The 71,008-nt window shown below is 43.4% G+C and overlaps 2 protein-coding genes across 2 annotated transcripts in view; one reads left to right on the top strand and one right to left on the bottom strand.

Annotated features, from left to right (window-relative positions):
- Positions 1–30,886: 30,886 nt before the first annotated feature.
- On the top strand, positions 30,887–54,901 carry LOC311139156 (sodium channel regulatory subunit beta-1-like; the record flags this gene model as incomplete). Its single annotated transcript, XM_084174047.1, has 5 exons — positions 30,887–30,938; positions 41,232–41,398; positions 51,954–52,191; positions 54,431–54,572; positions 54,835–54,901. 5 exons carry the CDS (start codon positions 30,887–30,889, stop codon positions 54,899–54,901), a joined length of 666 nt encoding a protein of 221 aa, XP_084030173.1.
- A 12,938-nt stretch (positions 54,902–67,839) lies between these two features.
- Positions 67,840–71,008, bottom strand: part of LOC311139992 (uncharacterized protein) — a 17,984-nt gene continuing 14,815 nt past the window's right edge. Inside the window, exons 8-10 of the mRNA XM_084174973.1 lie at positions 68,578–68,685; positions 68,142–68,262; positions 67,840–67,963 (exon numbers count right to left, since the gene is read on the bottom strand). Coding sequence (XP_084031099.1) covers positions 67,862–67,963; positions 68,142–68,262; positions 68,578–68,685 — 331 coding nt within the window. The 3' untranslated portion in view covers positions 67,840–67,861. The remainder of the gene's footprint in view (positions 67,964–68,141; positions 68,263–68,577; positions 68,686–71,008) is intronic.

Below are 71,008 nucleotides of genomic sequence, written 5' to 3'. Positions count from 1 at the left end.
ACCTGCCAGTAACCTTTTAGAAGATCTAGTTTGGTTACATAAGTAGCAGCACCAACAGTATCAATACAGTCATCCAGTCTGGGTAACGGGAACGAGTCGGGCACTGTGACAGCATTGACCTTCCGATAGTCCGTACATAATCTGGATGTCCCATCAAGTTTAGGAACCAGAATGCACGGAGAACTCCAAGGACTTGAACTTGGCATAGCCAGGTTATTCTCCAGCAAATAACCGACCTCATCCCTCATTATCTTTCTTTTAGAGACGTTGACACGATAAGCATGTTGCTTGATAGGTGCAGCGTTTCCAACATTAATGTCATGTTCTAACACATTTGTGCATGTAGGAACATCATTAAAAAGACATGGAAAGCTGTGTAATAGTCTCACAATATCATCTGACTGTCCGTTAAATGAATCAGGCTTGACGGGAGAGACAGCAGCATCTCTGAATTGGGCAATGTACGTTCAAAAACACTGAAATAGGAATCAACCTCTGACTCCCTAAACACAGGTACCAAGGTGATCTGTCTACTAATATCTAAAGTAGCAGATGCCACAGCTGGTGAGGACGGCTCACTAGAAGACATAGTATGAGCAGAGACTAACCTCGCTGTTTCTGCCTCCAGTTCCATTTTACGCATCTCCAGTTCTTGATCAAGCCTACGCGTCTCCAGTTCCATCTTACGCGTCTCCTGTTCTGCCTCTAGTTCCATTTTACGCGTCTCCTGTTCTGCCTCTAGTTCCATCTTATGCATCTCCAGCTTGTCTTGCCTGATTTGTGCCCGCTCTTCCGCCTCCATTTGGAGCCGTGTCGAGCGGACATCCATCCTAGCATCACTGTCAGTCAGTGGGGAGAGTGGGTCAAAACGGGGCAATGTGGCTGGAGCCTTAGCCTCGTCCTCAGACATCGATGGGTTTACAGGAGCAGCAGCCACATCCCCTACAGGAGCAGCAGACTCAGGCGGCGGTAACTCAAGCACTCGCTCGTTCAACAATATCTCTAACACTGCTTTCCTCACTTCGGCTTTCACTAAAACCCTTGATATGGGTACAGAAAATTGGTCAGCCAAAGCCTGTAGATCCACTCTACGGCAATTCTCAAAAACCTCCCACGTAGGGTTTTCCAAAAATGCATCCAACTCAAAAGTAGCCATCCTAAACTAGCAACACGAGCCGACGAATTCTGAACACAAAAAAAACAGGTAGTTACAGCTGCCAAGCTCAACACTGAACCAGACACTAACTAATTTGCATGAGTAGCATGGGTATCAATGAGATTGATCCCAGACGAGCCCCCACATTATGTTACGAACCCCGTGGCTTTAAACGTCTAGGGTGGATGGACATGAGACCCGTAACATAATTCATGCAAATTATAAGCGTGACATGGAACAGTGAGAACAAAAACTACACGACAACCATAAACTACCGTCAAACATAAAAGGTTTATTTTTGAACACACGGTAAAGGTTTGGGAAAAAGGGCTGAGCAGGACCCAAGAAATGAAACAATAGTGTAAAACACCCCTAAACTGATCTTGCCTGCCTCAAGAACCGCTAAGCTACTGCTAATCATGCAAAAATTACAGTGGGTGGTCCGCTCAGGTCTAGCTAGTGTTTTTAGACAATTTTCTTCCTACGGGTAATGTACGCCCAAAGGCAACTTGCTTAAATTCCCCTTTTCCCAGAAACACACAAAGTTACCAAACAGAGTAACCAGCAAATGAGTGAGTACACAAAACACAGGACACCACAGTATCCATACTCACATACGGAAATAGTCTCTAACAAAATTACCAAACAGAGTAACCAGCAACTAAGTGAGTTAACAAAACACAGGACACCACAGTATCCATACTCACATACGGAAATAGTCTCTCACAACAAACACAACTGACCGGCTTTTAAACAATGGGATGTGTGATTGAAAAACCAGAAACAGGTGGTGCAATGCAGAGGAATGTTCACTGATTGGTCCACCTTAGCAATCAGCAGAAACCCCAACGACCACCAATCAGGAACATACAGGACACCTGTGATTAGGGCAGAAGGAGAGAAAAAACACAAAAAGACACAGGATACCTGTATCCGTAACAGTTACCAAGAACACAGTGGCCCCCTGGTGTGGGAGACCCCGAACCTGGAGAGAGGCTGACGTCTGGGTCTGGACTGGAACCGCTGACTGGAGCTGAACCCGACGACGGTGGAGCGAACTGCTCTGGCTCCGGAGTAGAGCCGCTGAACGGAGCTGGATCAGGCACCGGTGGAGCGGACTGCTCTGGCTCCGGAGTGGAGCAGCTAACCGGAGCTGGATCAGGCACCGGTGGAGCGGACTGCTCTGGCTCCGGAGTGGAGCAGTTGACCGGTGCCGGACCAGGCACCGGTGGAACAGGCACGGCCGTGCCGGACTGGACACACGCACCACTGGTCTGGTGCGAGGAGCAGGCACGGGCCGGACCGGACTAGGAACACGCACCACTGGCTTGATGCGAGGAGCAGGAACGGGCCGGGCCGGGCTGGCGACGCGCACCACTGGCTTGGTGCGAGGAGCAGGAACAGGCCGGGCCGGACTGGCGACGCGCACCACTGGCTTGATGCGAGGAGCAGGAACAGGCCGGGCCGGGCTGGCGACGCGCACCACTGGCTTGGTGCGAGGGGCAGGAACAGGCCGGGCTGGGCTGGAGACGCGCACCACTGGACGCGCACCACTGGCTTGGTGCGAGGGGCAGGAACAGGCCGGACCGGGCTGGCGACGCGAACCACTTCCTTGGTGCGAGGGGCAGGAACAGGCCGGACCGGGCTGGGGACGCACACCACTGACTTGGTGCGAGGGGCAGGAACAGGCCGGGCCGGGCTGGCGACGTGCACCACTGGCTTGGTGCGAGGGGCAGGAACAGGCCGGGCTGGGCTGGGCTGGCGACGCGCACTTCTGGCTTGGTGCGAGGGGCAGGAACAGGCCGGGCCGGGCTGGCGACGCGCACCACTGGCTTGGTGCGAGGAGCAGGAACAGGCCGGGCCGGACTGGCGACGCGCACCACTGGCTTGATGCGAGGAGCAGGAACAGGCCGGGCCGGGCTGGCGACGCGCACCACTGGCTTGGTGCGAGGGGCAGGAACAGGCCGGGCTGGGCTGGAGACGCGAACCACTGGACGCGCACCACTGGCTTGGAGCGAGGGGCAGGAACAGGCCGGACCGGGCTGGCGACGCGAACCACTGCCTTGGTGCGAGGGGCAGGAACAGGCCGGACCGGGCTGGGGACGCACACCACTGACTTGGTGCGAGGGGCAGGAACAGGCCGGGCCGGGCTGGCGACGTGCACCACTGGCTTGGTGCGAGGGGCAGGAACAGGCCGGGCTGGGCTGGCGACGCGCACTACTGGCTTGGTGCGAGGGGCAGGAACAGGCCGGGCCGGGCTGGCGACGCGCACCACTGACTTGGTGCGAGGGGCAGGAACAGGCCGGACCGGACCGGGCTGGGGACGCGCACCACTTCCTTGGTGCGAGGGGCAGGAACAGGCCGGGCCGGGCTGGCGATGCGCACCACTGGATTGGTGCGAGGGGCAGGAACAGGCCGGGCCGGGCTGGCGACGCGCACCACTGGCTTGGTGCGAGGGGCAGGAACAGGCCGGGCCGGGCTGGCGACGCGCACCACTGGCTTGGTGCGAGGGGCAGGAACAGGCCGGGCCGGGCTGGCGACGCGCACCACTGGCTTGGTGCGAGGGGCAGGAACAGGCCGGGCCGGGCTGCGAAGGCAGACTGGAGGTCTGGAGCGGAGAGCTGGCACAACCCGTCCTGGCTGGCTGCCCACTTTCGCACTACACGTGCGGGGCGCTGGCACAGGACGCACTGGGCTGTGCACGCGTACTGGCGATACAGCTCATGGAACTGGCGCAGGATATGCGGGACCGAGGAGGCATACTGGAGACCAGGAGCGTTGAGCCGGCACACCCCGTCCTGGCTGGATGCCCATCTTCCAAGCACAGGACGTACAGGACTGTGCCGGCGCACTGGCGACACAGTACGTAGCTCCGCATAACATGGAGCTTGCCCAGTCATACGCCTTCTCGCGTGAGTACGGGGAGTTGGCTCTGCTCTAACCCTAGGCTCCGCCAACCACCCTCTTAGCCCCCCAATTTTTTTTTCTTGGGGCTGTCTCTCGGGCTTCTTCCTCGACCGGCTTCCTCTGTGCTGCCGTTGCTCCTCTCCTGCCTGGGCATCTACCTTTGCCAATGGCCCTTTCCCCGCAAATATCTCCTCCCATGACCACCATTTGCCCACCTGTGACATGGCAATTCGCTCTTCCTGGGCACACTGCTTGGTCCTCGTTTGGTGGGATCTTCTGTCACGTTCGTTGATGAACGGGTCAGACCAAGGCGCAGCGTGATATGCATACATGTTTATTTACACAAATAAACACAGACAAAACAACAAACGAAACGAAACGTGAAGTCCAAGGTACACAAACAACATACCTCACACGGAACAAGATCCCACAACCCACTAGTGCCAATAGGCTGCCTAAGTATGGTCCCCAATCAGAGACAACGAGCGACAGCTGCTTCTGATTGGGAACCACACCGGCCAACATAGAAATAGACATACTAGATTCTACAACATAGAACTAACACAACAAGGAATACACACACCCTGACTCAACATATAAGCGTCCCCTGAGTCAGGGCGTGACAATCACAAGTCAGTCAAAAGGTGGCTAATAGGCTAGCACACGTGTCAAACACAAGGCCCGCGGGCCGAAAAGCTCTGACATACAGACAATACCAATATATTTTATAGCACGATACACCCTCCCAGTCTACATGACAAACAGCAGATGTGTGGAATAAGTCAAAAGGTGAGACTTGATGTATGAGAAAGGAGTATCTCCCATCCAGATAGCATTTGCTATAAAGACTGTTCTTATTGCATGGAAACCAGAGTTTGGCCCCCAAGACAAGGTTCCTCTCATCATTATCCATACCCGAGCCATCTCTCCCTGGTACCTTACATTACACAAACACCAACTCATTCTATGGAATACATGCTGTAGGTTTTATCACCAAACCATTCATAAATCAATTGTCAGCTCCAGATACCCCTATCTCAAATTAAACCCATGTCCTTGATCACATGCCTAGACTAGCTGCAGGGAGCTGGAGTAGAAACCATCCCTTTACAAAAACACAGCATTAGTAGAACAGTATATAATTATTAATTATTAATATTAAACAAGGCAGGTAAACATGTTAAATGTTAATTGTTCTCTCACACCTCGCAGGGGGACGGTGCACAAATTATTGAAAACGAGGTGACAATGATTTTGGAACCTTTCTTTTTTAGATTGTTTTTATCACTTGTTTAAAAAAAAAAAATCTCAGAGTAATTGTATTAGAATAAAATAATATAATTTCTCAAGTTTTTGGAGCATACAATAAATCTCAGTATTTGTATTATTTATTTGATGCAGTCTTTTTTGATCATCTTTATCAAGGCTGCCAATAATTTCAGACTGTATGTTGTAGGCTAAAAATATAATTTTTCTGGAATAGCCTCCATATACACTTTCTTTCTTAGGAGCCTGGGCCCAGAGTGTTACCCAGAGACCTGATGAGGTTGTGTATAAACTGGCTCAGGATGCCTCGTTTGACTGCCAGTTCATCCACACTCCAGACCAGCAGGTGGCAAAGAATCCCATTCTCTACTGGCATCAAATTACCAGTAGAGAAAGTAAGACCGAAATGACAAGACTGTGGCCTGACCCAGAGTTAATGTACAAGGATCGTGTGGAGGTTCTGGACAGTGACCGCAACTCACCAAACAGATCTGTACTTCTGAAGAATGTCCAGTGGGAGGATAGCTGTGGAAAGTATGAGTGTAAACTTTCTTATTGGGCCGCCGGACAAGCTAAGAGGACGAAAGGGAGCGGCGTTAAGCTGCTGATACATGGTAATGATACAATTTCTATGCTTTTGCCATGTTGTCCACTAATTGCAGTTTTTCATGTCCTATACCACACCATGTTAGGATACAAATGTATGTGTGTGTTTGTGTGTGTGTGTCTTTCTGTATGTCTAATACAGATTCCATGTTCTTTGGACTTGACCCTGAGAATAACACCAAACTCATGTGTGCTGTGAATGTTTCCCGGGATGATCGGTTTGTTTTATCCTTGAAACAAGACGGATATAAAGTATTCCAAAAGAACACGGATCCTCTTTACCCCAACATGCCACTGTCTATTACCCTGTCTGTGATCCTCCCCTTGGAGAAGGGCATGAACTATGAGTGTCAAATCCACCTGGGCTCCACCATGATAATGAGCCAGCCCTTCCAACAGCCGTTTGAGATGGCAGGTAGTGTTTTCTCATTACATACACAGACCTTTCAGTTACAGTGTGTCACATCTATATTCAAGTATATCATACAGTATACAGCCATTTGGGTCGGTGTATTGCAATGAAGTTTAACATTAACATTTACATTTACGTCATTTAGCAGACGCTCTTATCCAGAGCGACTTACAAATTGGTGCATTCAACTTATAGCCAGTGGGATAACCACTTTACAATATATTCTTTTATTTTTTTTCTTTCTTTGGGGTGGGGTAAGGGGGGTAGAAGGATTACTTTATCCTATCCCAGGTATTCCTTAAAGAGGTGGGGTTTCAAGTGTCTCCGGAAGGTGGTGAGTGACTCCGCTGTCCTGGCGTCATGAGGGAGCTTGTTCCACCATTGGGGTGCCAGAGCAGCGAACAGTTTTGACTGGGTTGAGCGGGAACTGTGCTTCCGCAGAGGTAGTGGGGCCAGCAGGCCAGAGGTGGATGAACACAATGCCCTCGTTTGGGTGTAGGGAAAGATCAGAGCCTGAAGGTACGGAGGTGCCGTTCCCCTCACAGCTCCGTAGGCAAGCACCATGGTCTTGTAGCAGATGCGAGCTTCAACTGGAAGCCAGTGGAGTGTGCGGAGGAGCGGGGTGACGTGAGAGAACTTGGGAAGGTTGAACACCAGACGGGCTGCGGCATTCTGGATGAGTTGTAGGGGTTTAATGGCACAGGCAGGGAGCCCAGCCAACAGCGAGTTGCAGTAATCCAGACGGGAGATGACAAGTGCCTGGATTAAGACCTGTGCCGCTTCCTGTGTAAGGCAGGGTCGTACTCTCCGAATGTTGTAGAGCGTGAACCTACAGGATCGTGTCACCGCCTTGATGTTAGCGGAGAACGACAGGGTGTTGTCCAGGGTCACGCCAAGGCTCTTCGCACTCTGGGAGGAGGACACAACGGAGTTGTCAACCGTGATGGCGAGATCATGGTACAGGCAGTCCTTCTCCGGGAGGAAGAGCAGCTCCGTCTTGCCGAGGTTCAGCTTGAGGTGGTGATCCGTCATCCACACTGATATGTCTGCCAGACATGCAGAGATGCGATTCGCCACCTGGTTATCAGAAGGGGGAAAGGAGAAGATTAGTTGTGTGTCGTCTGCGTAGCAATGATAGGAGAGGCCATGTGAGGATATGACAGAGTCAAGTGACTTGGTGTATAGCGAGAATAGGAGAGGGCCTAGAACTGAGCCCTGGGGGACACCAGTGGTGAGAGCACGTGGTGCGGAGACAAATTCTCGCCACGCCACTTGGTAGGAGCGACCGGTCAGGTAGGACGCAATCCAAGAGTGAGCCGCGCCGGAAGGAGGCAGAGAGAAATGAGTCAAAGGTAGACGTAGGGAGGTTGAAGTCACCCAGAACTGTGAGGGGGAGCCATCCTCAGGAAAGGAACTTATCAAGGCGTCAAGCTCATTGATGAACTCTCCAAGGGAACCTGGAGGGCGATAAATGATAAGGATGTTAAGCTTGAATGGGCTAGTGACTGTGACAGCATGGAATTCAAATGAGGAGATGGACAGATGGGTCAGGGGAAAAATAGATAATGTCCACTTGGGAGAGATGAGGATTCCTGTGCCACCACCCCGCTGACCAGATGCTCTCGGGGTATGCGAGAACACATGGTCAGACGAGGAGAGAGCAGTAGGAGTAGCAGTGTTTTCAGTGGTAATCCATGTTTCCGTCAGCGCCAAGAAGTCGAGGTACTGGAGGGTAGCATAGGCTGAGATTAACTCTGCCTTGTTGGCCGCAGAACGGCAGTTCCAGAGGCTGCCGGAGACCTGGAACTCCACGTGGGTCGTGCGTGCAGGGACCACCAGGTTAGAGAGGCAGCAGCCACGCGGTGTGAGGCATTTGTATAGTCTGTGCGGAGAGGAGAACAGGGATAGACAGAGGCATAGTTGACAGGCTACAGAAAATGGCTACAATAATGCAAAGGAGATCGGAATGAAATGAACTAACTCTCACTCCATATCTACAGTATCACTCAATGACTGACACAACCCTATGTTTGCTCCTCGTGTTTTTCATCAGTAGAGAAGGTGCTTCCTCAACCAGTTTTCCTGTTTGTGGCCATCCTCCTGGTCCCCATCACCGTGCTCCTGGCTCTGCTCACAGCCCTTCTTGTCCTATGCAGATCAGACAGGAGACAGTAAGACTGACGGCTCCACTGGCTCATTTTACCACACATTGAAAGCCATTCATGAAAGTGGTGGATGTTTTAATTATTTTCTGTCGTTCTTTTATCAAATCAAGTTTTTCGTCACACTCTTATTTGTTTTGTTATAAAATTAACTTTACAATGTGATGAGAGGAATTGTAACTATTTTGCTTCCTCACTGTGGTTTTCACATCCTTCTTTAAGTACCTTGTTTCTTATGCCCAAAAGGGGAAAAACATTTAAAAAAGAATGTAGTCATTCAGATTAAAGAGCCTTTTTCATAATCACTATCAATTTCATTACTGCAAAAAGCTTTAGTATTAGAGGTAGCTCTGAACCTGTGGACACTGACAGGTATTGAGAAGATAATCTTGATGATAATCTTGATAATCTTGTTTTATGTTAAATTTGTCTTCAAACAAGTTTATCAAGATTATTCAGACCCTTTGCTATGAAATTGAGCTTATGTGCATCCTGTTTCCGTTGATCATCCTTGAGATGTTTCTACAACTTTATTGGAGTCCACCTGTGGTCAATTCAATTGATTGGACATGATTTGGAAAAGCACACACCTGTCTATATAAGGTCCCACAGTTGACAGTGCATGTCAGAGCAAAATCCAAGCCATGAGGTCGAAGGAATTGTCCATAGAGCTCCGAGACATGATTGTGTTGAGGCACAGATCTGGGGAAGGGTACCAAAACATTTCTGCAGCATTCAAAGTCCCCAAGAACACAGTGGCCTCCATCATTCTTAAATGGAAGAAGTTTGGAAGGGCCTTGGTCAGGGAGATGATCAAGAACACAATGGTCACTCTTACAGAGCTCTAGAGTTCCTCTGTGGAGATGGGAGAACCTTCCAGAAGGACAACCATCTCTGCAGAACTCATCCAATCAGGCCTTTATGGTAGAGTGGCCAGAAGGAAGCCATTCCTCAGTAAAAGGCACATGACAGACCGCATGAAGTTTGCCAAAAGGCACCTAACGACTCTCAGATCATGAGAAACAAGATTCTCTGGTCTGATGAAACCAAGATTGAACTCTTTGGCCTGAATGCCAAGCGTCACGTCTGGAGGAAACCTGGCACCATCCCTAAGGTGAAGCATGGTGGTGGCATCATCATGCTGTGGAGATGTTTTTCAGTGGCAGGGACTGGGAGACTAGTCAGGATCAAGGGAAAGATGAACAGAGCAAAGTACAGAGAGATCCTTGATGAAAACCTGCTCCAGAGCACTCAGCACCTCAGACAGGGGTGAAGGTTTACCTTCCAACAGGACAACGACCCTAAGCACACAGCCATGACAAAGCAGGAGTGGCTTCGGGACAAGTCTCTGAATGTCGTGAACCCGATCGAACATCTCCATGCAGCAACTCTCCCCATCCAACCTGACAGAGCTTGAGAGGATCTACAGAGAAGAATGTGAGAAACTCCCTAAATACAGGTCTGCCAAGCTTGCTGCGTCATACCCAAGATGACACAAGGCTGTAATCGCTGCCAAAGGTGCTTTAACAAAGTACTGAGTAAAGGGTCTGAATACTTACAGTACCAGTCAAAAGTTTGGACACACCTACTCATTCAAGGGTTTTTCTTTATTTTTACATTGTAGAATAATAGTGAAGACATCAAAACTATGAAATAACACATATGGAATCATGTAGTCAGCTGAAATGTGTTAAACAAATCAAAATATATTTTATATTTGAGATTCTTCAAATAGCCACCCTTTGCCTTGATAACAGCTTTGCACACTCTTGGCATTCTCTCAACCAGCTTCACCTGGAATGCTTTTCCAACAGTCTTGAAGGAGTTCCCACATATGCTGAGCACTTGTTGGCTGCTTTTCCTTCACTCTGCCGTCCGACTCATCCCAAACCATCTCATTTGGAGTGAGGTTGGGGGATTGTGGAGGCCAGGTCATCTGATGCAGCACTCCATCACTCTCCTTCTTGGTAAAATAGCCCTTATACAGCCTGGAGATGTGTTGGGTCATTGTCCTGTTGAAAAACCAGATGGGATGGTGTATCGCTGCAGGATGCTGTGGTCACCATGCAGGTTAGTGTGCCTTGACTTCTAAATAAATCACAGACAGTGTAACCAGCAAAGCACCCCCACATCATAACACCTCCTCCTCCATGCTTTACGGTGGGAACTACACATCTGTTCACCCACAACGTGTCTCACAAAGACAAGGCGGTTCGAACCAAAAATCTCCAATTTGGACTCCAGACAAAAGGACAAATTTCCACCGGTCTAATGTCCATTGCTCGTGTTTCTTTGCCCAAGCAGGTCTCTTCTTCTTATTGGTGTCCTTTAGTAGTAGTTTCTTTGCAGCAATTTGACAATGAAGGCCTGATTAACACAGTCCCCTCTGAACAGTTGATGTTGAGATGTGTCTGTTACTTGAACTCTGTGAAGCATTTATTTGGGCTGCAATTTCTGAGGCTGGTAACTCTAATGAACTTATTCTCTGCAGCAGAGGTAACTCTGGGTCTTCCATTCCTGTGGCGGTCCTCATGAGAGCCAGTTTCATCACAGCGCTGGATGGCTTTTGCCACTGCACTTGAAGAAACTTTCTAAATTCTTGAAATGTTCCGTATTGACTGACCTTCATGTCTTAAAGTAATGATGGACTGTCGTTTCTCTTTGCTTATTTGAGCTGTTCTTGCCATAATATGGACTTGGTCTTTTACCAAATAGGGCTATCTTCTGTATACCCCCGCTACCTTGTCACAACACAACTGATTGGTTCAAACGCATTTTAAGAAGGCACACCTGTTAATTGAAATGCATTCCAGGTGATTACCTCATGAAGCTGGTTGAGAGAATGCCAAGAGTGTGCAAAGCTGTCATAATTTTTAAAAATATATTTCACCTTTATTTAACCAGGTAAGCCAGTTGAGAACAAGTTCTCATTTACAACTGGGACCTGGCCAAGATAAAGCAAAGCAGTGCGATAAAAACAACAACACAGAGTTACATATGGGGTAAAACAAAACATAAAGTCAAAAATACAACAGAAAATATACAGTGGGGAGAACAAGTATTTGATACACTGCCGATTTTGCAGGTTTTCCTACTTACAAAGCATGTAGAGGTCTGTAATTTTTATCATAGGTGCACTTCAACTGTGAGAGACGGAATCTAAAACAAAAATCCAGAAAATCACATTGCATGATTTTTAAGTAATTAATTTGCATTTTATTGCATGACATAAGTATTTGATCACCTACCAACCAGTAAGAATTCCGGCTCTCACAGACCTGTTAGTTTTTCTTTAAGAAGCCCTCCTGTTCTCCACTCATTACCTGCATTAACTGCACCCGTTTGAACTCATTACCTGTATAAAAGACACCTGTCCACACACTCAATCAAACAGACTCCAACCTCTCCACAATGGCCAAGACCAGAGAGCTGTGTAAGGACATCAGGGATACAATTGTAGACCTGCACAAGGCTGGGATGGGCTACAGGACAATAGGCAAGCAGTTTGGTGAGAAGGCAACAACTGTTGGTGCAATTATTAGAAAAATGGAAGAAGTTCAAGATGACGGTCAATCACCCTCGGTCTGGGGCTCCATGCAAGATCTCACCTCGTGGGGCATCAATGATCATGAGGAAGGTGAGGGATCAGCCCAGAACTACACGGCAGGACCTGGTCAATGACCTGAAGAGAGCTGGGACGACAGTCTCAAGAATACCATTAGTAACACACTACGCCGTCATGGATTAAAATCCTGCAGCATACGCAAGGTCCCCCTGCTCAAGCCAGCGCATGTCCAGGCCCGTCTGAAGTTTGCCAATGACCATCTGGATGATCCAGAGGAGGAATGGGAGAAGGTCATGTGGTCTGATGAGACAAAAATAGAGCTTTTTGGTCTAAACTCCACTCGCCGTGTTTGGAGGAAGAAGAAGGATAAGTACAACCCCAAGAACACCATCCCAACTGTGATGCATGGAGGTGGAAACATCATTCTTTGTGGATGCTTTTCTGCAAAGGGGACAGGACGACTGCACCATATTGAGGGGAGGATGGATGGGGCCATGTATCGCGATATCTTGGCCAACAACCTCCTTCCCTCAGTAAGAGCATTGTAGATGGGTCGAGGCTGGGTCTTCCAGCATGACAACAACCCGAAACACACATCCAGGGCAACTAAGGAGTGGCTCCGTAAGAAGCATCTCAAGGTCCTGGAGTGGCCTAGCCAGTCTCCAGACCTGAACCCAATAGAAAATCTTTGGAGGGAGCTGAAAGTCCGTATTGCCCAGCGACAGCCCCGAAACCTGAAGGATCTGGAGAAGGTCTGTATGGAGGAGTGGGCCAAAATCCCTGCTGCAGTGTGTGCAAACCTGATCAAGACCTACAGGAAACATATGATCTCTGTAATTGCAAACAAAGGTTTCTGTACCAAATATTAAGTTCTGCTTTTCGGATGTATCAAATACTTGCATGCAATAAAATGCAATAAAATGCTAATTAATTACTTAAAAATCATACAATGTGATTTTCTGGATTTTTGTTTTAGAGTCTGTCTCTCACAGTTGAAGTGTACCTATGATAAAAATTACAGACCGCTACATGCTTTGTAAGTAGGAAAACCTGCAAAATTGGCAGTGTATCAAATACTTGTTCTCCCCACTGTATATACAGTGTGTGCAAATGTAGCAAGTTATGGAGGTAAGGCAATAAATAGGCTATAGTGCAAAATAATTACAATTAGTATTAACACTGGAATGATAGATGTGCAAGAGATGATGTGCAAATAGAGATACTGGTGTGCAAATGAGCAAAATAAATAACAATATGGGGATGAGGTAGTTGGGTGGGCTAATTTCAGATGGGCTGTGTACAGGTGCAGTGATCGGTCATCAAGGCAAAGGGTGGCTATTTAAAGAATCTCAAATATTAAATGTGTTTTGATTTGTTTAACACATGATATTTCTGTTTTTTTTAAATAAATTAGCAAAAATGTCTAAAAACCTGTTTTTGCTGTGTCATTATGGGGTATTGTGTATAGATTGATGAGCGGAAAAATCTATTTAATCAATTTTAGAATAAGGCTGTAACTAACAAAATGTGGAAAAATTCAAAGGGTCTGAATACTTTCCAAAGGCACTGTTCATCTATAGTATGTGTGGGATTTTCCCCCTCTAGTAGTAGTGTATGGTGAGTGTGTGACTTAATCACACTGTACAATGTGCAACAGTCGGTAAAATGAACGTCAACCATTTACATACAATGCCTTCAGAAAGTAATCACACCCCTTGACTTTTTCCACATGTTGTTGTATGTGTGGGAATTTTAAATTCATCAAATTGAGATTGTGTCACCGGCCTACACACAATACCCCATAATGTAAAAGTGGAATTATGTTTTTCGACATTGCCTTGAGTCAATAAGTATTCAACCCCTTTGTTATGGCAAGCCTAAACAAGTTCAGGAGTAAAACCAAGTCACATAATAAGTTTAATGGACTCACTCTGTGTGCAATAATAGTGTTTTACATGATTTTTGAATCTCTGTACCCCACACATACAATTTTCGTGTGATTTTCAAACACAGATTCAACCACAAAGACCATGGATGATTTCTGATGCCTCGCAAGGAAGGGCACCTATTGGTAGATGGATATATATTTTTTAAAGATGACAATTTAATATACCTTTGAGCATGGTGTAGTTATTTACTTAAACTTTGGATGGTGCATCAATACACCCAGTCACTCCACAGATACTGGCGGCCTTCCTAACTCAGTTGCCAGAGAGGAAGGAAATAGCTCAGGGATTTCACCATGAGGCCAATGGTGACTTTAAACAGTTATCGAGTTTAATGGCTGTGAAAGGAGAAAACTGAGGATGGATCAACAACACAATACTAACCTAAATGAGAGTGAAAAGAAGGAAGCCAGTACAGAATACAAATATTCCAAAACATGCATCCTGTTTGTAATAAGGCACTAAAGTAAAACTGCAAGAAATGTGGCAAAGAAATGAACTTTATGTCCTGAATACAAAGCGCTATGTTTTGGGAAAATCCAACACAACACATTACATCAGGGTTCTTCAATTCCGGTCCTGGAGGGCCGAAACACTTCTGTTTTTTATTTCTACCTGGTAGTTAATTGCACTCACCTGGTGTCCCAGGTCTGAATTAGCCCCTGATTAGAAGGAGAGGATGAAAAACAGAGGTGTTTCGGCCTTCCAGGACCGGAAATGAAGAACCCTGCATTAAATATTACATTTACATTTTTGTCAATTTAGCAGACGCTCTTATCCAGAGCGACTTACAGTTAGTGAGTGCATACATTTTTCATACTGAGTACCACTCTCCATATTTTGGTGGTGGTGGTGGTTGGGGAGATTTTTAGGATAAAAAGAAATGAAATGGAGCTAAACACAGGCAAAATCCTAGAGGAAATCCTGGTTCAATCTGCTTTCCAACAGACACTGGGAGACAAAATCACCTTTCAGCAGGACTATACCCTAAGACACAAGGCCAAATATACACTGCAGTTGCTTACCAAGACAACATTAAATGTTTCTGAGTAGCCTAGTTAGAGTTTTGACTTAAATCAGCTTGAAAACCTATGGCAAGACTTGAAAATGACTGTCTAGCAATGATCAACAACGAACTTGACAGAGCTTGAAGAATTCAAAAAAGAATCATGTGCAAATATTGTACAATCCAGGTGTGCAAAACTCTTAGAGACTTACCCAATAAGTAGCTAGCTAGTAGTAGCTAGCGGCACAAGCTATGAGCTACAGTAAGGGAAAAAAGTATTTGATCCCCTGCTGATTTTGTACGTTTGCCCACTGACAAAAACATGATCAGTCTATAATTTTAATGGTAGGTTTATTTGAACAGTGAGAGACAGAATAACAACAAAAAAATCCTGAAAAACGCATGTCAAAAATGTTATCAATTGATTTGCATTTTAATGAGGGAAATAAGTATTTGACCCCCCTGCAAAACATGACGTAGTACTTGGTGGCAAAACCCTTGTTGGCAATCACAGAGGTCAGACGTTTCTTGTAGTTGGCCACCAGGTTTGCACACATCTCAGGAGGGATTTTGTCCCACTCCTCTTTGCAGATCTTCTCCAAGTCATTAAGGTTTCGAGGCTGACGTTTGGCACCTCGAACCTTCAGCTCCCTCCACAGATTTTCTATGGGATTAAGGTCTGGAGACTGGCTAGGCCACGCCAGGACCTTAATGTGCTTCTTCTTGAGCCACTCCTTTGTTGCCTTGGCCGTGTATTTTGGGTCAGTGTCATGATGGAATACCCATCCACGACCCATTTTCAATGCCCTGGCTGAGGATTTGACGGTACATGGCCTCGTCCATCGTCCCTTTGATGCGGTGAAGTTGTCCTGTCCCCTTAGCAGAAAAACACCCCCAAAGCATAATGTTTCCACCTCCATGTTTGACGGTGGGGATGGTGTTCTTGGGGTCATAGGCAGCATTCCTCCTCCTCCAAACACGGCGAGTTGAGTTGATGCCAAAGAGCTCGATTTTGGTCTCATCTGACCACAACACTTTCACCCAGTTCTCCTCTGAATCATTCAGATGTTCATTGGCAAACTTCAGATGGGCCTGTATATGTGCTTTCTTGAGCAGGGGGACCTTGCGGGCACTGCAGGATTTCAGTCCTTCACGGCGTAGTGTGTTACCAATTGTTTTCTTGGTGACTATGGTCCCAGCTGCCTTGAGATCATTGACAAGATCCTCCTGTGTTTTTCTGGGCTGATTCCTCACTGTTCTCCTGGTCATTGCAACTCCACGAGGTGAGATCTTGCATGGTGCCCCAGGCCGAGGGAGATTGACAGTTCTTTTGTGTTTCTTCCATTTGCGAATAATCGCACCAACTGTTGTCACCTTCTCACCAAGCTGCTTGGCGATGGTCTTGTAGCTCATTCCAGCCTTGTGTAGGTCTACAATCTTGTCCCTGACATCCTTGGAGAGCTCTTTGGTCTTGGCCATGGTGGAGAGTTTGGAATCTGATTGATTGTTTGCTTCTGTGGACAGGTGTCTTTTATACAGGTAACAAACTGAGATTAGGAGCACTCCCTTTAAGACTGTGCTCCTAATCTCAGCTCGTTACCTGTATAAAAGACACCTGGGAGCCAGAAATCTTTCTGATTGAGAGGGGTTCAAATATTTATTTCCCTCATTAAAATGCAAATCAATTTATAACATTTTTGACATGCGTTTTTCTGGATTTTTTTATTGTTATTCTGTCTCTCACTGTTCAAATAAACCTACCATTAAAATTATAGACTGATCTTGTTTTTGTCAGTGGGCAAACGTACAAAATCAGCAGGGGATCAAATACTTTTTTCCCTCACTGTAGCTAGATAATGTTATATCCTGACAAAACTGACGCTCAATATATTTTGTTCAATTCTCATATTTTGTTCAATTCTCAGCCATATTCACAATTTCATTCAATTATTTAAAATGGTATATGTTACTGTTAGCTTAATTTGTAGGTAGGTAGCTAACTGCTGTTGAGTGAGTGATGAAAGGTAGAAAATGTGAGAGATGGACTGGCAGATGTTTCAATCAATGACATTGCTTAAGTGCTGTTGGGTACAGAGTTAGCTTCTTTCTTGGCTAAGAATTTCAATAAAAAGCCGTTTAGAACTAGCTAGCTAGCTAGCTAGCTACTTTGCTCAGTCATATTCAAGCTAACTTAGCTCACTAGCTAACAAAAAAATAGCCAAGCTAGCCAGTTGGATAGCAGCTGAAGGAATTATCATGCTTGATAGGAGCTGAATGAATGCTCATGCTCTCTTTTGCAGAAACCTGGTTTTATGTGCAGAACCATTTGGCAGAGGATGTTGACAATGACGTTCAATAGGTTAGGTGAGGTTTGTGGATTTCCTGCCCGTTAGCTGGTGACAAAAACAGACTGTTGTATTCTACAGCTGCTGCATGTCACACCTCTGTTGCATAGCTTCTCTACACTAAATGAGCAAAAGTCTGTGGATACCTGCTCGTCAAACATCTCATTCCAAAATCATGGGCATTAATATGGAGTTGGTCCCCCCTTTGCTACTAAACAGCCTCCACTCTTCTGGGAAGGCTTTCCACTAGATATTGGAACATTGCTGCGGGGACTTGCTTCCATTCAGCCACAATAGTATTAGTGATGTCGGGCACTGATGTTGGGCGATTAGGTCTGGCTCGCAGTCAGCGTTCAATTCATCCCAAAGGTGTTTGATGAGGTTGAGGTTAGAGCGCTGTGCAGGCCATTCAAGTTTTTCCACACCGATCTGGACAAACCATTTCTACATGGACCTCGCTTTGTGCACGGGGGCATTGTTATACTGAAACAGGAAAGGGCCTTCCCCAGACTGTTGAAACAAAGCTGGAAGCACAGAAACGTCTAGAATGTCGTTGTATGCTGTAGCGTTAAGATTTCCCTTCACTGGAACTAAGGGGCTTAGCCCGAACCATGAAAAACAGCCCCGGACCATTATTCCTCCTCCACCAAACTTTACAGTTGGCACTATGCATTGGGGCAAGTAGCGTTCTCCTGGCATCCGTCAAACCCTGATTTGTCCGTCCGACTGCCAGATCGTGAAGCTTGATTCATCACTCCAGAGAACGTGTTTCCACTGCTCCAAAGTCCAATTGAGGCAAGCTTTACACCACTCCTGCCGACGCTTGGTATTGCTTGGCCATGGAAACCCATTTCATGAAGCTCCCGACGAACAGCTATTGTGCTGAAGTTGCTTCCAGAGGGAGTTTGGAACTAGGTAGTGAGATTTTTACACGTTGCGTGCTTCAGCACTTGGCGGCCTGAGCCGTTGTTGCTCTTAGATATTTCCACTTCACAATAACAGCACTTGCAGTTGACCGGAGCAGCTCCAGCAGGGCAGAAATTTGACAAACTGACTTGTTGGAAAGGTGGCATCCTATGACGGTGCCACGTTGAAAGTCACTGTCACGATCGTATACAGACGGGACGGACCAAGGCGCAGCGTGATATGCATACATGTTTATTTATATTGAATAAACACCACGACAAAACAACAAATGAAACGAAACGTGAAGTCCAAGGTAGACAAACAACATACCTCACACGGAACAAGATCCCACAACCCACTAGTGCCAATAGGCTGCCTAAGTATGGTCCCCAATCAGAGACAACGAGCGAATATACACACCCTGACTCAACAAATAAACGTCCCCTGAGTCAGGGCGTGACAGTACCCCCCCCCCCCCCCCAAAGGTGCGGACTCCGACCGCGCCACATAAACATAACAGGGTAGGGGCCGGGTGGGCATTCCGTCTCGGAGGCGGATCCGGCTCCGGGCGTGACCACCACCTATTCTCCGTCTCCCTGTTGCGCCCCTGGTCAGGTCTGGACCTCGGCGCGCTGCTTCCCCTCTCCTTCCTCCCACGAGGAGGCGTACTGGAGACCAGGAGCGTTGAGCCGGCACACCCCGTCCTGGCTGAATGCCCATCTTCGCACGACATGTGCGTGGTGCTAGCACAGGACGTACAGGACTGTGCCGGATCACTGGCGACACAGTACGTAGCTCCGCATAACATGGAGCTTGCCCAGTCATACGCCTTCTCGCGTGAGTACGGGGAGTTGGCTCTGCTCTACCTCTAGGCTCCGCCAACCACCCTTTTAGCCCCCCAAATTTGTTTTATTGGGGCTGTCTCTCGGGCTTCTTCCTCAGCCGGCACCTTCCACGTTGCCACTGCTCCTCTCTATACCGCGCCTCCACTGTCTCCTCCCATGGACGGCGATCCATCCCGGCCTGAATCTCCTCCCAAGTCCAGGATCCCTTACCGTCCAGGATCTCCTCCCAGGTCCAGGCTGTCTGCTCCTGGACACGCTGCTTGGTCCTCGTTTGGTGGGATCTTCTGTCACGATCGTATAGACGGGACGGACCAAGGCACAGCTTGATATGCATACATGTTTATTTATATTGAATAAATACCACGACAAAACAACAAACGAAACGTGAAGTCCAAGGTAGACAAACAACATACCTCACACGGAACAAGATCCCACAACCCACTAGTGCCAATAGGCTGCCTAAGTATGGTCCCCAATCAGAGACAACGAGCGACAGCTGCCTCTGATTGGGAACCACACCGGCCAACATAGAAATAGACATACTAGAATATCACCATAGAAATATACAACAAAGAATATACACACCCTGACTCAACAAATAAATGTCCCCTGAGTCAGGGCGTGACAGTCACTAAGCTCTTCAGTAAGACCTTTCTACAGCTGATGTTTGTCTATGTAGATTGCATGGCTTTGTACTCGATTTTATACACCTGTCAGCAACAGGTGTGGCTGAAATAGCCGAAATGACTCATTTCAAATGTTCTTGTATATACTTTTGTATATATAGTGTATGTTTGTCTTGTATGTCAAGTCTGTCCACAGCTTAAACTGTTTTTAAAGATCCTATATACCAAATCTATCACAAGAACATTAATTTGTTTTCAAGGGATTTTGTACATAGTGGAGCATTGTCAACAAAACAGATTCCTCCACCCCTTCCTACTCCCTCAAACTTTCAGTAGTAAACATCGTGCATGTCGAAGTTCAGATATATATATATTTTGCAGTTTGACACATTCAACAAAACAATTTCAATCTGCAACGACCAAATAACTCACAAGTCTCACAACCTGTTGGCTTATTTCCGCAGCAAGTTAGTGTAGCGTCAGTGTAGCTTAGGTGTTTTGATGAACTACACTTATGTGGTTTGCAAGAAAGACAATGAATGTTCATTTTGGACAAACATGATCATGTATTGTCATGTGCTACACTTGACAGGATTTCAATTGTTGCGCAACTCTTTTTTTTTGTAAGATTTTTTTTTTTTTTCAAACACTATAAACCATACCGAAGACAATAATCAGACACACAAACATCGATGACATCACACCTGCTCAGACCCACATGTTTCCACTGATTCAATTTCCTGTGTTTGTAAGACTCTATGCCATATGACCTCAAATTGTGTTATTCTGTTTCTCTCTGTAGCCCATATTTTTTAAATATTTAAATAATAATGCAATTGATTCATCCACTGTCTTAACAATGGAGGGTCATTTGATTTACAGTTTTTAAGCAAAGGTTTTTTCAAAATGATTGACGAGAAAAGTACAGTCCAACCCATTGGGTATCTCACCGCACCCTCATATGCCATGTCTTGAAATATGCAGATAGACATATTAAAAGTACATTTATGTTGTAAACCTTCTGACACCCAACTTTCTAATTCTGCCCATAACTTTTGGACTTTATAGCACTCCCAGAAGCCATGAATCATTGAGTCACTGTTAGTTTTACACTTAAGACATGATTCTGCCGTTGTGCTATATAATTTGTGAATTCTGTACATTAGTTTATACTGGATTAAGCGTACATTTTCGTTTACTTTAATTTTGTTAGTTATGTTCCAACACTTCCTCCATCTTGTGCCAATATCAGTTCTTTTTAGGTCTTGGTTCCAATAGTTAATATTTTTTTCTACGTTTTGTATATCTTACCTATTATATGAGTATCCTTTTCTGACAAATAAAATTCCCTCAACATTGCTCTGATGTCCAAAAGATTTCATATCGAAATGTCGTTGTCACGACTTCGGCCGAGGCTGCCTCCCCTCCTTGTTCGGGCAGGCTTTGGCGTTCGTTGTCACCGGCTTACTAACCACAGCCACCCCAATCATCATCACAATTGTCTTGTCTTGTCAGTCACACACACCTGGTTCCTATCCCCTAATTAGTCCATGTATAAGTGTTCCCTCTGCCCCCTTGTCCTTGTGGGTGATTGCTATTTGTGAGAGCAGTGTAGCTCGGTGGAGCCACTCGTAACATATTGTTGCCAGGGTAGATTTTCCCCTGTGCCTATGTATTATTGTATATCCGTTACAGTGTATTTGCCAGGGATGATAGTTTCCCCTGTGCCTGTTTCGTTGATCGCTATTTGAGCGCATTTGTGTGTCTACGAAGGAATAAACTCTGTATTCAGTGATTACCCTCCTGCGCCTGACTCCTTTCCATCACACTCATCACAGTCGTGATATAAGACTTTTAAATTGCATGTATTTGAAAATGTTTACATTGATCAGTCCAAAATTGCTTTTTAATTCTGTCATGGAAATAATTGTATTTCCTATTACCAAGTCATTTACGGTTTTTATGCCTTTAGTTTTCCATGTGTGCCAATTTATCGGTGAATTCTGAAAAGCTATACAAAGATTGTTCCATAGGGGTGTGTTTTTAGGGAGTGATATTGGTTCTTGTATAATACGCTTAATTTTCTTCCATATTGTCATAGTGTTCGTAGCTATGGAGTTGTTAATGTTCTTAGCTCCATCCTTTGAAAACAGACAAGTGGGAAAATTCTGGGGATGAACATGTGCATCTTCAATTTGTACCCATTGTTCCTATTTAGTGCATTTAACTATATGTCACAAGTAAAGGCCTTGGGTGGCGAGTTGATACAATTCCAAGTCTGGAAGGCTAAAACAACCCTCAGACTTAGGGGCATGTAAATCGTTCCTATTTACTCTATTAGTTTTATTTGCCCATAATACGTCTGTAATGGCCGAGTATACCTTCGGTGGTGTAATTGGTATTACCAAAAATACATATAAAAACTTTGGGAGCCATGCCATTCTAAATAGGTTTATTCTATCTGTAAGATTTATGGGAAGAATGCTCCATTTAATTAGATCTTTTTCCACGTTCATTTAAGATTTGAGAGTATTCTGAAAATATGTTTAACAAGGGGGGCAGTTTTCAATATTAGTCAGGTATATCAACAGATCGGCGTCAAATAAGTTTAGTTTATGTTCATGTTTACCAATACTGATACCTGTTACATCAATCAATCAATCAATCACATTTTATTTATGAAGCCCTTTTTACATCAGCAGATGTCACAAAGTGCTATACAGAATCCCAGCCTAAAACCCCAAACAGCAAGCAATGCAGATGTAGAAGCACGGTGGCTAGGAAAAACTCCCTAGAAAGGCAGAAACCTAGGAAGAAACCTAGAGAGGAACCAGGCTCTGAGGGGTGGCCAGTCCCCTTCTGACTGTGCTGAGTGGAGATTATACCAATACATGGCCACTAAGGCCAGATTTTTCTCCAAGATGTTCAAACGTTCATAGATGACCAGCAGGGTCAAATAATAGTGGTTGTAGAGGTTGCAACAGGTCAGTACATCAGGAGTAAATGTCACTTGGCTTTTCATTGCCAGGCATTTAGAGGTTGAAATAGCAGGTGTGCTAGAGAGAGAGAGTTGAAAACAGCAGGTCTGGAACAAGGTAGCAGGTCAGGGTTCCATAGCCGCAGGCAGAAGAGTGGAAACTGGAGCAGCAGCACAACCAGGTGGACTGGGGACAGCAAGGAGTCATCAGGCCAGGTAGTCCTGAGGCATGGTCCTATGGCTCAGGTCCTCTGGGATGGGAGGGAGAGAGGTCCTGTCTAATTCTTTCTGCAAGTGGTTCAAATGCGAATGCAAACAGGAGGGGGGAGAGAGGACATCCCTGTCTCGTGCCCCTTTCTAAAGCAATTTCATCAGATTTATTAATGGTGTATATTTTTGCTTTAGGATATTTATATAATATTTATATAAAATGTATTATTTCAGCTGGAAAGTTGAAGGCTTTCAAAGTTTGAATAGAAAAGGCCAACTTTGGCAAGTGAGTTGCACAACTCACTTGCCAAAGTTACAGTGAAAGGGATTAATTATTCACAGACAATAATAAAGAAAATGTTTTAATTGTATTAAAAAACTAAGAAGAGGAGGTGTGTTTCCTGTAAAGTTCTCTAGATTACGTAATTTAACTATACAACAGATACAGGAAATGATACCTATAGACTTTTCTGCACAGATCCTCACTTTAGTCTGTGCTGACAGAAGACCACAATAATCACAATATTGTGGTAAAAAAGGAAGATGGCAAAGGCTTTGATATCCTCAAATTCAAAAGCAGATTTGTGGAACATTCTGATTATTGTCCTCCTCACTGCTGCAGGTGAGATTTTTCAGCCCCTTAAATGATTATTGTATAAAAAATGTTATGGCAAGATGGATTCATATTTGAAATAAGTCTGACTGCTTCATCATTACTAAACCATGATGAACACATAGCCATAAACTATATTTAGAGTAAACTATGTTAACAGTCTGTCACCAGTAAAGGAAAATATCCATGAAATACCATGGCTAGTAACAGATATGTAGTAGGCTAAACACAGGATGTTTCTCAGGAACCTGGGCCCATAAAGTTATATCTTCTGTTGTATTTTTGAATCATTATTTTTTGTTATTTTACTAGTCTGGTCATTGTACATTGTTGTTTTTAATTGAACTAGTCTGGTTCCCCTAAAGGTTTCAACCGACAAAGTACATTTTTACTGTTGCCTGCTGCAATAACTCAGCATTTTTGAGAAAAATGTCCTATAAAATATTGTACATACATTTTATGATACGTATTGTACATATTATACTTCTCTGCTAAATGACAAAAATGTAAATGTAAATGTTGCTGTATTATTGTTGGCCTGTTATTCTGTTGATCTCCATCCCTATGTGTGGGAATTGCCCCAGTGGTAGTGTATGGTGAGTGCGTTACATGTTCACACACTGTACAATGTGCAACAGTTTGTTTCATCACATGTGGGTAAAATAAACATAAACCATTACATAGAAAATTTGTATGAAAGAATGTTTTTCCACATCTCTTAAGTAAGATGGAGTGTTAACCCTTTCTCGCTATCAAACAGCATGGAACATATGGCATAGCAACAAGGCCCCAGGATACAAGCGCCAATCCAAATTAAAAGTGCAGCTGCCAATTTCTTAAGGAGACTTTGGAGTAACATCTGTGGCTTGCTGCAGTATTACTGGGATAACACTTGAGTACTAGGAATCAGCAACTTCTTCACTGTAACCCAGCACAAAACTCCTTGTTGTTAGAGTCCCAACTAACCGTATCTACAGAAATCTGTTGTATTAAATGTGTGTTTTGTTGTTTTCTTATCGTTTAAGCAATATTATATGTATTTTAAATTGTCAACTAAAATGCACTCATTCATCAAATGAATACAAAAGTATATTCTCACAGCGTTGCACCCTGGAAAGTCACCAGTTCTGTTTGAATATAGGCGAATGTTACCTTCCAACAGGACAACAACCCTTTTTTTGTTTGTTTGTTTTTTTCACCTTTATTTAACCAGGTAAGCCAGTTGAGAACAAGTTCTAATTTACAACTGCGACCTGGCCAGACCTTAAGCACACAGCCAAGACAACGCAGGAGTGGCTTCGGGACAAGTCTCTGAATGTCCTTCAGTGGCCCAGCCAGAGCCCAGACTTGAACCCAATCGAACATCTCTGGAGAGACCTGAAAATAGCTGTGCAGCGCACTCTCCATCCAACCTGACAGAGCTTGAGAGGATCTGCAGAGAAGAATGGGAGAAACTCCCCAAATACAGGTGTGCCAGGTTTGTAGCGTCATACCCAAGACGACTCGTGGCTGTAATTTCTGCCAAAGGTGCTTCAACAAAGTACTGAGTAAAGGGTCTGAATACTTATGTAAATGTAATATTTTAGTTTTATATTTTTATTTATTTTTTGCAAACATTTCTAAAAACCTGTTTTTGCTTTGTCATTGTGTGGTATTGTGTGTAGACTGATGAGGATGTTTTTAAAAAAAAATCAATTTTATAATAAGGCTGTAACGTAACAAAATGTGGAAAAACTAAAGGGGTCTGAATACTTTCCGAATGCACTGTTTACACTGAGTGTATAAAACATGTCCATGCTCTTTCCATGACATAGGCTGACCAGGTGAATCCAGGTGAAAGCTATGCTCCCTTATTTATGTAACTTGTTAAATCCACTTCAATCAGTGTACAGTGGGGAAAAAAAGTATTTAGTCAGCCACCAATTGTGCAAGTTCTCCCACTTAAAAAGATGAGAGAGGCCTGTAATTTTCATCATAGGTACACGTCAACTATGACAGACAAATAGAGAAATAAAAATCCAGAAAATCACATTGTAGGACTCACACTACGCCGCCAGGGACTCAAATCCTGCAGTGCCAGACGTGTCCCCCTGCTTAAGCCAGTACATGTCCAGGCCCGTCTGAAGTTTGCTAGAGTGCATTTGGATGATCCAGAAGAGGATTGGGAGAATGTCATATGGTCAGATGAAACCAAAATAGAACTTTTTGGTAAAAACTCAACTCGTCGTGTTTGGAGGACAAAGAATGCTGAGTTGCATCCAAAGAACACCATACCTACTGTGAAGCATGGGGGTGGAAACATCATGCTTTGGGGCTGTTTTTCTGCAAAGGGACCAGGACGACTGATCCGTGTAAAGGAAAGAATGAATGGGGCCATGTATCGTGAGATTTTGAGTGAAAACCTCCTTCCATCAGCAAGGGCATTGAAGATGAAACGTGGCTGGGTCTTTCAGCATGACAATGATCCCAAACACACCGCCCGGGCAACGAAGGAGTGGCAGTCTCCAGATCTCCACCCCATAGAAAATCTTTGGAGGGAGTTGAAAGTCTGTGTTGCCCAGCGACAGCCCCAAAACATCACTGCTCTAGAGGAGATCTGCATGGAGGAATGGGCCAAAATACCAGCAACAGTGTGTGAAAACCTTGTGAAGACTTAGAGAAAACGTTTGACCTGTGTCATTGCCAACAAAGGGTATATAATAAAGTATTGAGAAACTTTTGTTATTGACCAAATACTTATTTTCCACCATAATTTGCAAACAAATTCATTAAAAATCCTACAATGTGATTTTCTGGATTTTTTTTTCTCATTTTGTCTTTCATAGTTGACGTGTACCTATGATGGAAATTACAGGCTTCTCTCATCTTTTTAAGTGGGAGAACTTGCACAATTGGTTGCTGACTAAATACTTTTTCCCCCCACTGTAGATGAAGGGTAGGAGACAAGTTAAATAATAATTTTTAAGCCTTGAGACAATTGAGACATGGATTGTCTATGTGTGCCTTTCAGAGGGTGAATGGGCAAGACAAAAGATTTAAGGACCTTTGAATGGGATAGGTACCAGGCGCACTGGTTTGAGTGTATCAAGAACTGCAACATTGATGGGTTTTTCACACTCAACAGTTTCCACTGTGTATCAAGAATGGTCCACCACCCAAAGGACATCCTGTCAACTTGACACAACTGTGGGAAGCATTGGAGTCACCACCTACATACACCTTGTAGTCCATGCCTCGACGAATTTAGGCTGTTCTGAGGGCAACAGGGGATGCAACTCAATATTAGGAAGGTGTTCATAATGTTTTGTACACACAGTGTATTTTATAGTAAGAATATAATGGAATATAACAGAATAAAATACAAAAAATATTTTTACCATACAACTTGTGGAACGTGTGGAACCACTGTCATATAAAAAATGGATATTTTGAAACAGAGCCCAAGCCCATGCTTTTCTGATTGCACGTTTCATCTCTTTCCTACCTTCACTCTGCTTTGTTGGGGAGCAGGCGTAGGGTCTTACCTTCATCATGATACCGATCGAAAATAATAGCATCCCTATTTTCAAAAGCATGTAAGTCTCATGTTCATATTCCACAACCTCTGCTGGCTTTTGGAGTTTGCCTATACTCGATCAAGCAAAATAATAGGCCTACACATGCTAAATGTTTCTGATTAGTGATAGATGAGCAAACTAATAGATGAGCTATACCATTTCCACTTATTTGCCCAGCCAAAAACCAATTAACCAAATAGCCTATAGGCCTACAGATGGAGATTCAGTGAAACAAAATCACATTGATTATCAGACAAATCAGTGAAGTCACAGGCTTTTGGTCGGGAGTAGGCCTAGGCTACTAAGCGACTGCGAGTGAAGGGCAAAATAATCCACTTGTTAAACTAACTACAGTATACTGAACAAAAATATAAACGCAACATGCAACAATTTTAAAGATTTTACTGGGTTACAGTTCATATAAGGAAATCGGTCAATTGAAATAAATTAATGAGGCCATAATCTATGGATTTAACATGACTGGGAATAAATATATGCATCAGTTGGTCACATATACCTTTAAAAAAAAGGTAAGGGCGTGGATCAGAAAACCAGTCAGTATCTGGTGTGACCACCATTTGCCTCATGCAGCGCGACACATCGCCTTCTGCATAGAGTTGATCAGGCTGGTGATTGTGGTCCTGTGGAATGTTGTCCCACTCCTCTTCAATGGCTGTGCGAAGTTGCTGGATATTGGCGGGAACACGCTGTCATACATGTTGATCCAGAGCATCCCAAACATGCTCAATGGGTGACATGTTTGGTGAGTATGCAGGCCATGGAAGAACTGGGACATTTTCAGCTTCCAGGAATTATGTACTGATCCTTGCGACATGGGGCCGTGCATTATCATGCTGAAACATGAGGTGATGGCAGCGGATGAATGGCATGACAATGGGCCTCAGGATCTCATCACGGTATCTCTGTGGATTCAAATTGCCATTGATAAAATGTGATTGTGTTCGTTGTCCGTAGCTTATGCCTGCCCATACCACAACCCCACTTCCACCATGGGGCACTCTGTTCACAACGTTGACATCAGTAAACCACTCGCCCACACATTGTCTATGGTTGTGAGGCCAATTGGACGAAGTGCCAAACGATCTAAAACGACGTTGGAGGTGGCTTATGGTAGGCAACAGCTCTGGTGGACATTCCTGGAGTCAGAATGCCAAATGCATGCTCCCTCAAAACTTGAGACATCTGTGGCATTGTGTTGTGTGACAAAACTGCACATTTTAGAGTGGTGTTTTATTGTCCCCAGCACAAGGTGCACCTGTGTAATGAAGATGCTGTTTGATCATCTTCTTGATATGCCACACCTATCAGGTGGATGGATTATCTTGGCAAAGTATAAATACTCACTAACAGGGATGTAAACAAATGTGTGCACAAAATTGGAGAGTCCCCACGCTTGTCAAAGCAGCGCGATGGTGCTGTCCCAATCAAAATGGTGCTGAAATGATGATCTCGTTGACCACATGCGGGTAGGCTTTTGCTTCAAATGTATTACAATGATTGGATGACTTTGGAAGTTTCAGTAAGCAACAATTTGATACATGCCTCCAATTGCATTAGCCTACTTTATTCCAATATTGTCGTCATTCAGTGATATTTATTCACACAGTAATTATTGATGGATGCATTCAGTTGTGGTTAAGAAAACAGTGCATGCTTAGTGGTAGCCTATGCGAAGAGATGGGTGAAGTGACATGCCTTGCAAAGTTTAGAACTGGCAGGAGGATGGTTAACGGGCCGCTATAGAAACCATCAAGAGTTTAAGAGCATGGTGCGTGCCAAAGCCGCCTCAGCGTTATGCTACGGCGACGTTTCATAGGCCTATAGGCTCTGATTTGCCCATTTTACACTTACTATAGGCCAATACAGTATGTTCAGGAAACACACGTGGGTTTTGCATGGGATGAAAACAGCCCATTAAATCATCGTTGCCATAACAACAACATCCACATACCTTTCCTATCCTCCCTCTCCATCCCACTGCTGTAATACACTATTCCTTCCCTAATCCCATTCACCTCCCTCCCAAACCTTTCTTAGCGCTCCCGGTCCCAAAGAGTGATATAGCCTAGATAGGCTGCAGCCTTCCGAAGACCATGTAATTTCTCAGGCTCATCCGTTTTTTTTCCTCGGCGCTCTGGTCACCTATTCAATAGCAAATTATGTTGAAAAATAGCCTGTTCGTAGGCCTACTGTGGATATTATTTGAAAGTGCCTAGAATGGGAATTTTCGCTTTTTATTGCTAAAATTCTGTGCCACGCTTTCCGCGCGGCGGCAGGTTTCTCTCAAACGCACGGAATTGCCTGGGAGGCAACGGTTGACCGAAAACGTTGGAGTAGACGCAATGGAGAATATGATCTAAAGCGGAACACATGGGGAAAGAAAAAAAGAATAAGAGGATAGCGTACGCAACGACAGATATTGCTCATAAACGCAGCATTCTTTTTCAAATGTGAAGTAGCCAGAATCTGAGAAAATCAAGAATTGCATTCGGTTTTTAATTAGGTATTTTGATTTATTAATTCTGTAATCATATCTAATAATATATCGGAATGTAGCTTAGTAGGGTATCTATACGACCACTGCTATAATAACCAATGGTAAAAAGTTAGATAGGTCAATAGGCCTACTGTAAAGTTATTTCTGCATGCCTTCTTGGCCACAATCACTCTTAATTGTTGTGTATAGAATTACCTGTTATCCTGACCTGTAGGGACTAGTGTTACCATGCACCGGTTTATTGGTATGAACAAGCACGATAATGTATAAATAAAGTAGGCCTACTGTAAGTCCTCTGGATAAGCGCTTCTGCTAAATGACTAAAATGTAAATGTAAAACATCAATTATCATAAGTGTTGTGGAATGATTTGTTGATGGACCTGCATCTTTCTTATGTTGAATAGTGCATTACATCACTCAAACTCATTACACAATTATCTGTCTTCCATGATATGCACAAAATCCATCAGACACACTAATGTTGTCATCTACTTTCTGAGCCTAAACTCAACATGTCTTCCAGAAAAATCTCATCACAAAGAATCATTGATCATATCAGCTGCTAGTCTATTTACCACACGTTGCTTTTTTCTGCGCACACCCAGTCACATTGCCAACCAACGCATCCAGATTATTAATAGTTGAAAATAAGCTTTTAATGAACAACCAGGGTTACTGAAACCTGAGGCATAGGGCATTAGTTCTTCATCATTGGTAACTGAATACGATCGTGTGGAGACTGTGGACTCTGTAGACTATCAGCTGGACAGGCACGAGTCTGATTTAGAACGGAGGCCGTTGAGGTAAGGAGGAGGCTGCATATTCCTGACGCTAAAGGGACAAGAGCTGACCTCCACCTCACCTGGCCGCTCGCCCCCCTCCCCCCACAAAGGGACGCCCACTGGCCGAGCACAAGCTGAAGAGGAGGACGAGAAAGAGACTCTGCCAGACTGTGCCCTGCGCCTCACCAGAAGAGGTCCTGCCTCAGAGCTCCTCTCCCAGACTGGTTGGGATGCTCCAGTTGTGTTTTGACACCTTTCTCTTGAGTTTTTTTTTACTCATCCTCACTGGAGTGAGAGAGTGAAGACCTTTTGAAGACCCAGAGCTTTTTGCTGTGGGAGCACCTTTACTTGGAGTAGCTGCTAATAGCCTGAGACCTACAGTCTTGCTTTGTCTTTCCCTGTCTGTGGTGTTTGTGGTGTGTGTGTGAGAGTGCTTGTGGGTTGGCATCGGTGAGAGCCATCTCCCTTCCCTCCGCCAGGATGTCTGCAGTTCAGCTGCTGCTGGTCCCGCTGGCACTGTGGGCTTTGCAAGGTGAGTGGGCAGTGGGTGGTTGTCACGGCCACAGTCCAGTCTCCACTCTTTGTCTGTTCTTATAGGGGCCAATAAGCATAGGGGCCCAGTACTGTGGGATGTTCAGAGGGCCCTGCTGTGTGTATGGTCAGCTTTTGAGAGGAGAACGGTGTGTGAATCTTTGTTGATTTAGTCTTAGTTACAGGGACTCTGACTGTTGTTGTTACACTGATTGTAAAATAATAAAGATGCAGTGTATTGAATGTTCTGGGCACTGTTTAACCAAGATTTCCTTTCCATTGACTGCAATGCAAGACCAGTGTATACTTCTCTGTGTGTGTGTGTGTGTGTGTGTGTGTGTGTGTGTGTGTGTGTGTGTGTGTGTGTGTGTGTGTGTGTGTGTGCGTGTGCGTGTGCGTGTGCGTGTGCATGTGCTTGCCTGCACCCTTGCGTGCATGTGTGAGTGTGTGTGGGAGTGTTTCCCTCATTTTGCCGGATTGCTCACTAAAAGCTAAAACCAGCTGTTCTTGTTTTCAGAGCGAATAATGAGATGAGATGAGGCCATGCATTTGGAGTTAAAATGGAGGGCTCAGTAGTGGCAGCATGGAACAGTCTAGAACAGTGTAGATTAGTACCTGTACTCACTGTTGCTTAATTTGTCACACAAGCCCACTGTGTCTACCCCCCTAGCATCATGGAAAACAGAATGGACTGTGCTGTGAGGTGTGCTTCATTATATGGTCTGCATTCAGCAAATCTATTACAGTATGCACGAATGCACATAATGCATTCTGAATCCACATTACATGTACAGTGCTATGAAAAAGTATTTGCCCCCTTTCTAATTTTCTCTCCTTTTGCATATTTTTGATACTGAATGTTATCAGGTCTTCAACCAAAACCTAATATTAGATAAAGGGAACCTGAGTGAACAAATAACACAACAATTACATACTTCTTTCATTTATTTCATAAACAAAGATATGCAACACCCATTGCCTCTGTTTGAAAAAGTAATTGCCCCCTTACACTCAATAACTGGTTGTGCCACCTTTAGCTGCAATGACTCCAATCAAACGCTTCCTATAGTTGAAGTTGAAGCGCAGCTGGGTCATGTACGAGATGGGTCCCATTATGTCTGGCAAAAACCAAACACTGCAGTCCACAGTAAGAACCTCATACCAACGGTCAAGCATGGTGGTGGTAGTGTGATGGTTTGGGGATGCTTTGATGCCTCAGGACCTGGACAGCTGGCCTTAATAGAAGGAACTATGAATTCTACTCTGTATCAGATAATTCTACAGGAGAATGTCAGGCCATCCGTCTCTAAACTGAAGCTGAAGCGCAGCTGGGTCATGCAGCAAGACAATGATCCAAAACAATCAATCAAGTCTAAATGAAAATTGTTAAAAAGCAACACATTTGAAGTTTTGGAACGGCCTAGTCAAAGTCCAGACCTAATCCCAATTGAGATGTTGTGGCAGGACTTGAAACAAGCAGTCCATGCTTGAAAAGCCACAAATGTCGCTGTGTTGAAGCAGTTCCACATGCAAGAGTGGGCCAAAATACCTCCAAAGCAATGTGAGAGACTGATCAACAACTACAGGAAGCGTTTGGTTGCAGTCATTGCAGCTAAAGGTGGCACAACCAGTTATTGAGTGTAAGGGGGCAATTACTTTTTCACACAGGGGAATTGGGAGTTACATAACTTTGTTAATTTAATAAATAGAATAAGTACAGTACTGTCAAAAGTTTGGACACACCTACTCATTCAAAGGTTTTTCTTTATTTTAACTATTTTATTTTTACTACATTATAGAATAATAGTGAAGACATCAACACTATGATATAACACATATGGAATCATGTAGTAACCAAAAAAGTGTTAAACAAATCAAAATATATTTGAGATTTGAGATTCTTCAAATAGCCACCCTTTGCCTTGATGACCGCTTTGCACACTCTTGGCATTCTCTCAACCAGCTTCACCTGGAATGCTTTTTCAACAGTCTTGAAGGACTTCCCATATATGCTTAGCACTTGTTGGCTGCTCATCCTTCACTCTGCTGTCCGACTCATCCCAAACCATCTCAATTGGGTTGAGGTCGGGGGATTGTGGAGGCCAGGTCATCTGATGCAGCACTCCATCACTCTCCTTCTTGATAAAATAGCCCTTACACAGCCTGGAGGTGTGTTGGGTCATTGTCCTGTTGTAAAACAAATGATAGTCCCACTAAGCCCAAACCAGATGGGATGGTGTATCACTGCAGAATGCTGTGGTAGCCATGCTGGTTAAGTGTGCCTTGAATTCTAAATAAATCACAGACAGTGTCATCAGCAAAGCACCCCTACACCATAACACCTCCTCCTCCGTGCTTTACGGTGGGAACTACACATGCGGAGATCATCCGTTCACCTACACCGCGTCTCACAAAGACATGGCGGTTGGAACCAAAAATCTCAAATTTGGACTCTTGGTCTAAAGGACACATTTCCACCAGTTTAATGTCCATTGCTCGTGTTTCTTGGCCCAAGCAGGTCTCTTCTTATTATTGGTGTCCTTTAGTAGTGGTTTCTTTGCAGCAATTCGACCATGAAGGCCTGATTCACACAGTCCCCTTGTCCCGCCCTGGCTCTGGGGACTCTTAAATGTTGAGCAAGGGTGTGGATTTTCATTGTTTAGTTTTCTATGTTTTTCGTTCTAGATCGTTTATATCTATGTTGGCCAGGGTGGTTCCCAATCAGAGACAGCTGTAGCTCGTTGTCTCTGATTGGGGACCATACTTAGGCAGCCTGTTGGCATGTTAGTTTTGTGGGATCTTGTTCCGTAAGGTTTTGTGTATAACCTAGGACTTCACGTATCGTTTGGTTTATTGTTTTGGTTCGTGTGTGTACTAAATAAAGAATGTACGCTTATCACGCTGCGCCTTGGTCCGCTTCATCTCATAACGATCGTGACACCCCTCTGAACAGTTGATGTTGAGATGTGTCTGTGAACGCTGTGAAGCATTTATTTGGCTGCAATTTCTGAGGCTGGTAACGCTAATGAACCTATCCTCTGCAGCAGAGGTAACTCTGGGTCTTCCATTCCTGTGGCGGTCCTCATGAGAGCCAGTTTTATCATAGCGCTTTATGGTTGACTGTAGTAGCCTTTACAACCTCATTAGGCAATGTAGGAGGCAAGGTATAGAAAAATGCTCTTGGGGAATAAGGTCCTGGTGTACAACGCTAACGCCCCAGTTGGTAATATGGAGAATGTCCACTATGATGCTATTCATACACCTGTACATGTGTGGAACTGTGGAACAGTGTCATCCATCTCTCCCCAATAACATATTTTATGAATAGGCCAAACTGACCCCCAGTGTCAGGGTTCCCCAACTGGTGGTTTTATAAATAAAATAAAATTTCATTGTTGGACATAAAAGACTGTAATAACCCAGGAAATCAGCTCCAAGTGATTTTAATTTAGGAAATCTGTTCCCAAGTATTGCCACACATAATAGAGAGATACGTGTGATTGTATACAAATGTATGTAAGGTTTGAAATGATTATGTTTTAGTAAAATATTATACACTATAAAAACAAAAGTATGTGGACACCCCTTCAAATTGGCGTATTCGGCTATTTCAGCCACACCAATTGCTGACAGGTGTATAAAATCAAGCACACAGCCATGCAATCACCATAGACAAACCTTGGCAGTAGAATGGTCTTACTGAAGAGCTCAGTGACTTTCAACGTGGCACTGTCATAGGATGCCACCTTTCCAACAAGTCAGTTCGTCAAATTTCTGCCCTGCTAGAGCTGCAACTGTAAGTGCAATAATTGTGAAGTGGAAACGTCTAGGAGCAACAACGACTCAGCCATGAAGTGATAGGCCACACATAAGCTCACAGAACTGGACCACCGAGTGCTGAAGCGCGCAGTGCGAAAAAAACGTCTGTCCTCGGTTGCAACTACCGAGTTCCAAACTGCCTCTGGAAGCAACGTCAGCACAATAACTGTTCATCGGGAGCTTCATGAAATGGGTTTCCAAGCCTAAGATCACCATGCGCAATGCCAAGCATCGGCTGGAGTGGTATAAAGCTCACCGCCATTGGACTCTGGAGCAGTGGAAACGCGTTCTCTGGAGAAATGAATCACGCTTCACCATCTGGCAGTCCGATGGATTAATCTGGGTTTGGCGGATGCCAGGAGAACGCTACCTGCCCCAATGCATAGTGCTAACTGTATAGTTTGATGGAGGAGGAATAATGGTCTGGGGCTTTTTTTTATGGTTCGGGCTAGGCCCCTTAGTTCCAGTGAAGGGAAATCTTAACGCTAAAGCAAACAATAACATTCTAGACAATTCTGTGCTTCCAACTTTGTGGCAACAGTTTGGGGAGTGCCCTTTCCTGTTTCAGCATGACAATGCCCCCGTGCACAAGGCGAGGTCCATACAGAAATGGTTTGTCGAGATCGGTGTGGAAGAACTTGACCGGCCTGCACAAAGCCCTGACCTCAACCCCATCGAACACATTTGTGATGAATTGGAACGCTGACTGCGAGCCAGGTCTAATCGCCCAACATCAGAGCCCGACCTCACTAATACTCTTGTGGCTGAATGTAAGCAAGTCCCCGCAGCAATGTTCCAACATCTAGTGGAAAGCCTTCTCAGAATAGTCTGTTTACATACTTTTGGTCATGTAGTGTATCCATTTGGGCTTCTTGCAGTCAATTTGCAGTCTACAAATTATTTGTAATAATGTTCCGGCCCCCCAACCATTTGCTGAAGAAAGAAATCGTTACCATGCGGAATCTAGTTCATGATCCCAGCCCTATGTGAAAAACCTGCATGTTTCTAGTTGAATGGATTTACACACATTGCCTGCCAACCCAAACTCCTTGCTCCAGCCAAACGCTACACCACGTCCACGGACGTTAGTTTCTTCTCCTTAATGAGTCTGGATCTGAGTACCTCCCCGATGATTTCTAGAATGCTAATGAATTCTTACCATTCTGATTGGTCCCAGAAACCGATGGGTTGGGCCAGAGCCAGAACACATGTGGGTAAAGCAGCGTTTGGAATATTCGTCATTGGCTTTGATACTTTGATTGGTTAGAGATGATCCAATCGCTGAGGACTTTGTTTTGTATAACACCCCTCATTTTGACGACACCACAAACGACTTCAATGATGGCAGTCAGACTGAAGCATGTAGCGAACATAGAGCAGCGGAAGAATTCAGAGTCGTCAGGCAAGTGCACACACGTGGCCATTACTATTTAAGAGATGTGGTGAAAGCACAAATCAGAGAGAAGGTTTGCTGATGCATGGTCTGATTTATGAGTGTACAGTATATACTGTATGTATGTATTTATGTATGTATATATGTATGTATAAGTAAGTGCAGTGTGGTTTTGCTTATGCTTCCGTGTGGCATGCGGGGGGGGGGCATCTGGAATGATTACAATGTCATAGCTGCTTTGTGGGGCTGAGGCTCTGAATACAAAAAAGGAAGCGTTTCCTTAAATGGAAGATTTACGGAGAGCTTATCTCCCCCAGCCAACCTCTGTCCCCCTCTAACCCTGCCCCTGTAAACGAAACAACAAATGCCACCACTCGTTGTCCCTAATGTAGGTCAGCACTAAAGCCAAATCTCTTAACATGATGTCAGTGCACCAAAATAATGGAGGGAATGGAGAGAATGGAGAGAGGTTGCACAAAGAGAGCTGCAGAGTGATGGAGAACAATGAGAAAAATTGTTTTGGAGAAAAAGGGAGAGGGGGAGAGCGAGAGAGAAGGAGAGAGAGAAAGAGAGATTGGGGTGGAGGTAAGAGCGTTATGCAACGGCACTTGTGTAACGGGTAAATAAAGCAGCCTATCTGTCTTCTGGACCGGCCAAGTGAGGGCAGCCCAAATAGAGACAGGGTCTGGCGTGCTGTGCACATCTGTACCCATTCAGGGAGAGGAGATGAGAGAGGACAGACAGGGAGATAGACAATGGGTGAGGATAAGGACAGACTAGAATCCTAAAAGAAGTCTGGTCCGCAAATAGATAAGAGTGAGACAGGTAGATGAGAGTTGGACAAGCAGATGATTGAGACAAGTAGATGGGAGTGAGACAAGTAGATGGGAGTGAGACAAGTAGATGAAAGTGAGACAAGAAGACCAAAATGGGCCGATCTCAGTTTTCCCCGATATGACTAAACTGCATACTACCTGCCTCGTTTGTCCTTGCTGTTGACAAGAATGTGAAACATAGACACATCAAATCTAAAGAATGACAGCCTTGAGGAATCCTCGCTGTTAGAGAGACATACACAGGCCCATAGAACCATAGCCTGTCAAATGGACAAGCAGGAATTGCTAGAGGAAGAGGTCAATGTTAATGGGATACTGGAAGTGCCAAGCCTCTCCAAACTCTCAAGCACTTCTTCACTTGCCCATTGCAAATAGCCCTCCCAAAGGCTTTCCTGATTGATGGGCTCAATTTGTGTGTGCTAACATCTGGGGAAGGAAGAACACAGAGAGCACTGGAAATGGAAATGCAGCAGCCATTGCACTGTTTAGATCATTCAAATCCTTGCAGTTGTGATCTGGTTCAAGCTTCTCCTAGGTGTTCAGAATAGCCTCAAAATGAAATCAATTATTCAAATCTGTAAATTTGATGGAAGGTGTAATCCATCCCTTTAATCTAATCCACTAATCTGGACCATGACTAAATGATCTAATTGCACATACACACACCCACACATCCACGCACGCACGCACACACACACACACACACACACACACACACACACACACACACACACACACACACACACACACACACACACACACACACACAGTGAATGGAGTGTTTTTATAAGCTCTTTGCAGGTTCTTAAGTATGTTTGACTTGACTGATGCTAGTATAATGGCAGAGAGTTTGTACCTGTAATGTACTCCCTGATAAAACAGTACTCTAAAACACATTAAAAACATTAATTGTTTATTTCACTTTGGTTTACTATCTACTTCACTTGCAATGTTAACATACGTTTCCCATGCCAATAAAGCCCTTAAATTGAATTGAAATTGAATTGAGAGAGTGAGAGAGAGAGAGAGAGAGAGAGATATGGAGTTGAGCAAGGGCAGACAAGGACAAATGATCATTAGTGGGTTTGGTATCCATTAAGCAGGGAGGTAGTGGTTTACGGGAGAGCATTTAGTTAATCAATATACTTTAGATGACTAAAGTATATTGGACAAATGGTACTACTAGATAGATATTAGACAACAAACACTGCAGGCTGTGTCCCAATCGACAGGATGCTGCCTTTTGAGCATTTAAAGGCAGGACGGTGTTTCTATAGATGTGTCATTTAGGGCATGTGACATGCTCTCTTTCCCTGAACTGATAGAAGTCCCCAGACCACAGTTCAATGTACAGTACTATAGACACAACTCCTTCCCTGGAGATTCTAATTCAAAGTTAGAAAAGGCCTAAGGGAGTATCAATAGGCCATTTTCAACACAAATCCAATCATTCTTCAGGCATCCTCAACTGCAGTCACTTCACTAGCTGCCAGCGACGCTGGTCTAGATGTGGCAATTCCTCTGAGACAATGAATGAGACAAACAGTACATTACACGTGTTTGTTCCTATGGAAAGTTCCTTTCTTGATTAGTGTCCAGGGACATGTCATGGATGTTTGCCATTTCCCCAGGTCGAGGGTGTGTGTGTGCATCTCCACCGTAAATGGGTGGTAACCTTGTCATGGAAACTGACGCAATCTGCTTCCCTTCTGTCTCTCTCTCATTCTCGCTTTATAGATCCCTCTTTCATTCTTTCTTTCTTTCATTCTCTCCGTCCTTCCTTCACTCTACTGTCGATCGCTCTATTTTATACTTTCTCGCTCTCTCTGCTCTTTCCGTCTATCTCCTCTCTGTCTATTTCTCTCTGGCTCAGAGAATGAACTGCATCCATCCTCATGCAATCCCTTCCGTTCCTAACAGTTGACTTACCAACATCAGTCTGTGGGGACTGACAGACAGACAGTCTTTTCAGGGACTGAACTAGAACTCACCATTTTGTATTGTTGCATTCAGACTGAGGGCATTCAGTAAATTGATATCAACAGTTAATCCCCCACACTGCCTCCTCTCCTAATCTAATCTGCAGTTTCTGGAATATTAGTTGCATAAGGCGAATCTCTGCCCAACCGTCAACAGATTATGCAATGGATTTGGATATAGCACGCTATGTCTGTCACATTACCGGAAATGAGTTTGTAGAAGGTTAATGATAGGTTGCTGAGTCTGCACTTTGTTTGGATGAGTCTACACACTGCATGTTCTGTTCCTCTCCTGCCCTCTCCTCTCGCTGTCTCTGCTATGAACAGCCGGCAGCAGCATCCACTCCTCCCCACTGTGCCTCTCTCCTCTCCTCTCTTCACTCCTCTTCAAACAACGGTCTGCCACTGTTTGTGTACTATAATTACACAGCACTGTGTCATTTTTCACCACTCTCCCTCTCTCTCCCTCCTCTGCTGTCTTACAGCAATGGTGCATGAGCATTATCTCCTGTCATTTGACCTCCCCCAACCCCCAACCCCCTTCCAACTCTCTCATTTGCTGGATGGTATGGTGGTAGTGTGAAATGTGACAGCGTTATGTGTCCTTATGTCTGTGTTCCTTCCAGGCCTTTTCATTTCTGAGCAGTCAAAAGCAGCCATCTCAGTCCCCTTTCTACCTCTCTCTCTCTCTCTCTCTCTCTCTCTCTCTCTCTCTCTCTCTCTCTCTCTCTCTCTCTCTCTCTCTCTCTCTCTCTCTCTCTCTCTCTCTCTCTCTCTCTCTCTCTCTCTCTCTCTCTCTCTCTCTCTCTCTCTCTCCCCCCCCCCCCCCCCCCCCCCCCCCCCATGTGGAAGTAACTGATGTGATGAAACTGTTGTGATGTTAACTTTATCTCCCCCTCCCCCTCGCTCTGCAGTGAATCAGCAAGCATTAAGCCTGTCCCCTCCTCTGCCTCTCCTAGAAATGGCTGTGTTGCTGTAGAATGCTGTGCTAACTCTCTCTCTCTCTTTTTCCTCCCTTCCTTCCCTCCCTCCCTCCCTCCCTCCGTTTCTCTGCAGTATTTTGCAGCGTTCTCTCACTCTGTCTTCATCTGTATCAGTATTCAGTGTTGCAATATTTCTATCAGAGAGTTCTGTAAGAAAGGGACATTCTCACATTGGTGTATATCAGGTAGTAAATGATGAACTGTGACTATGAAATTCAACCAAACTGTGAATTGGTTTATTTTCAAGTCACTTTTTATCTGACAGCCTATTCTATGTGTCTCCTGTCCCCTCATCCCATTACGGTTGAACAAAAAAGCATCGCCAGAGGTCAAAGTTGAAAATAGCTCAAGATCATTGGTTGAGAGCGATGCAGGTGCAGATGCCTTTGTGGAAACTGCAGGGTGCAGTGTGAGAAAGAAACACTTGGAGTTACAGGTGTGTTGCTCTCGGCCGATGTACAGTATGTGACATGATGGCATATATAGACTTAAGCGTCTATATATGCAAGTAGCTCACTTATATATACCTCGCAAACAGGCTACAAGGAGACTAGCATCACTCACTGCAATCTGTTTATTTCCCCTCAATTTCTGCATCCAGGTCACCCTTAGCCATTGTAGCTTTTTTAACAAATCCGTCAATAGACTATACAAAAATCTGAAAATATTTAACACAATTGACCAAAATGACAACAAAACGTATTGAAATTATGAGTGGAAATGAATAAAAAATGCAAGTAAGAAGCTATGCTCTGATATTGAAAAAAATACAAGCATGCTATGAGTGATGGGAGCAAGCACGCAAAACAAAAACTCAGAATTATACATTACCATATCATTATCATATTATCTGCCAATTCAATTGATAAGCATTAGGACACAGTTTGCCTGCAACGTGTAGAGATAATATTACTAGAGCGCTGGCCTGTTACTAGAGCCTTGTGTCAGCCTGTTTTCAAGCCATGGATCAATGAACAAGGATCATCACCCATGACGGCTCTCAGGTCTACTTCAGATTTACTCGTACAGTGCACTCCATTTTTAGTGAACGTGGTTATAGTGATCAACCGTTTATAGTGATCAAATTGTCCTGCTGCACGATGTGATCAATGTAAGAGGAGTGCACTCCCACTGGGCACAGACGTCAATTCAACGTCTATCCCACGTTGAAATGGCGTGGAAACAACGTTGATTCACCCAGTGTCTGCCCAGTGGGCTGTAAAGACAAATCTCCATGGCTAACACCTCTAACTCCATATTTGTTGTACTTTTATCTCTCCTCAGCGTCTTTGTGCCATGGAGCGTGTGTGGAGGTGGACTCTGACACTGACGCGGTGGTCAACGAAGGCTTTAAGCTGGGTTGTATCTCCTGTAAAATGAGGGGCGAGGTGCCCGCCGAGGCCACTGTTGAATGGTCCTTCATGCCCCAAGGGGAGAGCGAGTTCACAAAAGTGAGTAGACACGGATCTAAGGGCCCACAGGGACATTAGCGGGATATATCCCAATTATCTCTACTTCCTCCCAAAATGTGCACCTGTTCACTTTCCTTCGCTGATTCGAAAGGAAATGACTGGTAGAATAAATATGGTAATCCCACTAGCCCATGACTGCACCAGTCCAGTGCTTTTAGATTCGTGGAAAGTAGTGAATGAGTGCACACTTCAGGAGAAAATAGATATTGTTGAGACATCTTAGATTCTCCACACTTCTCCTAAACTAAAAAACACTTGGCCTCTATTGGTTGACCTACCTATCTATAGCTAGGCTACTCATGATGTATTGGTTGACCTAGCTAAGTATAGCTAGGCTACTCATGATGTATTGGTTGACCTAGCTAACTATGTTTATTTTTTGCTTTTGGAGCGCTTTGAGATTGTAATGAAAAGCACTATAGAAATGTAATAAATTATTATTATTCAACTGTGCACTTGCACACTCACCAACATGGATTTTAAAGTATTAGATTGGCTAGAGGGAGTTTTCACCGCTGTTAAATCCATGACAGGGAGTGTGCAAGTGCACAATAAGTGCTCCCTCCCAGCTGAGTTTCAAAAGTGTCACCATTCATTCTGTGGGGATCGACCCCATGGGGAGTCAATGAGGTAGCCAAGCAGGTTGACTTGTGTTAAGATGAGTTTCTCGGGTGTTCAAAGAATCAAGGATGCAAGGATATACTTAGACACTTTGTAGACAGTTAATGCAAATGTTTAATGATCGGTACCGGGTTCATGACAACAATGACCAGAGCTTTGCTCCTTGGTGTTACGAACTAACTTGAACAAAGAAAACACTCTCCCTTATATACCCTTTATTACCCTCTTCCTGGCATACATCTGGCAAGTCTCCATGGGCACTCCCTGTCTTTGATGTTCATCACTCTTTACCCCAAGTCACTATCCTGCCCATCACTCATGCTATCCTAAACACCAGTAATCTCCTTTGACATAATGGAATGCAGACTTTCTGTCTCCTAACCACTTATCTAGTAACTCTAACCTGTTCCCCACGATACTATGACATGACATCATTATACCATAAAAACATCATATCAATCCATTTTTTTTTTCTTATCTTGTGATAAGTAAGATCACTTAACCCCCACAAGTTCATATATAACTTAGTGTAAAATACAATATTCTCCAATCAGTAGTACATATATATCTCTGACTAGATCCTAAACTATGCTAGATAACTGAGAATTGACCCCTTCAACCTTTCATACCTGAATCCAACTTGATTCTCCATTGATTTAATCAACAAAGGTATACATTCTCAGTCATCTATCTTATGTGATATCAAACCTCTCAAACCTCTATAAACTCAGTCTGAGTAAAAGATAAACACATAATTAACTACTATATATTCATGATAATAATATATGTAGTCAAACCTTTTATATATATATATATAAGGAAAACTCCCACATAGACATCCCCCCTTTTAAAATGACCCCTTTTTCTGAGCCATGCAACCAAGAAAACATACATAGAAATAAATTGTTAACATAATGACATCAACAATACACAACAATTATACATAACCATTACTAAGTTACATGAATATTATAATCTATACACATTAATATAGAGCCTCCTGAGTGGCGCAGTGGTCTAAGGCACTAGAGATCCTGGTTCGAATCCAGGCTCTGTCGCAGCCGGCCGCGACCGGGAGACTCATGGGCGGCACACAATTGGCCCAGCGTCGTCCAGGGTAGGGGAGGGAATGGCCGGCAGGGATGTAGCTCAGTTGATAGAGCATGGCGTTTGCAACGCCAGGGTTGTGGGTAAAAAAAAAAAATTGGCCTTCATAATTTCTGCGCTGTCAGAGGACCCCCAAGCTTATCACTGGTAACCTGGGGGATCTATCTGATCGACTGAGATAGCCATCTGTCCACATCTTCTCCCTATAAACCTTAATTCCATGTCATACAATTCCAATTTAACATTCCCATTCCTCAATGAACATTATTAATGGAATCTAAACTGGAACAAGATGACAAAGAAGAAGAATTAGTCCTCTCCCTCCTTGTATTAACATTAACTGACACATCTCTAACTGTAATAACTGGCATGTTAGTAATCGTTTGTACAGATCTTAAAATCAATCCCCGAAAAATGTGAAAACAACACCCCATAACTATTGCTACAATAAATACTATGGCCACCAGAGGACCTAGAATGCTTGCCATCCATGTTCCTATGGAATTACCACTTTAAAAAACTTTGAAAAGACTTCAACAGCATTCAAATTACCATATCCTCCTAATCTTAATATAATAGCATCCAATGCTATGTGATTATCAATTACACATTCTGATGATTAACATCTCAGACCCAATTCTTAAAAACCCATGATTGTTATAATATACAATGTTGAACTCCTACTTTGTTCTCCTAATATACTTCAAATATAACATACACATTATAACACTCTATGATCACTCCCTGTTAAATCATTACATCCCTAAACTATTCCTGCTTTAATAATTAAACCAAATTCAGATCATATGAAAATATCATAACCCCATGATAATAACCAATGAAGTACGTGCCTATCAACATAGATATGTACCACTCTAAACATCCATATCAATATCCCCAATACTTCAAATGTATGACTAATATATTAATACTGTAACTGAATTAATCAACATACTAATAATTCACTTAAATCACTCATTAATCTTATAACTTATAACCAACCAAATCACTTAACTCAACCAAATGTAAAATGACAATCCTTATTCACTTTATCCTTATCACTGAAAATTAAAACCCTCAACTTAATCACCCATTACAATTTTCAGAATGTATACTTATATTATCATACATTATAAACATTCATAATTCAATTATGACCTTCCTCATCATGATAATAAATACAGATCATTATCTCAATTCATTCTTAATACTATTAATTTAGCAGTGTATATACCTACTACCCAAATTATCAAATTTAGATCAATCCAATTTTATTATCAACAAGCAACCCCTTTATTCCTCCCGGCACTTAAATCTTCTGGCGTCTCTTCATTATGTTCTTCAGACAGCTTCATATTTCAAAATGACTTTCCCATTACAATGTCACAACTTCAATGTCTCATTCGATTCACCACCAACTCCACAACTTCAATGTAATTTCCATTTGTCAACCATTATATCAACAACATGAGAAATGTTGCATTTGAACAGATCTTTCTCCATTCTCACTCAATGGTGAACTCCTTTCCCACTCCTTCGATATAAAAACATGAAAAAATCCTTTGATATCTTCGATTGGTTGTTGTAGACCAGTTGCATGTAGAAATTGTATTTTACAAAAACGTCTTCAACGCCTCTGATATTTATCTTCAGCCGGTTCATAGTTTGTTACTTTTACTTATTTTGGTTCACACCATGCTAGGCCAAATTATCCCTACTATGCATTAAGATACCCTCTGTATTTACCTCACTAGAAGACAAAAACACAACAATTTAATTGATTTCATTTCTAAACCAATAAATCCATATAAACATTCACCATATGACAAATTATCATGCTTTAACAATTATTCCTAATACCAATTCCTAATATACTTCCCAATTTCTATTAGATAAACCCTTTAAATACATATAACTGAATGGAATGACAGTCAGTTGATTCCTGAAAATCTGGAAAATCTGGAAATTATTGGAGGTCTATAGCTCTGTTCCTCCCCTGAGGTAATCAGCCATAACCCACATCTCATCAGTATCATTCCTCAAACATCGTCCTCTATCACCTGATAATTGTCATCAACAGTATCCTCACCTCCCTCATCTCTAGATCGTCAGTTTCCTCGTATCCATCTGTTGCAGTGGTTGACCTGATACCTGTTCAATCTCCCCTCTATCCATACCTCTGTTGGTGTAGACTGTGTGATGATGCATGAACCTTCTTCCTTCACTAGTTCTATGATCATGCAGAGTCCTTCTCCATTTATCACCATCTCTCTGTTGTTGTGTCCTTCTATCAGCGTACCAATATTCCCTGCTGCAAAAACACACAATCAAAACAAAACAATGCTCCGCCGATGCGGTGCCATCTTCCTCTTCTGCGTTAGAAAAGTCCTAAAATGGTACATACAGATTTAGGAATCTCTCTCTCTTACTTGCCCCTCCATCAAGGTAGCCATCAACACCTATTACTCACCTTCCCACTTGGGTGTTGTCCATCAATTACTTCCTTAATCCTTTACCACCACATAGTCTCCAAGTTGCAAAAAAAATTCCAGATTCTCCTGGTAGATCTGGCAGAGAAGCCTTCACCTTTTTGAAAGAAAGTCTGCATAACATTGTTAGTTGAGACACAGCATGCTACTTCATCATGTCTTCTTATCATTCCTGATAAGCCTTTTAGATTAGGAAGTGCACATTCTTTCAGCTTGTTGCAGTCCACTCATGTCGTAGAAAGGCCTCCTCTAAATTCTGCCTCATACCACAAATACATTTTCCCCTAAAACATTTAATCTAACCCATAACACATTACTTACTACTGCTCATATTCTTAATACAATATTCAAATATACCAATAAATCCTCATACCATCAATACTACCCCCTTTTTTGAACACATGAGTCACAACGTGATTCATGCTTTCAAAAACAAAACACCAACATTGTTTATTAAACCCTAATAAAAATGAAATTAAAATGACAACATTGGATAATACCTAAATATACTTCTATCCCATAAAGTAATCCAAGATTAGCTACCAACGAGTATCCCTCATTCAGGATAGCTCCCTCTCTCTGTAGTTATTTTATGGTGGGATTCATACAGTGGGGAGAACAAGTATTTGATACACTGCCGATTTTGCAGGTTTTCCTACTTACAAAGCATGTAGAGGTCTGTAATTTTTTTTATCATAGGTACACTTCAACTGTGAGAGACGGAATCTAAAACAAAAATCCAGAAAATCACATTGTATGATTTTTAAGTAATTAATTTGCATTTTATTGCATGACATAAGTATTTGATACATCAGAAAAGCAGAACTTAATATTTGGTACAGAAACCTTTGTTTGCAATTACAGAGATCATACGTTTCTTGTAGGTCTTGACCAGGTTTGCACACAATGCAGCAGGGATTTTGGCCCACTCCTCCATACAGACCTTCTCCAGATCCTTCAGGTTTCGGGGCTGTCGCTGGGCAATACGGACTTTCAGCTCCCTCCAAAGATTTTCTATTGGGTTCAGGTCTGGAGACTGGCTAGGCCACTCCAGGACCTTGAGATGCTTCTTACGGAGCCACTCCTTAGTTGCCCTGGCTGTGTGTTTCGGGTCGTTGTCATGCTGGAAGACCCAGCCACGCCCCATCTTCAATGCTCTTACTGAGGGAAGGAGGTTCTTGGCCAAGATCTCGCGATACATGGCCCCATCCATCCTCCCCTCAATACGGTGCAGTCGTCCTGTCCCCTTTGCAGAAAAGCATCCCCAAAGAATGATGTTTCCACCTCCATGCTTCACGGTTGGGATGGTGTTCTTGGGGTTGTACTCATCCTTCTTCTTCCTCCAAACACAGCGAGTGGAGTTTAGACCAAAAAGCTCTATTTATTGTCTCATCAGACCACATGACCTTCTCCCATTCCTCCTCTGGATCATCCAGATGGTCATTGGCAAACTTCAGATGGGCCTGGACATGCGCTGGTTTGAGCAGGGGGACCTTGCGTGCGCTGCAGGATTTTAATCCATGACGGCGTAGTGTGTTACTAATGGTTTTCTTTGAGACTGTGGTCCCAGCTCTCTTCAGGTCATTGACCAGGTCCTGCCGTGTAGTTCTGGGCTGATCCCTCACCTTCCTCATGATCATTGATGCCCCACGAGGTGAGATCTTGCATGGAGCCCCAGACCGAGGGTGATTGACCGTCATCTTGAACTTCTTCCATTTTCTAATAATTGCGCCAACAGTTGTTGCCTTCTCACCAAGCTGCTTGCCTATTGTCCTGTAGCCCATCCCAGCCTTGTGCAGGTCTACAATTTTATCCCTGATGTCCTTACACAGCTCTCTGGTCTTGGCCATTGTGGAGAGGTTGGAGTCTGTTTGATTGAGTGTGTGGACAGGTGTCTTTTATACAGGTATCGAGTTCAAACAGGTGCAGTTAATACAGGTAATGAGTGGAGAACAGGAGTGCTTCTTAAAGAAAAACTAACAGGTCTGGGAGAGCCGGAATTCTTATTGGTTGGTAGGTGATCAAATACTTATGTCATGCAATAAAATGCAAATTAATTACTTAAAAATCACACAATGTGATTTTCTGGATTTTTGTTTTAGATTCCGTCTCTCACAGTTGAAGTGTACCTATGATAAAAAAATTACAGACCTCTACATGCTTTGTAAGTAGGAAAACCTGCAAAATCGGCAGTGTATCAAATACTTGTTCTCCCCACTGTATAAGACATTCACTTCTCCATTCGTCGTAAACTATATCCTATTTCTCTTGTAATCAACTAAAATCATAGCCACACAATGAAACCATCACTCCGCCATTATCAGAATGAATGAGATCTAGTCAACTATCCTTTCTAAGTAGGTTACAAGTAACACCAAACACTTGCTGTAGTTTACCATCATATATTGAAATCATCCATTTATCACGATCCAATTTATTTATAGACATATTCCACCATTCTCACTCATTTAATCTAGCAAAACCTTATTCAATGCCCCCAAAAAATTACTACCACGCACTCATCTCTCCATACCTGTTAACGTTTTTACATTTTAGTCATTTAGCTGACGCTCCTATCCCGAGCGACCCACAATTAGTGAGCTCATACATTTTTTATACTTATACTAGCCCCCCTTGGGAATCGAACACACAACCCTGGCGTTGCAAGCACTATTCTCCACCAACCAAGCTACAAGAGTCCTGCTATTTAAACCACACACGCTTCAAATCACACATTCAACCAAATACTCCGTCGTACCCATTCAATCAACACATCAGCAGTGGAATTTACACTCATAAATGCAGATTGAAAATGTAAATGTTACTCCATGCCATTGAAATGATAAATAAATTCCACAAATAGCGCCATTACAATGATTTCTCATCTTACCCTCTGATACAAAATGAAGTTCCATCACTTTACTACGTTAGCTCTACCATGATAATTACCCTATATTGGCTTTGTACTATATTTATACATTACGTCTAAAACAACATTACTCACGGTGAGTTTATTCCATAAATCTTATATCAATCACATTATCCAACTATGGTACAAACTTAGAAAACCCATATTAATTACTTTTCCACCACGACCTACGTCTACGTTTGGGTGAGCAAGTTTAATACAAACATGACACTCTAATTATGACATTGTCATTACTATTTCCACATCGTCACAACTCCATATAGAACGTTAGAAACGTATAGATACTCACATCAAATAATCCTTTAGTTAGTTTAACAATCCTCATTCAACCCAAATCAGCCTCTCCTTCATTCTCTCAGCGGAACCAAAAAAAAAAAAGGAAAACAGACTGTAATGTCCAAGGACACTGCCGTTCCTGTCCCAGAAAACAGACTTTCCACTACTCTCTAAAATAACATCAAGCTCTATTTACCCCTTTTAACTACTCTCCTGAGGATATTCAATATCACCTCTATGCTTACCTATCACTATTATTATTTCATGCAATGTTAGTAACATTCAATGTTAGTAATTAAACACTTGCATCAAATATCCACTTCTGATAATGTATTAAAATTTAGTTCCTATTTGTCGTTTTTGGTGCTAAGATTCAATATGTTACTTGTCATTGGCTCCCTCTCCTAGCCATTTTGAGTACATCATTAACATTTTAATTCAAAAGGGCCTTAAACACACTCATTCATAGTGGTTTTTTTAACCATTCTGATTTAAACATCACAATAAAGAATTCCTGATCTGTTGGGGCCTCAAACCTCCCACCTCTGCACTAAGGACTGTAACCTTCAACTGTAGGCCTCAAACCTACACCAAAACATTTTTCATGAGGGGCTCTTTTCCTCAGTGTCAGATGTAAACATACACAACCTTCCCTACAAAGAAGGAGTCTGTTCCAACATCAATACAGGGCGGCCATTAGCCATTTAATCCCTCCAGCACACAACAGCATACAGTGGCTTGCGAAAGTATTCACCCCCCTTGGCATTTTTCCTATTTTGTTGCCTTACAACCTGGAATTAAAATGGATTTTTTGGGGGTTTGTATCATTTGATTTACACAACATGCCTACCACTTTGAAGATGCAAAATATGTTTTATTGTGACACAAACAAGAAATAAGACAAAAAAAACAGAAAACTTGAGCGTGCATAACTTTTTCTTTGTATAACCCAACCCTGATCTGTACTTCTCCACAACTTTGTCCCTGACCTGTTTGGAGAGCTCCTTGGTCTTCATGGTGCCGCTTGCTTGGTGGCGCCCCTTGCTTAGTGGTGTTGTAGACTCTGGGGCCTTTCAGAACAGGTGTTTATATATTGAGATCATGTGACAGATCATGTGACACTTAGATTGCACACAGGTGGACTTTATTTAACAAATTATGTGACTACTGAAGGTAATTGGTTGCACCAGATCTTATTTAGGGGCTTCATAGCAAAGGGGGTGAATACATATGCACGCACCACCTTTCCGTTATAAATTTTTTAGAATTTTTTGAAACAAGTAATTTTTTTTTATTTCACTTCACCAATTTGGACTATTTTGTGTATGTCCATTACATGAAATCCAAATAAAAATCCATTTAAATTACAGGTTGTAATTTAATAGGAAAAACACCAATGGGGATGAATAATTTTGCAAGGCACTGTACATGAGGAGAGAGATCCCATTAGCCCTCTGTCTGTTTCTAAACAGCTAATGCATCAGGAAGTGGTGCAGGCAGGCCCTGACTAATACAGCCTCAACAAGGGCTCCTTTTGGGAGTGGCCGCAGCCAGTTGCCTGGTTTGACACTACAATTTTTGGAAACTGAAACAAAAGTTTGGATGTTAAGGGGTGAATCCGTTTTAGACCAGTGTGCATAACTAAAAAAATATCTTATTGATAGCGATGCACGATTTACATGAGTTTTTGTGTGTACATATCCATACAAGTTAGGATTCAGCCCTCAGTTACTATAACATGCTGAATATAATGCTGAAAGCATATACTGTACTCAAAAACAATAGAGAAAGTGAACTTTGAGAGTATATCCAAAAATACATTAAACTAGTACATTAAGACCCCAAACTATTATGCATGTGATGAGGTGGTGTTGAAGGAGTCAGGCGCAGGAGGGTAAATCACAGAATAACAGGCTTTAATCCGCAAAATACAGGTTTACGCAGAACTGCGTCAAACGCACTCCAGGGCACAAAACAGGTGCACTGGAAAATACAAGGCACACGGGAAAATACTAACGTCGAACAAAATACACGAGCTCCACTAACCTTCACAATAAACAATCACCCACAAGGACAAGGGGGCAGAGGGAACACTTATACACGGACTAATTAGGGGATTCGAACCAGGTGTGTGTGATAACGAGACAAGACAATTGTGATGATGATTGGGGCAGCAGTGGTTAGTACTCCGGTGACGACGAATGCCGAAGCCTGCCCGAACAAGGAGGGGAGGCATCCTCGGCCGAAGTCGTGACAGTACCCCCCCCCCCCCCCCCCAATCACCCCTGGCTCAGTTGGTAAGAGTGTGGCACTAGTAACCTCAGGGTTGTCATTAGATTCCTGCTGGGGTCACATATTCTAAAATGTATGCATACTCTACTAAAAGTCGCTTTGGATTCAAACGTATACACTAAATGGCATATATTATTATATTAATTTACTGTAAAAATAAAAATCCCGGTTATAGACATGCATGCTTTACCAAGAACACTGCAAATGATACTTATACTGTAATACTGTAATAACCAAACTGCTTTAGAAATCACTTCAACTTCTTTTTTTTATCACTCCATAATCAAATCATGACAGAACCAAAGTGCCTGATTGAGCACTTAGTCCAGAGATAAAAGCCCTCGTTAGTCCAGCGATATGAGCCCTTGTTGATGCAGAACATTGGTGCTTTGACAAAAGTGCTGTACAGATTTCATCCAGTAATGTAAATATCCTAATATGATCTGCCCAGGATGAGTGTGTTTGCCCACCAAAACCTGTCTCATATAGCCTAGAATCTAAACTAAGTAATCTTGTCCAAGCCAGAATAGCAGGAGCCTATCTCCTGTTTCTGTAGCGTGAAGCAGCTCAATGTACAAGAACACCCTTGGACAGGATGCTAGTCTATCGCAAGGCCTTACCCCCAATCCATCTCCTTAATGCTTAACAGTCTTTGGTATGACATGACCAAGGTTCAAACCACCTACCTTCTAATTTCAGGGCATACCCTCTAACCACAAGGCCAATCCAAACTGATATGCTCCATTTAATGGGGAAACAGCATATTAGTTAGGATTGCAGGCTCGTATGTCTCACTTTCCCCCATTGTGTTCTCCAATAGATCTACAGCTACGAGGATCTAAGGAGCGACATCCCGGACGAGCGCTTCTACGCGCGTCTGTACTGGAATGGCAGCAAGAAGACCAAGGACCTGCAGGACGGCTCCATCTACATCCTGAACGTGACGTGGAACGACACGGGCACCTACCGCTGCTCCTTCAACCGCATCCTCACCTTCCGCTCCTACGAGTTCCAAACCAACGCCACCAAGATCGTCCACCTCAACGTGGTGCCAAGATGTAAGGCTTTGGGTTCACAGGGTTAGGCTTAGGCCTTGACACAAATGAACACACACAAACAAACACACATACACACACAGTATAGTAGACACACACCCTCATCTGGAGATAGGGGAGAGGGAGAGAGGAGGGGAGAGAGATGGTGGAAGAGGGAAAGAGTACACTAAGATTACCCTCATGAAAGTAGTGCCATGATATAGGCTTACTTACACCCTACATGGGGAGGGTGAAGAGTTGGAGGGGAGAGAGAATGGTGGGGTAGGGGGGGAAGGGGAGGGGTAGAGGGAGGGAAGGAAGGAAGGGAAGAAGAGAGGAGGAGAGTGGACCGACACTCAATGTCCATGCCTGAATTGACAAAAGTGGCAATATTGTCAGAGCGGATGATTTACAAGGTGCATGAGTCATATGATTTTGATTTAGGGTCAGGGTTAGATGGCCCATGATAAATTGGACCATGTTTCAAAATGGAAGCATTGATATCAAAATCAAGGACATATGACAGGAAACAGTCATACATGTCATTACCTGTCTTTACCTACACAGCTGTTGATGGATGGTTAGTAGTAGTAGCCCTGTCACAGAAGCCGTCACAGCTGTCATTAATTCTCAGATTTCCTAATCCAAAGGCTCAGCCACAGCCACGCCAATGATTATCCAACACATCACTGTCAATGACAGCTGACCATTAAGGAGATACTGTATCAAGAGAGACATACAGTAGAGATATACATAGAGACATAGATACAGTGCCTTCAGAAAGTATTCACACCACTTGACTTTTTCCACATTTTGTTGTGTTATTTTAAATATATTAAATATAGTTTTTTTGTCACTGGCCTACACACAATACCCCATAATGTCAAAGTGGAATCATGTTTTTAGACATTTCTACAAATTAATAAAAAATGAAAAGCTGAAATTGTTTGAGTCAATAAGTATTCAACCCCTTTGTTATGGCAAGCCTAAATAAGTTCGGTAAAAATTGGCTTAACAAGTCACATAATAAGTTTCATGGACTCACTCTGTCTGCAAAAAGTGTTTAACATGATTTTTGAATAACTACCACATCTCTGTACGCCACACATATAATTATCTGTAAGGTCCCTATTAATTAATTGGATGGTGTATCAATACACCCAGTCACTAAAAAGATACAGGCATCCTTCCTAACTCAGTTGCCAGAGAGGAAGGAAACCGCTCAGGGATTTCACCATGAGGCCAATGGTGACTTTAAAACAGTTACAGAGTTGAATGGCTGTAATAGAAGAAAACTGAGGATGGACTAACCTAAATGTCATAGTGAAAAGAAGGAAGCCTGTACAGAAAAAAATATTCCAAAACATGCATCCTGTTTGCAATAAGGCACTAAAGTAAAACTGCAAAAAGAATGTGGCAAAGAAATTAACTTTATGTCCTGAATACAATTATGTTTGGGGCAAATCCAACACAACACATCACTGAGTACCACTCTTCATATTTTCAAGCATGGTGGTGGCTGCATCATGTGATGGGTATGATTATCACCGGCAAGCACTAGCAAGTTTTTCAGGGTAAATAAATAGAGCTAAGCACCGGCAAAATCCTGGAGGAAAAACTGGTTCAGTCTGCTTTCCTACAGAATTCACTTTTCAGCAGGACAATAACCTAAAACACAAGGCCAAATGTACACTGGAGTTGCTTACCAAGACATCAATGAATTTTCCTGTGTAGCTTAGTTAGTTACAGTAACACAGGCGGTAACACAACAAAATGTGGAATAAGTCAAGGGGTATGAATACTTTCTGAAGGCACTGTACATACATACATACAGATACCTACTGTACTGCTTTAATGGACCTGCATTTGGATGAAGGATTTTTCTCCTCAAGAGAGGAGAGGTCAAAGACTTCCAAGAGCTAAATTGCTTTCATAATCCTAAGTAATTTTTTTAAAGCTTCCACAAAGGTTGATGCAGTGTCTCTAGAATGTTGGGTTTAGCAGCAAGCTTAGTCAGCTCACCCACTGCTTGAGGTCATTCCAACAGTTTTAGTTGAGATTAATGTTGACCTTGAAAAACTGGGCCATTTCCAGTGAAACACTGAACCCTTGTGGATGTCTGGGGATAATTGTTTCATCCTGTTTTATAGGAGGCATCAGAAACTCAGAAACCCTTATCTTTTCATTGAAACAGCTTCTAATTTATTAATAATTAATTTATCCCAAGGCGGTCTCTTTCTTAACCACTCCTCTCTCTCTCTAGTGACCAGGGGGTTAGCGTCCATCTTGTCTGAGGTGATGATGTATGTCACCATCATTGGGCTGCAGGTATGGCTGGTGGTGGAGATGATTTACTGCTACAGGAAGATATCAGCACAAGGCGAGGAAGCATTGAGAGAGAGCGCGTGAGTAGACACAAACACACACACAGGTACAATTCATTGCAGACACACGCACAAGAGCACACTCACTTACACACTTTTTCCTCAATCTTCCTCTGAAAATGTTATTTTCTTGCTATGTAATTTCCTAGCTAAAACTGCTACTTTCGAACTGCCTCTTCTCTCTCTTGCACTATTCTCTATTATCTTTCTAACTGCCTCTCTATCTCTTATTCCTCACCTTTTCTCTCCTCACCGGTCTTCCTTTTCTCTCTCTCCTTCTCAGGGAGGAGTACTTAGCTATAGCTTCGGAGAGTAAAGAGAACTGTGCAATGGTGGCAGTGGCAGAATAGCACTGGTAGGTTTCCCCTCCTACTAATCCATAACTGGACTCTTGGCCGTTCGTTGTCTGTTCTTTCCTTCCTTTCCTCTTGTTCTGTCACTGATGTGAACTCATATCAGCACCCAGAACCAAATCACCTACATTTGAATTTTAAAGGGGAAGTTCAGGATTTTACAACTTGATATTAGATGGTTTCTCCCCCTAAAATAAATCCAGGAGAAACTGTAAAATCCTAAACTTCCCCTTTAAGGTGGTCACAAGATGACTAGTGGACTCATGGCATCTCCATGTTTTCTTACAAGCTTCGTTTTCATTTCAGGTTAAAGAATGGCTCCAAATGACGAATAGCTCTCGATAGCCCTTCAACACTTCTCCACTTCACCCCTTCTTCCGACTTCCATTATGACACCATCTCATTACCCCATCCTCCCCCATCTAGGAGGACAAGCAGCCGAGAAGAGGAGAGGAACATTCCATCAAGGAAGACGTCAAGGACCATGGAGGAACACATAACATTCATTGATAGTGCAAGATGTTTTTTTTTTCATTTCCAGAGAACAGACGGATGAGAAGTGAAACAGCCAATGAAAAAGGACTTTACTGTAGTTAAATGCAAATATACAGCATGGGTGTACTATCTAGCAGTACTATAATATCAAAGAGAGTTGTATATACAGTATGTATGCTTAATTATACAATCCAAATCTTCATTATAATGTATGAGTATTACAATAAGTTAGTTCATACATAGTATTGTACATTCAGTATAGCTGCACGTTTAGTGATACATCATAAACTATTGGCATTAAAAATGTTTCTAAAGGTCATTTTCATGATTCTAAAGTGTGCTTGTATCAAAGCAATTAGCGGTCAGAACTCAACTGCAATCTTGCCAAATGGCTTTAGTAGATTATGCTCAAATCCAGCCTACCGGTATATTCAAAAACATTCCAAGAAAACCTTAAGAAAGTTATGTATTCAGGTTAGTGAAACGAGTGCCCTGAGAAGTAGAAGCCTATTTCTACCAGTAAGGTTTAAAGCATAAATGTTCCAGTAATGTTACCAATAGTCTTAGATGGGGCTCACTCAAACTCAAAAAGTACATAAAGCACATTAGTATCATGGCACATTCACTATCCAGTATCTAGTATAGGACTCAGGTCCGTACATAGTTAGCTACAGTCCTTCTCTATTAATGAAATGGAGTCATTTTCATGTAACCGGCTAGTCTCATTGAGATTTTGCAAGAGAAACTGATGGTTGAGATTTGATGTACATTAATTTGGACATCAGCTTGTGAGGGTTGCTTATGTCAGACGATTTAAGGTAATTAACATTGTCAATTCCTCACAAAGCTATAATTATCCACCAATGTATCCTTCTAGAAAGTGTCTCAGAGTTTCGAGAGAGAACGATGCCCACAATATAGCAGTGTCCTTTTTAATGTTTAAACTATCATTCTACCGTTGATGTGACTGGAAACCTCAACATGCAACATCCGAACATTATACATATATTTATTGCAGTGTAATTGCATTCTCTCCATTTTTCATCAATGCTTTATTTGCTAGATTTTCCTTACCATATTTACAACAACCAAGGGTTTGTGATATTAGCTACCATTTTACTGCCGTGGGAAACTGTACCACAATTTGTCCAGTGTGCCGAGGGCAGGAATGTCTGTGACTGGTCGAAAACCTGAAATGGTTTAGACTCTAAACTGGTTTAAACAAGTTATTTCATGAAGATACCTAATGTGAGCAGAAACTATACTATATACAGTGTTGGCTTAGTGCTCATATCAATCCCTATGGAGCAGAATACAGTGAGCTGCTATTGAAATACTGACATCCCTGTCGTTCCTATTTGGCAGTCAATTCTGATTTATACCTCCAGGGGCAGCATAACACTGCCTAATGTGCACTGCGATCTTGCATGCATACTTTCTTTTATAATGTCATTGGGATCTGGGTTTAACTACTAAGGGGGTCTGGGTTTGCTACATTTGAAGTACGGAAAAGTGAAAGAATAATAGGATTCTTATTGTATGATAACTGCCACATATGAACAAAGGATAATTAATTAGAATTAATGTTCAAGATTCTGCATTATTCGAAATTCCCTTTAAAAACCGTGTCGAAGCTGATTTGGTCAAATTAGAGTTTCTATTCACCTTTCACAGAATTTCTACATGCAATAGAGGAATATGTTGGAAAAAATAACGATCTTAAAACAGGTAATTATCTACTTCCGTTGTGATTAAAAATGTTCACTAAAGAGAGCTGCTCCAGTTTTCACTACTGTGGAAATGTTGCTTGCCAAAAGGGTTAGCTTTATACAATAATACAATTGTCATGTGAGAATGGAGTAGGCTGTATGTCTGGTGTATTAAATAAAAACAATGTCTACCTTGTCAGAATCTTATATTTGGGGAAATGTTTGTGGGAACAAACAAGACCCTCTTACACACGTGCACAGACACACACACACAGTGTAATATTATAATCTAAAGGGCATAGGGGCTACTGAAGGGGGGGCTCTTTTGTCACCATCATGTCACACCCTGTGGGGCAGAAATGGTCTGTTGTTCTAGCATGCAGTCACATGTTGTTTGGCTGTCACTGTGCTGTAGCTAACCTCATGATTGAGTACCTGACTGGAAACTGGTGATGCCACAGTGATGTAACATTTCCAGGGAATTGACCGGTTCACTGGGAGTCAGGAGGATCATATAGCAGATAGTGTAGTCTGTTGACCATGGCGTTGACCATGACTGACTTCAGCAGTGGTCAAACAAACTTTCCCTTATGATCTTTTAACACCACTCATTAAAAATTTACTTTTAACATAACGTACAAGGTGCCTGAGGGTGACCTTGCGGTTAAGGGCCCTGCCCTCTGCACATATACACCCCCACAACCCACCCACCCCACCCCACCCTTCTAGCTCGGACTCTATTGATAGCTACGTTGAGGAAAAATGTACTTTCTATGCCTGTGATATGTGGTTGCCCCACCTACAGTGGGGGGAAAAAGTATTTAGTCAGCCACCAATTGTGCAAGTTCTCCCACTTAAAAAGATGAGAGAAGCCTGTAATTTTCATCATAGGTACACGTCAACTATGACAGACAAATTGAGGAAAAAAAATCCAGAAAATCACATTGAATTTATTTGCAAATTATGGTGGAAAATAAGTATTTGGTCAATAACAAAAGTTCCTCAATACTTTGTTATATACCCTTTGTTGGCAATGACACAGGTCAAAAGTTTTCTGTAAGTCTTCACAAGGTTTTCACACACTGTTGCTGGTATTTTGGCCCATTCCTCCATGCAGATCTCCTCTAGAGCAGTGATGTTTTGGGGCTGTCGCTGGGCAACACAGACTTTCAACTCCCTCCAAAGATTTTCTATGGGGTTGAGATCTGGAGACTGGCTAGGCCACTCCAGGACCTTGAAATGCTTCTTACGAAGCCACTCCTTCGTTGCCCGGGCGGTGTGTTTGGGATCATTGTCATGCTGAAAGACCCAGCCACGTTTCATCTTCAATGCCCTTGCTGATGGAAGGAGGTTTCCACTCAAAATCTAACGATACATGGCCCCATTCATTCTTTCCTTTACACGGATCAGTCGTCCTGGTCCCTTTGCAGAAAAACAGCCCCAAAGCATGATGTTTCCACCCCCATGCTTCACAGTAGGTATGGTGTTCTTTGGATGCAACTCAGCATTCTTTGTCCTCCAAACACGACGAGTTGAGTTTTTACCAAAAAGTTCTATTTTGGTTTCATCTGACCATATGACATTCTCCCAATCCTCTTCTGGATCATCCAAATGCACTCTAGCAAACTTCAGACGGGCCTGGACATGTACTGGCTTAAGCAGGGGGACACGTCTGGTACTGCAGGATTTGAGTCCCTGGCGGCATAGTGTGTTACTGATGGTAGGCTTTGTTAGTTTGGTCCCAGCTCTCTGCAGGTCATTCACTAGGTCCCCCCGTGTGGTTCTGGGATTTTTGCTCACCGTTGTTGTGATCATTTTGACCCCACGGGGTGAGATCTTGCGTGGAGCCCCAGATCGAGGGAGATTATCAGTGGTCTTGTATGTCTTCCATTTCCTAATAATTGCTCCCACAGTTGATTTCTTCAAACCAAGCTGCTTACCTATTGCAGATTCAGTCTTCCCAGCCTGGTGCAGGTCTACAATTTTGTTTCTGGTGTCCTTTGACAGCTCTTTGGTCTTGGCCATAGTGGAGTTTGGAGTGTGACTGTTTGAGGTTGTGGACAGGTGTCTTTTATACTGATAACAAGTTCAAACAGGTACCATTAATACAGGTAACGAGTGGAGGACAGAGGAGCCTCTTAAAGAAGAAGTTACAGGTCTGTGAGAGCCAGAAATCTTGCTTGTTTGTAGGTGACCAAATACTTATTTTCCACCATAATTTGCAAATAAATTCATAAAAAATCCTACAATGTGATTTTCTGGATTTTCTTTCCTCAATTTGTCTGTCATAGTTGACGTGTACCTATGATAAAAATTACAGGCCTCTCTCATCTTTTTAAGTGGGAGAACTTGCACAATTGGTGGCTGACTAAATACTTTTCCCCCCACTGTAGCTATCTTAAGACGAATGCACTAATTAAGTCGCTCTGGATAAGAGCGTCTGCTAAATGACTCAAATGTACACTACCAGCCAAAAGATTGGACACACCTACTCACTCAAGGGTTTATCTTTATTTTTACTATTTTCTACACTGTAGAATAATAGTGAAGACATCCAAACTATTAAATAACACATATGGAATCATGTAGTAACCAAAAAAGTGTTAAACAAATCAAAATATATTTTATATTTGAGATTCTTCAAATAGCCAACCTTTGCCTTACGACAGCTTTGCACATTCTTGGCATTCTCTCAACCAGCTTCACCTGGAATGCTTTTCCAACAGTCTTGAAGGAGTTCCCACATATGCTGAGCACTTGTTGGCTGCTTTTCCTTCACTCTGCCGTCCGACTCATCCCAAACCATCTCAATTGGGTTGAGGTCGGGGGATTATGAAGGCCAGGTCATATGATGCAGCACTCCATCACTCTCCTTCTTGGTAAAATAGTCCTTACACAGCCTGGAGGTGTGTTGGGTCATTGTCCTGTTGAAAAACAAATGATAGTCCCACTAAGCCAAAACCAGATGGGATGGTGTATCACTGCAAAATGCTGTGGTAGCCATGCTGGTTAAGTGTGCCTTGAATTCTAAATAAATCACAGACAGTGTCACCAGCAAAGCACCCCCACACCATAACACCTCCTCCTCCATGCTTTACGGTGGGAACTACACATGCAGAGATAATCCGTTCACCCACACCGCGTTTCACAAAGACAAAGTGGTTGGAACCAAAAATCTCAAATTTGGACTCCAGACCAAAGGACAAATTTCCACTGGTCTAATGTCCATTGCTCATGTTTCTTGGCCCAAGCAGGTCTCTTCTTCTTACTGGTGTCCTTTAGTAGTGGTTTCTTTGCAGCAATTCGACCTTGAAGGCCTGATTCACATAGCCCTCTCTGAACAGTTGATGTTGAGATGTGTCTGTGACTTGAACTGTGAAGCATTTATTTGGGCTGCAATTTCTGAGGCTGGTAACTAATTAACTGCAGCAGAGGTAACTCTGGGTCTTCCATTCCTGTGGTGGTCCTTATGAGAGCCAGTTTCATCAAAGCGCTTGATGGTTTTTGCGACTGCACTTGAAGAAACTTTCAAAGTTCTTCATGTCTTAAAGTAATGATGGACTGTCGTTTCTCTTTGCTTATTTGGTCCTCTGTAGCTCAATTGGTAGAGCATGGCGCTTGTAACGCCAGGGTAGTGGGTTCGATCCCCGGGACCACCCATACGTAAAAATGTATGCGCACATGACTGTAAGTCACTTTGGATAAAAGCGTCTGCTAAATGGTATATTATAATTATTTGAGCTGTTCTTGCCATAATATGGACTTGGTCTTTTACCAAATAGGGCTACCTTCTGTATACCCCCCTACCTTGTCACAACACAGCTGATTGGCTCAAACGCATTAAGAAGGAAAGAAATTCCACAAATTAACTTTTAAGAAGGCACACTTGTTAATTGAAATGTATTCCAGGGGACTACCTCATGAAGCTGGTTGAGAGATTGCCAAAAGCGTGCAAAGCTGTCATCAAGGCAAAAGGTGGCTTTTTGAAGAATCTCAAATATAAAATATATTTTGATTTGTTTAACACTTGTTTGGTTACTACATGATTCCATGTGTTATTTCATAGTTTTGATGTCTTCACTATTATTCTACAATGTAGAAAATAGTAAAAATAAAGAAAAATCCTGGAATGCATAGGTGTGTCCAAACTTTGGACTGGTACTGTAAATGTATATGTATCCTGGCGACTACCGGTCCTACGCTGCAACTCTCTTCTTTCCGTCTCCCCTTAATTTCATACAGTCTCTGTTATTAAACAATAAAATACAGGAGAGTTCAAGATCTCGCCTTTAAAAAAAACGACAAGGTATGAATTTCTCCATTAACTAACGGGTCCTCTGAAGCTCAGTTGGTACAGCAAGGCACTTGCAATGCCAGAATAGTGGGTTCGATTCCCGGGACCACCCGTAAGTATAACGTATGCACGCATGACTAAGTTGCTTTGGGTAAAAGCGGCTGCTAAATGCCAGATATTATGATGATATATTATCTAATAAAGGTAAGCAGTAGAGCTGGGGGTCACCCAATGACCGCCTTCAAAATTATAGAGATAGCAGGGCAGATCAATTCCTGTGAATGGATGAGATTAATAGATTGTAACAGTGTCTCCTGCTCCTTGGATAATGATGTAGGCCAGTAGATCAACTGTGTTTGTAAGTCAGTAGACAGTATCGATCTACAACAGGGGTGTCAAACGTACGGCCCGCGGGCCGGATCAGGCCCGCAAACGGGTTTAATCCGGCCCGCGAGATGATTAAAAAAAAAAATAAAAATAAAAAAATAACATTGGAAAGTATAAAAATGGGCTGCAATTTTTCAATAAAATAAACTGCTGTTCCAATTGCGTCCACTGGAGGGCGCAATAGCAATTGTGTTAAGCAAGCAAACTGTTTATACCGGGGCAGAGCAAGTAGGTCAAGCACATGCAGCCAATGAGCTACTTTGTTTTGCCCGCGATATTTATTACGGCTTCTACTTTTAACATTATGTGCTTTGGCACCCTCATTGCCCCAATATGTCTCTGTCAAAAAAGAGAAAAGTGGACGCAGAGTGCAGAGTGTTCCAAGAAAAATGGTCATCCTATTTAATCACGGAATTGAATGGGAAAGCTGTATGTTTGGTGTGTTCAGAGCATGTTGCAGTGCTGAAAGAATATAACCTTCGTCGCCACTATGTGAGTCTTCATGCCGAAAAATATGACAACTTTCAAGGACAGCGGAGATGAGAGAAGGTGAATGAACTGTTGGCAGGTCTGAAGAAACAGCAGTCTGTGTTTACTCACAGCCGAGACATCAGTGATGCTGCAGTGAAAGCTAGCTACCTCATTGCTAATGAAATCGCAGTGGCTTCAAAACCATTTAGTGAGGGTGAATTTGTAAAAACATGCATGATGAAGGCAGCGGAGATTGTGTGCCCTGAAAAGCGGCAGGCTTTTGCAAATATCAGCCTGACAAGAAACACAGTTGCAGACAGGATTTCCGATCTTTCAGTGGATTTGGACAGCCAGTTGAAGCAAAAAGTAAAGTCATTTATTGCGTTTTCGGTTGCAATTGATGAAAGCACGGACATTACAGATGTTGCACAACTGGCCATTTTCATCCGTGGAGTTGATGACATATTGACCGTCACCGAGGAGTTCGTGGAGTTGGTGCCGATGACAGATACAACTACAGCAGCTGATATTTTTACCGCACTCGTCGGCGCGCTGGACAGGGTCGGAGTGGACTGGTCCCGCGCTGTCAGCCTGGCTACAGATGGTGCGCCCTCAATGATCGGGAAAAAAGCAGGCGTTGTGACAAAGTTCAGAGAGAAAGTGCAATCTGCAAATGGAGGACGTGATTTTTTGACTTTTCACTGTATTTTGCACCAGGAGGCTTTGTGTTGCAAGTCATTAAAGATGGATAACGTCATGAAGGTGGTCATCCAAACTGTTAATTTCATCCGATCCAGAAGCCTGAATCACCGTCAGTTTGACAGCCTTCTCAGAGAGAAAGACCACATCTATGGCCTGCCATACCACACTGAGGTAAGATGGTTAAGCCGAGGTGCTATGCTGAGGCGTTTCTTTGATTTACGAGAAGAAATTCAACAGTTCATGGAAGAAAAGGGCAAACCAGTGTTAGAATTTCATTCCGCAGAACGGATGCAGGACCTTGCATTTATGGTGGATGTTACAGAGCACCTGAATAACTTGAACAAACAGCTGCAAGGGCGCAACAAAGTTGTCACGCAGTATTATGACAGCACACGTTCTTTCAAGTTGAAGCTGTCATTGTGGGAGACGCAACTTGCCCGTGGTGATGCAGCTCACTTCCCCTGTCTGAAAAATGTGTGCGCGACCCAACATGTGGCAGACATGAAGCGGTTCAAAGATAAAATAACGGGACTGTTACGGGAGTTTGAGCAACGCTTTCAGATTTATGTTTATATGTTTTTATGTTGATGTGCTATTGTTTTTAATTGATTTTATTTTATTTGTATATTTAACCTATTCTTGACTCTGTGGTTCTTGCACTTGTTTGGGGAACAGGATTTCATTATTTTTATCTACATTTCTGCCTGAGAAATGACACCCTGATATAGTTCTGTGATCTGTGAAACAGTTCTGTTAATCACTGAGGCATTGTGTGTTTGTGTGTTCTTTGTCCTCAGAACTTTCAAATAACTTGAGGTGTTTTATGATTAATAGTGATGTTGTGCTTTTGGACACTGTCCTCAGGCTCCAGCTTTATGTTTATATGTTTTTATGTTGATGTGCTATTGTTTTTAATTGATTTTATTTTATTTGTATATTTAACCTATTCTTGACTCTGTGGTTCTTGCACTTGTTTGGGGAACAGGATTTCATTATTTTTATCTACATTTCTGCCTGAGAAATGACACCCTGATATAGTTCTGTGATCTGTGAAACAGTTCTGTTAATCACTGAGGCATTGTGTGTTTGTGTGTTCTTTTTCTTTAGAATTTTCAAATAAACTTGACGTGTTTTATGATTAATAGTGATGTTGTGCTTGTACTATTTTGGACACACTGTCCTCAGGCTCCAGCTTTATGTTGTATGTTGATCGTATTAAAACAAAGAAAACAATCTGAAGTTGTTGTTTTTAAGTTATATATACCATGATTTTTCCGGTCCGGCCCACTTGGGAATAGATTTTCCTCCATGTGGCCCCTGAGCTAAAATGAGTTTGACACCCCTGATCTACAAGGACTTTGTCTGAAGTCGCTGTTATTGGCAGACATCCCTTCCAATCAATGAAATGCTTTGCCTCTATAGGTCAAAGCAACAGATAAGCTTGAATTTGGACAAGCTGGGATCCACGGTGAGACAAGTCAGAAAGATGACATAATTACACTGACTGTTTTTAAATACTTTTTTTAGTTCAATTTTTTGTGAAAATGGTCAATATGACAGACACTTTAAAAATAAGACTCAGATGAATTGTTGCATATTTTAGAAACTTTTCATTTCTCTCCGCGGCATTGTGTACAATCAAATATTTTACAGTACATCCGCTCCTCCTGACCCCCTCTCCTTCCTGACCTTAATAAATATAGTACATCCTTTGATCACTCACAGTTTGGCCATGCACAGCAAGGCTCACACACTTACACAGCTGACTTACTCAGTGCACAGGAGAGAGACGGAAGGAGAGAGGTGGGAGGGAGCACAACAAGTAGAGAGAGAGGGGGGGGGGGGGGGGGGGGGAGCACAACAAGTAGAGAGAGAGGGGGGAGGGAGCACAACAAGGAGTGAGAGAGAAAGGGGAGGGAGCACAACAAGGAGAGAGAGAGGGGGGAGGGAGCACAACAAGGAGAGAGAGAGGGGGGAGGGAGCACAACAAGGAGGGAGAGAGGGGGGAGGGAGCACAACAAGGAGAAAGAGAGAGAGAGAGAGAGAGAGAGAGAGAGAGAGAGAGAGAGAGAGAGGGAGCACAACAAGGGAGAGAGAGAGAGAGAGAGAGAGGGAGCACAACAAGGAGCAAGAGAGAGAGAGAGAGAGAGAGGGAGCACAACAAGGCGAGAGAGAGAGAGAGAGGGGGAGGGAGCACAACAAGGAGCAGAGAGAGAGAGAGAGAGAGAGGGAGCACAACAAGGCGAGAGAGAGAGAGAGAGGGGGAGGGAGCACAACAAGGAGAGAGAGAGGGGGGAGGGAGCACAACAAGGAGGGAGAGAGGGGGAGGGAGCACAACAAGGAGAAAGAGAGAGAGAGAGAGAGAGAGAGAGAGAGAGAGAGAGAGAGAGAGAGAGAGAGGGAGCACAACAAGGAGAGAGAAAGAGAGAGAGAGGGAGCACAACAAGGAGCGAGAGAGAGAGAGAGAGAGAGGGAGCACAACAAGGCGAAGAGAGAGAGAGAGAGGGGGAGGGAGCACAACAAGGAGAGAGAGAGAGGGGGGAGGGGAGCACAACGAGGAGAGAGAGAGAGAGAGAGGGGGGGGAGGGAGCACAACAAGGGGAGAGAGAGAGAGAGAGAGAGAGGGAGGAAGACTGAAAGAGAAAAAAGGAGGGGGGATGGAAAGGAAAATGATGAGAAAAAGAGAAGATGCGTTTTTGATAGACAGATAGTGACAGAGGGAATCAGAGAAGGGGGGAATTGGCAGAAAATAAAATTAGATGACCTTTCGACGAACAAAAACAATAAGAAACAGGATAGACTACAAAATAAGGATATAAAATGAAAAGGAATAACATATAAACACCAAGTTGAAATCACAAACACAATAGTTTCCCTTTATCTTTATCCAGGCCTAGAGTTCTGGTTGGTCCTTTTTAAGTCCAGCCCAGTTTCCATTACAAAATTACTAGTTTATTGCATCTCTATGTTTACCTGGTCTACAGAGTCTACGTCCCAAATGTCACCTTATTTCCTATGTAGTGCACTACACCATAAATGGAATAGGGTGCCATTTGGGACGCAGCCTGGTGTACAGAGTCTACAGTCAGTAACCCCGAAACAGTTCAAGTCCGATCCAATAATACAATTAGAAGTTGACCAAGTGCGAAAACAAACAAAAAGTCTCAGACAAAAAACAACTCATAATAAAACAAATCTTAATAATACCAAATGTAACATTGACGACGTAACATTGAGGACACTTCTTTCTAATACATACATATCTCAGTCTTCTTGTCCAACTCCAGATCTTTGCTTGCTTGTCTCATTTTGCCCTAAACACACTTTAGTAATATACTACTTTTTACACATTCAAAAGTAGTATAATCACCAATTATCATTCTTGCTATGACCAGTAAATATCAAATATTCACTTTATAGCTCTTTCTTGGTCCGTGCTGAAGTATTAACACAGAGCACACAGAAGAAGAAAAAAATCACTCGTATTGAGTGGGACAGGACTTTTTGAAATCAAAGTCGTGTTAAATAAATACTGTAACGGTCTGGCAATCACACATCATTCGCTCGTTCTCAATTCTCGAAACGACCCAGTCACCCTCAAAAAGACACCTAATGATTAAAACGAGCTAGTAGAGGATTTAGGAGGAGTCTTTCTGTATTATTCACGTAAAAAAAAAAAACTTGAGTCTTGTTTTGAAATGATTCTCCCCCTAGCAGAGGACATGCTGCCTTTGTCAGGGATCAAGTCTTTAAGATGGAAGCCGCTGATCCCAGATAGATGGAGAGAATATATGAGAGAATATATGAGAGAGAGATGGAGAGAATATATGAGAGAGAGATGGAGAGAATATATGAGAGAGAGAGAGAGAGAGAGAGAGAGAGAGAGAGAGAGAGAGAGAGAGAGAGAGAGAGAGAGAGAGAGAGAGAGAGAGAGAGAGAGAGAGAGAGAGAGAGAGAGAGAGAGAGAGAGAGAGAGAGAGAGAGAGAGAGAGAGAGAACAACAAAAAAGAGTTGGATTACAGAAGATCTCCTGTTTCTATCAGAGCTTTCCCCTCTCTCGTCATGTGTCCCTCATTTCCAGAGGCTCAAGGGGGACTTAGCTGAGCGGACCCCTCACACCGAGGCACATAAGTCCCCTAGGCTGGCTTCGGCTGGGAGCAGAGCCATAACTGGTTCCCAGGGCTGGGAAAGCTCCAAATTTCCCAAATGTCAGAGTCCATTTTGAAATGCAACGTTAACCCGGATTGGCCCATTTTGAAATGAAACGTTAACCCGTGTTGGCCCATTTCGAGAAATGCAGTCGGTCCAAGTCAAGTCGGTCAATTTTGAAATGCGTTGGACCCGGGGTCTGTCCATCTGAAACGCAGCAGCAGATCGTCTCTGTCTTTTTTGAAAAGCAGCCGCCCATTTTGAAAATGTGTCTTGGATTCTCAGGCAGGGGAGATGGTTCAGGGAGTGCAGCATGGTTGGTTGTATGTGAGGAGCGGATGGTACTATACAAACTGGCCATCCTTTAGCCCTGACTGTGGGAGATATGGTTGGCTCATCATGGTATGTTATTGCTGTAGTCCTGAAGAGATTCCCAGTCTGTCTGGATGTGAGAGAAGGTGGAACTTTGCCATTGCAGGTTGCTCAGACTGAGGCATGAGGAGTTATGGGTAGTGTAGGTCCCCTACAGGTAACTCCCACTTCCACATGCTCCTCCCCCCACATCTCTCCCTGTCTGTTTTGAGTAGAGAAGCAGGAGTGGAGCTTGGGGTCGGGTGAGAGAGTCACTCTCCCTGATTGGCCCAGCCGGACCCTCCCCCCTCTGGCCACCTCCCCCCTGGCACTCTCCCCCGTGGTCTATTCTTACCCACTGGAGGGCTTGTGAGGGCTGGAGGGTGAAGGGAGGGAGGCTCAGTGCTCAGTGACAGACTCCGAAGTGGGGTTCGAGGGGGGATCCTGCTGGACTTCTGGAGTGACGATGCCTCGGTGGAGCTTTTCCAATGACTGTTTCATCTGAGGGAGAGGACGGAGGAGGAGGCTAATGTCAATACAACCGTCATAATGAATCATTCATGAATAACAGTGAAGCCATTTGTAAGCCTTGTGTATGCTTTGCAAATGATTCGCGCACATGCTTGGACACACGCACACAGAAAGTACACAAACACACACATATGACACACACACACACCTGGTCTAGCAGAGTGACTGAGGACTGGAGGATCTCTTGCCATTTGCCCAGCTGGGCCTGGTGGAACTGTCTCTGGAGATGTAACACCTGGGCCCACTCTCCTGCAGACTGGGGTAGAGGACTGGATGGAGAGAAGAGGAGAAGAATGACAGGGAGGGAGAGAGAGAGAGAAGAGGAGTTAGTTCACATGCTATAAATGCATCTCTGGTAGTAGGTCGTATCCAATGAAAGTGTTGGTTTGTTTTTGAGCAACGGAAGAGAACAAAACAAAATCATAGAACAAAACAGGAAGTCGGAATCAGAGGTGCATTTAGTTCTAGATTGCAAATCAAATCGCAAATCTAGTTGCAAATCAATAGGAGAATAGGACAAAGTGTCACCTCTTATGGGTAAGTGGTAATGACTATAATATAAAGATGTATCCTGGTTTAGTTACCTGTCAGACAGAGAGAAGGAGTGCCACGTCTCCAGCGTGTGTGCAGCTCTCTCCAGAGAATACAGCTTGTAGAACAAGAGCATGTTGAGAGCCACCAACACCACCAGACTAGAGGAGAGAGGAGGGAGAGGAGACCAGAGAGAGAGGAGAGAGAGCGGGGGAGAGAAAGAGGAGAGAAGAGGAGAGAGAGAGAGAGAGAGAGCAGGGGAGAGAAAGAGGAGAGAAGAGGAGAGAGAGAGAGAAGAGGAGAGAGAGCGGGGGAGAGAAAGAGAAGAGGAGAGAGAGAGAGAGAGAAGAGGAGAGAGAGCGGGGGAGAGAAAGAGGAGAGAAGAGGAGAGAGAGAAGAGGAGAGAGAGCGGGGGAGAGAAAGAGCAGAGAAGAGGAGAGAGAGAGAGAGAAGAGGAGAGAGAGCAGGGGAGAGAAAGAGGAGAGAGAGAGAGAGAGAGAGAGAGAGAGAAGAGGAGAGAGAGCGGGGGAGAGAAAGAAGAGAGAGAGATGAGCGAAAGAGATGGTGAGAGAGGACAAACAACAAAGAAAGAAAGAGAGGGTAAATGTATTGAGGTAAGTATGGGCCAAAAACAGAGGGAGCGAGACTAGGTTAGGAACAAAGGGACAACATTCAGGAATGAGAACTCGAAGCAGGAATGGAAAAGTGTTTGTACAACTCAATGTATACAGCACAAATGTTTTTGAACAAATGATACTAGACTAGGGGTGTAACGATTCGTTTTAACAACGATTCGATTTGTATCACGATTTGTGGTTGTCGATACGATTCAAGGACGATATTGGTTCATTTAGAACGATACGATCCGAAACGATTCAGTGACTTGAAATCGATTCAGTAACCTTTTAGCCAAAAATTCAACCAGTGTGACTGAAATAAATACCTGGATACTGGACAGTGCAGGTGAAGTTTCCTAGATTCCTGTTTCTTGTAAGGACCGCAATGGTGGCTTGATAATTTCTCGCTCGTCGGCTTCTCCTCTGTCGTCCGCCATGCTATGTTTTGTTGTCTTGGCGCCTTTGCGCTGCTGCTGGCGCGATGACGTCACGGATAGGCAGACTGAATCGAGTAATGTTTAAAGCCTTTATCATTAAAAGTGCTAAGAAAAAACATCCATATAAACAGGGGTGCACATACCTTTTTCAGTGAGTTACTCAGGTGAGTACCAGCAGATGGTGTCTGGTACTCACCCCATATGTAGCGTGGTCTTAATAAGTACAGTCTTCCTCACGGTCCTCTTCAGTGTCGCCCCCCACTGTCCTCTGCTTCAGCTTCCTGCATGGTAGATGAAGATGCTGCAGATACACCTCCCTGTCCTTGGTTGAGCCTCCGATTAGCTGTCTCCATCCACAGGTCAACAGCAAGCTTTGGGTCAAATGTCTCTGTGGTCTGCTTTGACAGGTGAATGTGCATCAGGGCTGAGAGACGAGCATGTGACAGACAAGATCTGTACTTGGTTTTTATTATGTTGAGATGTGAGAATCCCCTCTCACAAGCTGCACTGCTTAAAGGCAGTGTAAGAGACAGCTTAACCACCTTGTTGATGTTGGAATAAGCATCTGGGTTACTTGTACTTACTATTTGGACCAAGTCATACACAGAAGAGGCTCCCAGGCGTTTTCCTGCCTGCTTTAAGCGCATCCATTCTGTCACAGTGGTATCTTTGTCAAGTTGCAAGGTGGCCTCATATTTCTTGAGAATGCTGCAAACTGTTGTGTTTCCAAAACTGTGGAGGTCTTGCATTTCCTGAGGCCATGTTGAAGGATCAAATACTAAGAAATGATCACATGACTTGAGGGAGTCATATCTGATTTCAAACTCTTCAATTAACCCCCTGAGTAAGTGTGTCTTGTCTCTGTCAGCATCAGCATTGGAAACAGTGTGTGCCCTGTGGCTTTCACCATCAAGCAGAAGTGTGAACTGTCCAATGGCCACCATGAGTTCATCCTTACATTCTCCAATGGTCAGCTTTTCCTTCTGAAACCTAATGGATGTGGTCTTCAAAATGTTGCAAATGTCAAGCATGTTTGACAGAAAGCACTGAAAACGCTCTGTGCAGATATGCTGCAAGTCACTTATCACTCGTAACCAGTTGCATTTTAATGGCTGGCAATAGTCTTGATATTTTTAACAGTGTTTCATGCCTCCATGCAGACCATCTGGTATTATGAAACTTACCCAGTTCCACAAAGGAGATCCCATTTTCTTCACATAGCTTTATTCAGTGCAGCAGTTTTTTTTGCTCCACCTTTTTGTAAATAAAACTGCAGCAGCTTGACCACAGAGCGATGAAATGTCTCACAGTAAGGAACGTTGCGATCAGCTGATTTCGCGCAATTCTCCAGTGTGTGTGCGGTGCACAGAATGTGCACAAGGGAGTCTCCAACCGCAGCATGTTGCCGGAGTTTTGGCACAACGCCGTTG

This window comes from Coregonus lavaretus, assembly GCF_964263955.1.
Source record: "Coregonus lavaretus genome assembly, chromosome: 13".
NCBI classification, from domain to species: Eukaryota; Metazoa; Chordata; class Actinopteri; order Salmoniformes; family Salmonidae; genus Coregonus; species Coregonus lavaretus.
This window is presented reverse-complemented; position numbering and strand designations above follow the sequence as displayed.